Consider the following 72,089-nt stretch of genomic DNA (forward strand, 5'->3'; position numbering starts at 1 on the left):
GATCAGCTCACAACACAGTGCGCCACAATTCGGAATATGAAACTGTACTTTTAAATCAAACCGCAAGATTGTAAATTTGGTAAAGTACATTTATTTGACATCAAATGTTTAGAGAATATTCAGCGATTTTCATTTTTCTTTGCTCTCGATCCAAAATAGTTCGTCTTGAGGCAAGCGATGTTCGTGTGCAGTACACAGGGTGTTGGTTTACGATAAAATAAGCTCTTCGGTCGCACTGATAATCGCATGGCTGTTCCAACAACGAGGCACTAGGCCACCACAACGGTATGTATGTTGCATCTAGCCATTAGTACCGCGTAAGGGCATACTTGTACTTGGCGATCGTCCCATAAAATGGTCAGGGTGGTAACGTTGTTCACGCGGAGAAGCAACTGGCGGTTGTAAAAGCCATCCGCCGGTGTCTGGTACTTGTGACACATACAATAATGAAGGATGTACCTGTTTTAAAAACATAAAAAATGAAATTAGTCTCACCATCAGATCTTTATTAAAATTATTCATTTTATATATTAGGTCGGGAAATTATTTCATAGCTAGGACACTGCAACTGGGTATTATACGTCATTTCCAGTAACCCACCCCCTCTCCTCCGCCTTTTTCAGAGCCGCCTGAGCGCCAGTGGACCACTTCGTCACTGATATGATATAATATGGCATTTGCAACGCGCCTATACACAAGTGTTTCAAGGCGTGGCGAGGCAGGGAGGGGGGGGACAAGGAGAAGACAGACAACAATCCTACTAGGCCAGGTGTCATTCAGATCGCGCAAGTGCAGGGGTAGGGGGAAGGTAAAAGTGCAAGGGGAAGGGGAGGGGGGAAGTGGAGTACAAGGTAAGTAGCATAAAATAATAAATACATAGGGCCAGCTGGTGGCGAGTGCAAGGTAAGTGCAGAACAAGTGCTGGGAAGGGGGGGCTGTAGGATACTGAGACAGTCCCCCAGTGCAGGGGTTGACAGGGAGGCAGTGCAGGTGGAGAGTGGAAGGGCCCAGGACCGAGGTCGCAGACAGTGGACCAGTTGTAGCAGGGGAGAGGGAGAGAGAAAGCAGAAGCAAAGAGGAAGGTTTTGAGGTGCTTCCGTAAAAGGAGATGGTTCTCCTCAAGATAGTGCGCGGTACAAAATAATATGCCACATAGAACGAACAAGTACAACTTAACCCGTCTTTAAAGCTACTGTATAGTAATTAAATTGCGGTATAAACTCATCTAAAGAGTTACTTACATTATATTTGCATTTTCCATTGTGTCTGTGCGTAGGGCAGCCCCGAAATACTGCTCCTTCTATGCCGACGTTATTTCTTCTAATGAACGAACATTAAATGGCTTTCGTTTCTGAAATTATATTCATTATCGTTTACGTTATTGCACCACACCCCCAAAAAGAAGTCTTTCGGGATGGTCCCGGCCTGTCAAGGTCAAATAACAATAGAACCTTATACTGAGTCGTGGGCCATTCCGGCACCCGAGCAAAAAATCAAAGCAGCTGACCTTCACTTTGAACGAGCACACATTCCTAGTTAGCTACATTCAGTGTAAGGCCATCTCACAGGACTTGAAATTTACACTCCATCTTTGCATTTTGTCTGCGTGCATTTGCAGCCCCAGAGAACCATAAATACGGAGACATTCTATATTTTTTGAAAAATTATTTATACTACTGTTTGGTTTAATTTAATGCGCAAATGAACAAGGTTGGATAGACACATTGCATGTACACTGAGCAATCACTTTTATTTACACAATACATAGCTACACATATTCAATGGGCCTGCGACATGAGGAGACTCCAGAGCAAAGTCACAGGTTACACCCGGGTGGTTCGCACAACTGCACGGTGAAGGGAGGGGCAACGGTGGAGAGACACATTGCATGTACACTGAGCAATCAATTTATTTACACATTACATAGATACACATATTCAATGGGCCTGCAACATGAGGAGACTCGAGAGAACAGACAATCAAATTACAATCATTTAAACCGTGATGTGTATTTCTCAATGAGCTCTGCTTTAGGTGGACATGGAACAGAGGCAATGTTGGGTGGCAATGCAGTTGTCCCTGCACAGGTTCGTTCACAACTCCATGTATGTGCCTATCTAGGACATCAACAATAAGTCTCTCAATAAACTCATATTGCATATCCTGAAACACTGGTTTGATCACCCATTGTTTACTTCTTTTAGTGAAGGCCTTATTGTAGCGAAGCGTCCCTAAAGTTCCGGTCGTCCTACTTTGTTGACGGCCAACATTATGGTTATGTGCCAAGACCGCTAGAAGAGTCCGATTTATCATGCCCTCCATGCCAAAATGCAATAGTTTTGGCCTGTACTTTAGGCACATATTGTGGAACACCTCCAAATCTCCTGTGTGGCAGAATTCCGTGAGTCCCCTCAAATCTCTTGTTATAGTTTTATCAAATACAATCTTTTCAATGGCTTTGTGAGTGGGTGATGAAGGAATCAACCACTTCTTCCGTGCCTCCTCTGTGGACAAATGGCCATGTTCACAATTGTGGAAATGTTGGTTTGTGGTCCAGCGGTGAACGTTGCTACAGTGTAGCATTACTGACCGCCATTTTTCCAGTAGAATATCCAACGACCCTCCACATGTTTTTGAGCTCCACCAAAGATGGTTGCTGATTGACTTGGACCACTGTGAAATACCTTGCATATCTATTTTTTTACCTGCAGCCGACATTTTTTTATTGATTGTTTTTGCAAGATGCCATACGTCAAATTGGTGATTTATATTTTTGTACTCTTCTCTCATTGTCTTGGCAATTGAAACGTGTCTGTCCGTGGCTATCAGGTCGATCACCATTCCCCGCGATTGTAGTTCTTGCAATGATGCTACAAAGCCAACTTTCTCCATGGCCACTGAGGATGTACTTTGTGACACCTGCACGACCACCGAACTCACAATTTTCTTACTTTCCATATCCTGAAAGTGGTAGGTGCAGTACTTGGCTGAAAATCCTGGGCTGTCGCACTGTCCATCACCGGCTAGCCTGAACCGTTTGCCCCCGAATGTACTATCAATAGACATTTTTTCCATTCTCCAAGCTTCGCTAATGGCTGGAAATAGATAATCGATTTGGTATTTGTAGAACTGAGTTTTCGCAATGAAATGGATTCCCACAAACTGAAAGAAATACTCTAACTTTTTAAAACTTGAACCACTAAAAAGTGCGGCCGCTGCACAAAGTAGATTGCCTGCTGGCAGTTGCCCCAGCATGGGTTGTGCAGACCATGAGAAAGGATGATATTGTGTACAGGTGGCATGTATTTTAAGGTTAGTGCCTCGAATTGCACGAGTCACATTAATCAATGGCTCCCCACATACTTCCCCACCAACCGAATGCCCACATTTCATCCTAATAATAATATCAATCAAACAACTATCGAATACAATGAATTTGGCCTCTTTCCTTATACTGTCACTCTGCATCCCAGCTGGTTCGGCCTGTAACGTTGAGGACATGTCACTCACATGAAAGGTAGAATCTCTGATATCGTCTTCCGCTATGTTCAGTGATATTGATGGTGTTTCATTGTCGTCCACTTCATTCTCTTCCATTGCAACATCTGTTCCTTCTCCGGCGATGGGTGAATAAAACAATTTCTTCAACTTTCTCGCGGTCTTAGTTTTTGTGGGTGTGGATTCTGTGAATTGATCTCCGACTGCATCCGAACTACCAGGAGGACATTCACTATCAATGGCTGGTGGTGGTATAGCTCCGTTGTCAATCACTTCATATTCTTCCCATTGGCACGATGCATCTCCAGTCTCAAGTCCCTGCCAAAAGGTTTGACAAGCAACATCTCTCGTTCGCTTCACTGTCTGTGTAGATCTAGTTCGTACATCCACTCGCAACTAGAGGACAGATTGGAAAAGGGATGTTCAGTTTAAACACAACTTACAGTATTGAACTATTAACAGTGAAAAACAACATAATATAGTGACCAGGACACTAACCTTCTTTTGCTTTCTTTTCTTTGAAACTTTCTTGCCTCGAACTTCAACATCAGGACGCTGTTGCTCCGACTCGTGTGTGCATGTCTCAGGGCTGTCACAGGGTGAGGTGAGGCCCGGGGAAAAGAATTTGGTGAGGCCCCTTCATTTTTTGCACATGGCCAATGGCACAGTAAATAAGTGATGCAAGAATTCTCTACTTGAGTTTATTCGTGGAAGAACTAGAATATGGTTTATTTTTATGACTGCAAATCAACTAAATGAATTTAGTTTTGCTATGTTTCTTAGCTGAAAAATGGTCAATTCCAGACTTGGTATTGTATCATATGCATTAAATAAAGATTTTCATGCATTTTATTTTTAGAAGGGTCTTTCTGAAGTAACTTGAATTACAACTCAATATATCTGTCAAAAATGTAATATATGAACACATGCCACCCAGCTTTCCCCCCAACTTCCACTTTCGAACTGTCTTCTCTGCAAATGATGAAATCATTCTTTTGTAGTCAATTTTGGAAGCCAGTCCATTTTCAATTGACAAAATAGATAGACTATTTAATCTCTCTTGGCCCATTGTTGATCCTAGGTAGTTCTTGATTAATGACAGTTTTCTAAAGGAACACTAACTGGGATTGTTAGAGAAATCCGAAGTCCTATACACACCTGTGGAAATACATTTTCCACATTTTCCTCATATTTTGTGTTCAATAAATGTAGAGGATCAGGTTCTGTACAATCTTTGAGGTTCATAAGTGTTTTCTCCACCCTGCACAGATGGTTAAGTTGATCTATGAGCTTTTCAGAAAAATCCTCCTTAGCAAATTCGTGGCTTTGCTGTGAATATATTCTGGATCCATTTGGTCAAAGTTCCACAATGCAGAAAAGATTTATAACACATTTTCTGTAAACTTTGAGCGCTTGTTTAATTTTTTCAACCAGATTTTCAACCCCTCTGTATAACACATTTCTGAGGAAAGTGGTTTCTTCAAGTGTTTCAAGTCTGTCTACAGGCGTTAATGGCTCTTCTGGTGTTTCATCAAACATTGATTTCCATTTCTTTATCAGTCGAGCTGGAAATTGTGGTTGGATGTTTAAATTTGTTGCAATTAATGTTGCTTCATGCAGTATTTTTGGCCATGAATCATGAAGATTTCTGTAACGTTCACCTGATTCCCGTAGAGGCGCCGGTCTTGACTGGGCGTATACCGTATCTTCAAAGGTGATGTGTAACACACGGCTGGCTCTTTGGGCTGGACCTCTGTGCACTGTATGTTTGACTCGAAGGGTAAGATGTCTGCAGATAGAAAATATGGGATTAATGAACTGGGTTATTGAATGTCTCTCTCTTCTTCCCTTTCTCTTCTCCTGTAGAACCCCGAAGGTTAACGCTCTCACCTTAGATAAGTGAACGCCGTGCTCTCCATCTGCCTCGGGGCAGGGTGCTGTAACCAGTTTCTTCACTGGATAAGGGGAGCAGGCCTCTTGACTTCAGAGGACTGCTGTCCTTCGTTTACTGCACGAACGGTAAGTTTCTAATGTCTTTAAAGTCTTTAGTAATGATGTCTCTTGTTTTGCAGGGTTCCGGCGATGGCGGATGACGGGCTGAAGTGAGTTGAAGATGGAGCCCGTGTGATGAATAGAAGCGCCTGGAAGCACGTAAGTAAGCGCTTGTTGCCTGCTTCACGATGCGCTCTAACTGTCTTTTTATTTTGCAGGTACAAGTTCGGAGCGGCTGCAGGGTGCCGGAATACCCACTGGGTTAGATGTGGAAAGGAGTAATGGCACGTGAGTATTAAAGTTCCCCAATGTCTTTAAACGCACCTTGTTTTGTCTTTCAGATGCGGGATGCAGCGCCGAAGGCCTCCGGAGCATGCAAAGAGTTGGTAAGCTTTTTTCTTTCAGATGCCGGAATGCAGTGTGAAGACCTCCAGAGCGCACGAAGAGTAGGTAAGCCTTTGTCTTTCAGAATGCAGCGCGAGGCGTTGGTGACAGCCGATGGCCCAGGTAAGTGAAGAGCTGTCACTGAAGACCGTAATGCTAACCTGTTCTTTCTTGTCTTTATAGGTGTTGCTGAAGACTGGATTCAGGATGGTAAGCCTTTTTCCTTAGGCCCAGGATCAGATGCAGAAGACACGATGAGCGTTCTGCTGCAGAGGATGCAGAATAACGCAAAGCAAGATTCATCCATCGGGTGTGGTTTAAATAGCCTCCTGTAGTGCTTAGGTATCTCCTTCCACAGCCACGCCTAGGTAAGAAAAGAGTTCCTGCATTCCAGAAGAGTTCCAGTGTTCTGAACCTAGGGAGTGGCTCCTGCCCCACCCAACAGGAAAAGTAGTTCCAAACAGAAGAGGATCAGAGGCTCAACTGGCAGGCAAGTAAGCAGCATGGTCTGCTGCAGGTAAGTCCACCCAAGCATTATGAGCCCGGTGCTTCCAGCGCTGGGACTGGGCATATTTATGAGCCTGGTGCCACTGGCGCTGGACTGGGTCCAAAAGGTCCCAATTGGGACTGGTTGGCACTCGGAACCTGGGTTATGAATCTGCTTCCAAGGGAGTTGGGAAAACCCTGACCTTTTGGAAGCAGAGATCATGACAATTTCTAAGATCAGACACAGGTTGCTTACCTAGCTGCACTGACTTGCAAAGGGAGAGCAGCGTTTGCTGTAACACTCTGTTCACATGATCTATAGACAGAAGACTTTTAAATCATATGCAGGACATCAAGATTGAAGGAAATGAAGAAAAGTAAAGCTGCAGCGATTTTGCTTCAGCTATGCATCTTGTGTTAAATTGATTTCTGCCTGAACTCTCTCGTGCTTTAATAACAGATGGCAAGTGTTTGGAGACTGGTTTTACAGCATCACGTCTTTCACTCCACCTAGTTTGAGACTGTGACTTGAAGGTAATCTTGATTTCTTCATTAACAATTTTCCATCTTCCTGGACTACAACTGAAAAGTGTATATAACTTTTGGATGCTTGCAAAATGTCACACATTTAGAAAATATAACAGCAGCATGGACTCCACAGAGGTTGAGACAATGCGCTGCACAAGGAGAGAAAAGTGCACGTTTGTTTTTACGAAGAATTTCAGCCTGAACGACTTTGTAAATTCCAGCCATGTTTGACCCATTGTCATACCGCTGTGCTCTACAGTCTGTAAGACTAACTTTGTGTTTCTCTAAAACAGAGCACAAGAATGAGGCAATCTCAACACTGGTCTTCTTTTCATTCTCCAGAAACTCAATGAATCGTTCCTCAATTGTCCAACTTTTTGAGGGAATGTCAAATTCTGTGTATCTCAAAATTATGGTGGTTTGCTCCATGTGGCTTATGTCTGGAGTAGCATCACAGATCAATGCATAATACTTTGCTTTTTCTAATCTTTTCATGATTTCTCTGCTGACTTTGTTCACTGCACAGTGATAAAAATTCATTTTGAGAAGTGCCTGAAAGATAATGTACTGTCTTTTCTCCAGCTTCCTGAGACTCCTGAATTTCTTTTTTTTTAATGGTCTCCTAAGAAATTGTCATACTTTCCTAAAAGTTCCAGAAGACCAAGAAAGTTTCTGTTTTCCGGACTACCAATTAAAGGACTACTGCCTCTAAATCACAGGTTCTTGCACGCTAAAAAGAGTGTCACATCAAGGTAACGTTCCAGCGATCCTTTCCAATTCTGGACCTCAGAAACGATTGCAGTTGGCATAGCAGCATCGATGCCTCTTCCCTTTAAACTGCTCCGTCTATTTTGCCACTTTAGAAATGAAAACAAAAGAGGTTTGCTTTGCTCATGTAGTTCTATTTTTTTACATGTATTTTTTTTTATAAGCACTAAATCTGCGAACCATGTATCCTTCTGGAAGACACAAGCTTGATTTTTGTGCAGGATTTTCGTTAGAAAACAAGCGACATGGAAAACAAAATAAAGCACGATTTTTCAAACTCCAGGCACAGATAGTTTCGAAAACATTGTTCGCCATTGGGGATAACACTGAAGAGTACAGTTTTACGAAACATTATACCATCACCGTCTCTTGGGAGACCACTAGCCTTAATCACTGGTGGTCCTTCTTTAACGAGAAAGTCAATTTCACTTTGTGTAAGAATCTCTCTCCATGTTCCTGGATCAGAAGAAATGTTTGTGGCTGTTTGTCTTAATTGTACAGCAGCAACCGCTATGTTAAGACATTCTTCTGTACCACTGTCAAGTTGTAATTGAGGATGAGGCTGCAATTCTGACGATGGGGCCAATGGAAGCTGATTAGTTGAACATGTAGGTTCCTGATCTTGAACTGCAGGTTCTTTCACGCTGTCCTGGTGGATCCTCTCTTCCTCATGTGGTTGAACAGCTTCTGGTCTCTGCTCCTCTGCTTGGGAGATAGGTGCCTTCTTTGCCGTCTTTGTGATACCAAATTCAAGTAGAGTCTTTCTTCCTTCGGTTAGGGCCTTTTGACGTTGCAATTTTCTTTGTCTTTTCACAGACCCACTTTCATGCTTTATTCCGATATCACACGTACGACCCATGTCCTCCCAGGCAAATCATTCTACATGAAAGGCAAATGGAAATAGATCTTTAAAAGAAAAATATTCATCCATCCTTAGAGAAAGTACATCTTTTGTCATAGGGACGTTCCAGGGGTATTGGCTAAGCAACATTTCTGAAACAATTTCTAAGCAATGGAAAAGTAAAAGTAGGTATTATTGAATGGTACTTCATTTATTCATTGATTTTAGTTATTGAGTAGTAATAAAAACTCAGTGCGAAGAGAGAGCACTGCATCTCTCTGGACTGGTTCAGTTTGATGAGTTACTTTACTATGCGGCTAGTCGTTTTGACCATTGTGGCTGGATAAATATTGTTTAAATTGCACAATTTGTATCATAATTTATCAAAAAACTCCCCCTTGGGTACTCTTCAAACAGTCTGTCACAAAAGGAATGAACTGCCATTTGCGACTATGGCCACTTTTTCATTGGTGCCCAAGACAATTATTTGACCCAGTCCTACCCAGTACTACCCTCGTGTCGGCCCTGCTTAGGAGACAGGTGTGCCATGTCCCCCTCCTTAAATGTTCCTTCTCCAATCGTCGAATGTTGAACAATGCTTTTAAAAATCCAACATAGGCAGCCACTGCACAGTCTCCACTTTTGCCATAGCCAATCTCTATGCTTTCCTCCAGTGCCTCCATCAAAAAATGTGCTCCAAAAGTCCAAGAAAAGCTCTTCAAGCCAATGTAATTGAGTATGAATTGGGTTAATGCAGCCATGTTTAGTCAGGATTGCAATAAGTCTAGCAGGTGAGTTGTGAAAAGGTTGCATTTGAGAGAGACTTGAAAAGGGGAGCCCTAAATACAGAGCATTGTCATAGTCAAGACATACTTGTCACAGCAAAGCATTTGGCACTGTTGAAAGTAGTGAATGCATTATCTTCAAGGGCTTATTAGAAATAAATATTCATAACAACTAAACCTGCTCAGTTGCTAAAATTGTCCACATCCCGGTTTCACCATTTAACCGAAGTGTGTGATCCTGGGCAGATCATTTAATCACACTGTGTCTTATCTGCAGCTCTGTGATGCACTTCAGAGCGTATATGATAATATATCATGCTGTTATTTAAATAAAGCCTGACTATAGAGTTGCTCCATATATAACAATACCTATACAATAGACCCAACTGTTGGCTTTGTCCGTGTTTGTTTTTAACAGAACTTCAGTGCAAGGAACAAATATAAGTCAGTTGCTGAAGGCATCATAGGTAAACACATTTTTATTACACCAGTAGCACATTCATAGTTGCAATTAAGCCATTAGATCTCAGACTGCTTTGAAATAAAACTGACAGGTTTGATGTTACTGCTTGCTAGAACTGGGTCAAAGATCTCAGGGGGATTTGTTTTTAATGTGGAGGAGCAGGTAGCTGGTGGGAATGGCTATGTGAATTGACATGCCCCGGGACAGTCGATGGGTGGGTAATAAATGAGAGCACTCACGCTGTGTGTCCTTCCTCACCTGTCAGCTCCATCCGAGCTGTGCTCCGATACAAGTGTCTGTTTATAGTTGGCGCTTTGTCACCAAGTAATAGCTCAAACTAAACATGGCCTAAAGTTTAAGGGAGAGGGTGAATTTCCAGCTGTGTCAGCATGCCCAACTCTAGCCCATTGCTAAAAGGTAAACCTCAGGTCATGGTTGAAGACTCATTAGAAATGCATGTCCCAGAACAGACTTGCCATACATGATAAAAGCTACCCCTACTACAGCGATCCCTCAGACGTACTCTGGTCAGAAAAAAGCATATGAATTGTACACAGATCATGTATTAAATGCACCAGTAAGTGGATTCGTACTTGGAGAACAGATGAAAGATACGGTTGTATAATACTGTGATTCACACTCAACAGTAGCCAGAGCAATGGAAATATCAGATGAACTCAACTATGAAGATGGCTGCGTTGCATTATTTACCAAACAATGAAGTCATATTGATCAAGTATTGTATTGTATTTTTGTTATTTATATAGCGCTCTTTCCACACTTGAGTGGCATCAGTGCGCTTTTCCTTGGTTGAGCGCCCTTGGTGAACGTAGTCGATGTTCTTAGAGTTGTAGGGGGTTACATTAGGAGATGTGTGTGTGTGTGCGTGTGTGTGCATATTTCCATTCTAGGGCGTAAGTGGCTGGCAAGGCTCGACTAAGCAGCCTGAGAGGTCAGACACATGGGTGGGTGTTGTTGAGGGTTGGAGATAGTATGTTATTGTTTAGAGAGTTTGTGAGTCAGCTATACCAAGTATACCATCCTTTCGGGTGGTGGCCGCTGCGTGCTAGTGATGGAGGTGTTGAGGGACGTCCGATGTATCAGTCTGGCCAGCTATGTGTGCACTAGGCCGGATGTGCTTAGCCGTAGGCGTATTCTATCATGCATGGATGCTTGACCATGCCTGTGGCCTGTGTCCACGCTAGTGGTGCGTGCTATACGTACCGTAGATTCGAGAGTCCTGTATATAGGGAGGGAGGCCTACACCCAACAGAGATCTAAGAAGGAGGCCAAGGTCAGCCAGATTCGAGAGTCCTGCATGGTGGGAGAGGCCCACATCTGACAAAGCAATTGAGTACAAGGCTAAACAAGTTTGAGCCCACCTTAACAGTGCAATTTGAGAAGGAGGCTAAGAGAATCCTTGAGTAGCAAGTCCCGGGTGTCCCCTGCAGTAAACTATCTGGTCAGCGAGATAGGCAAGGAGAGGGAGAGGTGGCCGAGAATTTATTTTATTTACATTGTTTTGCATTGGTGTTTTGTAATGTGTCATTTTACAATAGTATTTTTCAAAGTATCCTTGGAGTACATGAATAACAAAGAGATGAGCAGTACATGCAAACTCTCAGGCAGGGAACAGGTAAGGTGCATTCCTATTTGACCACCATACATCAGACAAGCAAGGCAGCATAAGTACAAGTCTGAAGGGGTACAGGTTGGCTGCCAAGATGGAATGTTTCAGTACTGGGTGGCATGACATTGCCAACCAAAAGCCTCAGAGTGTGGACTAGGTGAACACAGTGGGGTAAGAAGACTAGGGGGCTGAGAGATATGGGGCTGCCTGTGTTCAAGAACAAATCCGTGTGTAACGCCACTCCCTCAACAGTACCACAGCCCACGGGACTGTCAGGCTCCCTGCTCAGGGAACTCCCAACGGCCCTGGTTGCAGGGTGGGAGCGGGGTGTCAATGCAGTGCGTTAGGCCATCTTTTTGTCTTGTGCATCTTGGCATATAACCCTTTTCATTGCCATCCTTCCGCCAGAGCTGGAGGCACCCAGGGACTGGGAGTTCCGGAACATCCAAGAGACCTCCCTCGTGGTCAGCTTGTCTCCCCCCTACATGGCCTTAGACTCCTTCAAAGTTTCCTACCAGCTGGCGGACAGTGGTAAGTGAGACCTCTGGTTCTAGACCATTACTATAGGCCTTCATATCCCGTCCCAGCTCTACCCCAATAGCAGGTTTCTCCAACTCCTGCCCTAGGGGGCACCAACCGCACAAGCTTTTCAGTCTAATCACTCTGCCATGTAAATAGGTTCCCTATAGCTTTACTGTATTCAAATGGATGTTGTGTAGATACCCTGAAAACATATAAGTTTCACTCTGCTAGACCGGATTTGGTGACGCCCACCCTCCATACCCCTATGCATGATTCTAATGGTAACTGAAGTCACTCTCTCTTCGTCCCCCATCCTCAGCCCTTTATCTGTAAACACTCTCCAATGCAATACAATGCAATGTATTTTCCTTTGTAGCACTTAAAAGTGCCTGTGCTCTTCATAATGTGCCCAGGCCCTGTGCAGTGGTAAAGATGCCTCTCTACCCCCACTCCCCGGGGCCCACTGTGTTGGCTTTTGATTCACTGTGCAAGGTCGCGCAATATGTTGCTTCTTTTTACCATCACGCATCTGGGGTGGCGAGGGTGAAAAGATTCCCAACACCAGCATTGGTGGCCTACTGTAGTGGATGGCGGAACGGCTTAAGTTGTGAACCCCCCCCCCCCACACCCACCAGTGAAGGTCCGTGAGGTTGAGGGCCTGTGTGCTCCACTTTCTGTCTGCTTGGATCTCCTGCCGGCTTATGGCCGAAGGGCCACATTGCTAAAGAGGTTTGTGTTGTTCGACAAGTCTTCTTGTGTGCTTAATGGTGTTACGTGCTTGTGAATAGATATTGTGCTGCCTTTAATCCAGCACTACATTGAGTGCCCTGTGCAAACATCAGCAGGTCAAAGTTGCAAAATCCAAAGGGCATAACACAGCATTTTATAATTCCGATGTTGCTAAAAGGAGTACCATTGGGCCTGCTAATAGAACATTTTATTTAAGGTGTGCAGTATCCACTAAGTGGCCATTCATTTTGGTATGCGTTGTCCTGATTCTGGATTAATGCTTTTCAGGGGACCCCCAGAGCCTCAGTGTGGATGGAAAGAGTACCAAAGTGCCTCTCGGGGGGGCTCACGCCAGGCGCCCGCTACGAGGTGAATGTGATGTCCATAAGAGGGTTCGAGGAGAGCAAACTCCTGACGCAAGTGCTGCGAAATGCAGGAGAAGGCGTAGTGTGTAGTGGTGCTGGGGAGAGGAGAGCCCTGGGCGAGGGGCTCCACCTAGGACCTGACCCGCTGTGCTGGGAGCCAAGCAGCAGTGGAGGCAGGCATTGTCTCGTGGATCCGACCTAGTGCTGAGTGTGTGCCGTGCATATATACATCCAACAGCAGCATTGCAACTGCTGTGATCTTGATATCTGCACCAGTTTCCTGCGTTTGGGCCGGCTCCATGCCCCCCCCCCACCCTCTCTCCTTCTGATGGAACACGCTGGGGGCGAGTGGCAGATAACACAGCATGCACAAATCAAATGTCTATGATAATGTATATATTCCACATTTTTAAAAAACCAACAGCAGCAGCGGTCCACGGCAGCATTTATCTACTTACTTTTGGTCAGATGATGAGTGAGTCTCCCTCCTCGAATGAGTTGCGGACGGCTCTGCTCCCCTTGCCGACTAGGGCCTTGGGGCTCAGGGGCTGGAGTCACAATAGCCAAGTAGCAGCAGGGCAGGTGAGGCAACTCCAAAAAACAGGGCTGACACCGCTTGTCGCCTGTCTTCTCCCCCTGTCGAGTCGACTACTAGGCCAGCCACCCCTGCCTGCTGCAATCACACAGGCGTCTCTCTCCAGGCCAAGGTTCCCAGGCAGCATGTGCTCTGCTCAAGTGTGGCACCGCGCCCAGCCAGCTCCCTGACAGAGCCAATGCGTGTGACTGGCAGTGGCAGCCTGGCGCGTGGTTGGCGGAACTCTGGAGCAGTCAGTCTCGTTAATTGGCTGCTGGGTCTGGGGCCTGGGCTTCGGCTAAGCGAGCTCACGCATCCCTGGGCCATGAAGTGTGAAATACAACTCGTCGTTACTCGACAAGTCTTGAGTGTACAGGGCAGACCCCTGCACCTCCCCATTATGCTGTGTGATGCAGATGCACTTAACCTTTGTTTGGTATCTTCTCAGTTCTTCTCTCTCAGCCAGCAAATGAATAGAAACTCACCTCGCACAACATGACACCCCCTGGCCCAGGCAGCCCTGAGGCACCCCCTGAGCGCAAGGCCTGGGGCAGTTTGCCCTCCCTGACCCCCCCCCCCACCCCCTCGCGACGGCCCTGCCACAGGTAGCCTGGCTTCTGTTGGCATGTGCCAGATCAGACACTAAGTTAGCCATGATTATGGATGCAGAAGCATGAGTGGCGGCATAATCGGTACACAGAATATACATATGTTATGTTATTTGAACTTCTAAAGTGCACTGTCACCAGAGGTATCTTGGTGCTGAGGAGGAGATGAGGAAGAACAGCCAACAAAGCCACATAGAATTAAAATAACAAGGTCTTCAAGGATTTTCTAAAGGCTAAATGATTGGATATAGCCTTGATCGACGGGGGTAGGTGTTTCCACATTTGAGCTGCCACAATCAAAAAGAACGGGCTCCAATGCATTTGCGGCGGTAAGAAGGAAATACCAGCAGTTCTGCTGTGGAGGAGTGAAGCATACGAGCAGGATGATAACGAACAAACTTAAACTGAAGGTATTCTGCACCCAGTCTGTGGAGAGCTCGATGAACAATGACTTAAACTCAATTCTTCGACTGACCGGAAGCCAGTGCAAAGCACGTAGCACCGGGGAAATATGGGCTCCATAGGGAGATCCAGTGGCAACACGAGCTGCCAGATTTGGGAGGCACTGAAGCCGCTGGACTAAGCCCTTAGGTTGCGCCAGATACAGCGAATTACAGTCATCCTGGCAGCTAAGCACCATGGCTGCAACAACTGGAGGATGAAGAGTAGCAGGAAGAAGCAGTAGAACCTTTTTCAAAATTTTAAGATGGAAGTGGCCTTTCTTGAACACAGCAGAGACCTGGTCGTGCATTGAAAGAGAAGCAGAGAGAATAACACCAAGGTTCCTAACCTTTGTCACAGGAACCGGCAGAGAGCCAAGAGAAGAGGGCCAGAACGAGGACACTCAAAGTGAAGGATCAGGGGGAGCACCAACCACCAGCACCTCTGTTTTGTCTCCATTCAGCTTCAGCCAGTTCCGCCTCATCCACTCACCTACAGCAGTCAGGCACTGGTGGAAGCGCGACGACACCTCAGTAGGAGCTAGGTCCAAACGGATTAGGAACTGGGTGTCATCGGCATAAGAATAGCACCTGACGCCGAGGCAGCGTATGAGGCAGATAAGAGGCCAGATGTATATATTGAAGAGAATGGGTGACAAGGCGGAGCCCTGTGGCACTCCGCAAGTGACATTAAAGGAGCGAGACAGAAAAGGAGGAAGAGAGCACCTGAGTGCGATCAAACAAACAGGAAGAAAACCACGAGACGTACCATTTAATAAACCGACTGACATCTCTTGCTGGATTTTTAACTTCCTAGCCAGTTGAATAAATACAAATATAGCAATGACTGAGTTTGAAACTGTTGATGTCTTCTTGCTTTTCAACATCTGTGGCCTTATGTTCATTCAATATTCTTGAAACCCCTAGATAGTGTTTGAAACATGTATAAATGCACCGAGAACAAATGTAAATATTACCTTTCACCTAATAAATAAAAATGGAGCTCATGCAACACATGTGCCTTCAAACTGTTTTTGGGCACAGTCACTAATTATTGCCTGGTAATATACCAATTCCCACTACCAAATGCAGAGTTTGACCTTAATCTGTTAATTTATGTAAATTGAATTGAACAGGTGTCATTGCATAGTGAGCTTGAATGTATTTCTTTATTTCAGGTAGCTAAATAAAAAGTTAATACATTTTCTTCAAGAGAGTTCAAAGCAAATGTTTCTTGTTGATCTGCCATCTTGTTCTCTTTCACTTCGACTACGGCAAATGTTCTGCCATCTTGGGTCTGATGATGTTTTCGTTCCAGCCATTCGTGAACCTGGAAAGTGAGAAAGGTATCAACATGTACTCCAGAAGAGCCAATGTGATTTTTCAAGTATCTTTTTTCTGAATGGTCGCCATGACAATGATGAACAATGAGCATCTATTTATACTCACAAAAAGGTGTTTGACAACGCTAGGTTTCTTCAGGTGCTTTAGAAGCAAAAATGACTAGGCATTGTTCGGGGTGGATAATGGTGTTGAATGAGTCCCAAATATTCCACAATTGGTGCTCCAGTGGTGCAGTCGTCACAAATCCCTTTCTAATAAAATGAATGTTCAATCGTCTGCATAATTAGCAGAGCAAATCCTGACATGATTGCAGCTCTAGACACAGCACTGTTGAGTTCTGCAGGGTACTGAAGACCGTCCTTGTCTTTTTGCTGCCCATCACACTGCTTTCCTGCTTAAGAAGGAATTCTTCTCGGGGTCAAGTCTACCTGTCCATGTGTCTATTATGATATTGGTAAATTGAAAGAATTACAACAGTAAATCTACCCTTTTCCATTTGAGTGTTCACCTGTCGGAAGTAACAGGTTTTACATATGTATTATTCTTATGGTAATACATGGCCATTGGATTCACTACACCTGATCTAAATGCACGCCTGGCAAGTACTCCCCTGAAGGCAGTTTTCATGTGTCCCCATTCCTGAAGTGTTTTGCAGGTGTGGGATGTTGCTACCAAAGCTCCCACATGCGGATAAAGGCATGGATTGGAAGTTATTTTCCCTTAAAAAGATTGGCAAAAAACTCTCTAAAATGAATTGCAAGGGGAATCCAATAAGAATGAAATAGAAACCTGCCCGTAGCTGCACCCTTTCACGAAATGGTCTGCGCTATGCTTTTTTCTTGTATTTCCTATTACTAGTATTGTGCACAATATAATAACATTGACTAATAGTTCACTGCTTTATGCATCTATTTATTTTTATATTTATAGCGGCACACAACGTCCAGAGGCATCTAAGCGCTAGTTAGTTAAAATGTGACTAGCACAGTCCATAAAGTTTGTTTGTTTGTTATATATGATTTATAATGCGCAAACATACCCTCGGGTAACAGGGTGCAGCAGTTGCATGTATATGCAAAGCTTAGTTACAACAGCATAATTATATACATACATACAAATATAAGTACACGATATATAAAAGATAAAACCTATTACGGACAGATAGTATAGGCGCAGGAGTGTAGTGATGCAAACATCTTACTGGCATTGGTAGTATATACAAGTGTAGGTGAAGTAAGGTGGGTATGTACAAATAAACAATAGGGAGGAGGGGAGGTGCTCCTCACCGTAAAACCTGGCTACTTGTTACATTTAATGATCATTCACTTTCAACCAAAGGATAGTGTTAGTCCAGAAGTTTTGGTAGGGAAGGTCAGTTCTCAGAGTGGGAGGTAGGGAGTTCTATAGTTTGGCTGCTTTCACTGGGAAGCTGTTGCTACCTATTGTGGAGCAATTGAATTTGTATTGGTGCACAGAAAAAACACATGACCATTTCATATGGTAACCTTTCTTTTGGTCGCATAAATTCCATAATATTACCTAAAAACTTGCCATAAACCATTGGTGCCATAACCATAGGTCCATACCATTACCAATTAAAACTTGCCACCAACAACATTGGCACCATAACCTAACATTGCTTTAATTGGCTCTTTGCCACATATGGCTAAAAAAAACAATTGCCCACCCTTGGGCAACACTAATGCCTACACTTTTGGCACACACCAATAACTACTTTGGCACCAATCATGAAACACCAAATGCATGACCGCTATAGAGCAACGCACGTGCCAACACTTTGGCACAAACAACAGGAAACTCCTTTCCCAAAAGCATGTACATTGAGTGCCATATAAGAAGCCATCAAAAACTAAAACAAAATGCCTGCAGATGAGTGACCTATGTTTTCTTACATCACATTACCAAAATGACGCATTGTCTTCATTTTCCAAATACTTTGCATCACTTTTAATATAAAGACTTTGCATTTTTTTTAAACAAAATTGCAGCAAGTGATGGCCTTTGCTTTTCCAATATTAAAAGACGTTGCATGAATTCATTACATGTTGCTCTCAACTACTTAATATATCCTATTAAGCAGAAGGACGATGTCACACAAAAAGAAATTGTCAGGCACATAAGGCAAAACATTTTGAGTTCAAGGTCAATTACATTTTCTGATGTGCGATAGGCAGAAACACTTCCCTGAAAGTCCGATCGGACAAAATTGTAGCTGCTAATGGAAAGAAAACACCTGCGACCTTCATGTTGAAAGCCTTGAAATCCCTCATGACACGCAAATGTGTGTTTCCGCTCTAATTTTCCGACTGACAGAGGGAGAACCTTGGCACTCATAGCATCACATTCTAAATGGAACACACCACACCAAACATTCCAGACTCAGCTTCACACATACATAGGGAATGGCAACAGACCCAGGATAGGTTGGAACATAACACTATGGCCTCGGTTGAAAAGTGGGCAGCCGATGCCAAATGTTCGCACAGGACAGTGCGATCCACCAGATCAAAGGCCGCTGACCAATCACGGAGGAGTAGCATGGCAGTGTTCCCCTTGTCGTTAAGCTCGTCAATCTGTGCTTTGAGATCAATTAAGGCTGTCTCTGTGCCATGTTTTGGTCTAAACAAAGATTGGCGGGCACCTAGAAGCTGGTTACATTCAAGATATCGCTGGATTTGTAAATAAGTTACTCTATTATCTTAAGAAGGAAAGGTACCATGGTAATCGGCTTGTAGTTGGTAGAAATAGAGAGGTCTAGTGTTTGCTTCTTGAGGAGAGGTAAAAACCATGATTCTTTTAAGTTGCTCGGGATGGTTGGTGTTGGTCGAGAAGGAGGCATTCATTAGTTTAGATATGAAGGGGGCTAAATCCCTTGCCACATCCTTAATTAGTTGAGCTGGGCAGTTGTCCCCCCTGCAGTTAGAGGGTTCGAGGGATGCAATGATCTTTTCAGTTTCCTGAATAGATACTTTGGCAAATTTGAATGGGTCAAGGCCTGGTGAGTTTGAAGTAGGGCTGGAGAGTGGTGTTATGTTAGAGGTTAGGGAGGCTTTTTTATGGAGATTTTGGTCTGGAGTGTTTTTATTTTATTAGCTAGAGCATTTTGGATGTCGGTGCACCATTGTTTGTTTTTTTTAGGTGTGTTGTCGGGTGGGGGTACGGGGATTCCAACTCTCTTAGGATAGTAAATAGTTCCTTGGTGTTGGAGCTAGCATTGCAGATCCTTTCATTGAATAGATTTTTTTTGTCGAGTAGGATTTCTTTTTTGTAGTTGTTAGAGAAGAGTTTAAGTTTATTTTCAACAGACGGGGTGTGCCGCCATTGAGATTCTAGTTTCCTTTTTTGCATTCTTAGTTTAGTTTTTAGATGAGGGGTGAACCAGGCATTAAGGTGTGCTTGTGTGCTTTTTCGTAGTTTCAGGGGAGCAAATGGTATATTGTAAAGCTTTCTTCATAGCATTATTGTAGCTCTCCACGAGTGGCAAGAGGTTATCCAGTGTGATATTTTTTTTTTTAGATCTGGTGGGTAGGGGTGGTGCCATAACTTTGTCTTTGGTAATCTGTTTATCTAGTGTTAATGTAAAATCAATAAGGTAATGGTATGTCCAATGTTGAGGGGTAATTTTGGCTATAGTGGTATCACAGTTCAAGGTGGCAACCCAGTCGAGGACCCTACCTTTTTTGTGTGTTGAGGTGAGGATTTTTTGGGTTAGGCCATGTTCTGCTAGCATAGTGGCTATAGTTTGGGCTGGTTTGTTGTCAGGGTCATAAAATCCTAAGTTAAGGTTGCCTAATAGTAGGAGTTGCGAGGAGTCTTTAGTGTTGTTAGCTAAAAGACTAGATAGATCTTCTTCGAAGGAAACAATGGGTCCAGGTGGCCTATATATTAAATAGATAGTTAGGGTGTTGCAATTGGAGACAGGCAATTTGACTGTGAGCAGTTTGCATGATTTGAGGGGAGGTTGAGCTAGTAATCTTAAAGCAAGGTTACTTTTCTCTATAATGACAAGAGCGCCTCCTCTGCTGTTAGGTCTGTCCATTCTGATTAATTGATAGTTTTCTGGAATGGGAAGGGAGAGCGCTGGGCCTGCTGCTTCGTGCAACCAAGATTCAGTGACTGCCAGAAGGTCAAGGTCATCAGAAGATAAGATGTCAGATATTTCAGTGGCATGGGCCACTAAAGATCTGGCGTTGATCAAGGCTCCAGATAGGGTGGTTGTGTAAGGCACATTCTGGAGTTTTACTGGAATGAGTTTAGGTTGGTGAGTGTGAGCGCAAGGTGTACTTAGCTAGGGGAGTGACTCAAGGTGCCGTGAAGTGGCTTTATGTTGGATAGTAAAGGCCTTGTCCATATAGCCTGTAGGCTCATAAAGGTGGGGTAGTCTAGCTCGGAGTCTACTATTTTGGTCCAAAGTGGGGCAAGGAACCTGTTCAGAGAGGGACATGATTAAGCCGATTAGTAATAGGGTCAGGCACAGCAAAGAGATCACCCGAGTCTTACAGAGACACATCGTTGAGGCACAATTAATGGGCTCCTATGAGCAGACAGAGCACATGGTGGAACAATATATGGGCTCCTATGAGCAGGCAAAACACATGGTGGCACAATAGATAGGCTCCTATGAGCAGGCAAAGCAAACGGTGGCACAATAGTTAGGCTCCTATGAGCAGGCAAAGCAAACGGTGACACAATAGATGGGCTCCTATGAGCAGGCAAAGCAAACGGTGACACAATAGATGGGCTCCTATGAGCAGGCAAAACAAGTGGTGTCTCAATTATTGGGCATCTATGATCAGGCAAAACAAGTGGTGGCACCAATATCACAGTAGGCTAAATGTGAGATATTCATGGTAGAGTACAATGGCTAGGGTTTAGAGGCACAGGGGCACAGAGTAACACCAATATCACAGTAGACTTAATGTGAGATATTCACAGTAGAGTACAATGGCTAGGGTTCAGAGGCGTAGGGGCACACAGTAACATCAATATCACAGTAGGCTAAATGGGAGATGTTCACGGTCAATGATCCCTCTAATTTTTTGGGCTATGTGCTCCAAAGAATAGTTGTGTGCAGGCTGTTTTTCAGTCACGTGCGCAACCGAGTGATGCGCTGCCGGTCCGGGGGTGGTCGACGGCGGCGCAGCGTCCCACCAGTGAGCAAGGCTTAGAGATCAGATTCCACAGTGTGCAAGCGAGGAATGCGAATTTTGCGGCACAACAAGCTCTACTTCAAGGGACATGTGGGTGCTCTATTCTCCTCCCAAGACTTTAGCTCATCTGAAATTGTGTCCTTTTACATCTCTAAACATTAGCAAAATCTTTTGTTTCATGATGGGTTGGTACAAGAACAGAGGGGTTTATGAAGTGGAACACAGATTCTGCCTCACAAATTAATATTAACACAGCATTGGCTTCTCCATTCTCAGTTCACTAAATGTACGGAATATAAAGGAAATGCTTTCTATTTTCTATTTGTTTAATGAAATAAACAGTACATGAACATGATTAATGACAAAGACGACTTAATAGAAGGGGGGTATGAATGGACATTGGACTCTGACAGTTAAATAAAAAGCACTGAATCATGTGATCATGTAATCTCAGATGACTGTCCTGGAAGTTAACCCGACAGTCTCAGTCTGCCAAGAAAAGGATGACTATAAGACTACGAGTACAGCATCATAAGAGGACTGCAACCAAATCAGAGGTCCAGCAAGAGGCAACAATCTAACAAGGAAGGGTTTATATTATGTTTACTATTTTATTCAACATGAACAATACATATAAAGATGAAGGAACTGGGGGATCGGATTCATGGGGGACTCTGGCACTGGTACAGTGCACTAGCAGCCAAGTAGCACATAACAAAATTAATTGTTTTACAATCAATAAAGAAAATAAATTAAACTATTATATAAATAATACAGAAAACAAACATTTTTCCTCACATAACAGGACAGAGAGCACCACCAGTTGTGCCATATATTGTAAGCTGATGATTTGTTAATACAATAACAAATACAAATCTAAAAATGTTCATTTAAATGAAGGGATATGTAAATGGCATACATACCAATTGCTGTTCGTTAAAGTTGGAACATTTCAAAAGCATAAACAAGTTTCCATTGAAAGCTTCTTTCTAATATGCTTTTGTTTTTAAAAGTCAAAGTTCTCTCTGGTGAGCAAAGCATCAATAAGCTGTAGCTCTAAAAGCCACAAAGTGAGAAGTCAGGCCAAACAAAGTGTCAGCAATGGCATTGATGAGAAGTTGACGGTGTCTGTCTGTGGTTATCTACACTTCAGTGGTGCTGCCACTTTTGAGCTCCTGTCAGACTCCCCCTGAGTCACATGCTTCTCTCTCCTGTCTTTGCCGCTCTTCCAGGGCTGATACACATCATCACGATTTACTTCATTGTGTAATAGTTACACCTTCGTTCGCATGAGCATGTCAAGGTGACGTTCTTCCAGTCGATTCCTTGATTTGGTCTTAATGCTGTTCATGAGACTGAACCCTCGCTCACACTCTGCGCTTGAGGCTTGAAATGTGGCGCAGATGTCCATGAGCTGTGCCACTACATTGTACTCCGTGGCATGTTAAAGTGTGAAATATACCATGTCTTGAAAACATTTTAAAGAACCACACTTGTTCCTCTCTGCTACCACGTACTTTAAGGCATTATACTGCGTAACAATGGAATCCTCCGCAAGCATGGTAGGGTCTTATTCTAAACAGTCCACCTCCTTACAATCTAAAATGTCTTTGTATTTATCAACAAGATGCTTAACATTTTCTATTCCAAAGTCCAAGCTGCATTATTGAGTGGCTAGTGAATCAAAATTGGCCCAGTCCTTCAGTTTGTTTCTGGAAACCTTTTCTCCATATGCTCACACACTAAGCCAATAAAACTCAGAATAGATGCAGTACTGAAGTCCTTTTCATTGTCAGAGTATGTTGAGATTAGATCTCTTAAAGTGCTGCTCCAGAACACTTCCTGACCAAGGTACTGTCCCCTGATCTGATTAATCTTGCCGCGTGCAAACTGCATGGCTTCAATTGGGGTAAGACTGCTTTTTTGGAGTAACTTGGACAAGTCGGCTAGATCGCAAAGAATATCATTTGACACTGCCAAAGAAATGTGATAATTGGGGTCAGACAGTATCTTGAAACAGTATTTCTCTATAGGATCATTTTCCTCCTTCATTTCCTTATCAAAGTATTTTAGCAACACCTCATAATTGCGCATTAATGCATTCACTGTAAAATGCCTTGATAACCACCTCACTTCATTGAGGGGTCGAAATGATAAAGCATCACATTCAATGACGGATGCCATTTCTTCAAATTTTGATTTTCTCAATGGAGATCTGCAAAACACAGAATAAACAGTTTTTAGCAAGGTTTCTACTTCCCTAATCATTGGCACCTTCTTCCAAGCATCCCCAATGCCCAATTCTTCACGGTGAGCTACACAGTGTTGCTCAATTAAATGTGGAACAGATTGTTTAAGCCTTGTAGCAACACCATTGTTTTTGCCAAGCATAACAGATGCACCATCTGATGTGAACATCACCATGTTCTGCAGATTCAGACCATTGGCAGAGTAAAATTCAGTAATTGCTGAAGTGACAGCTTCCGCATTGCAGACGTTAACTTGACAATCCCACCAAACACAGTTTTTTACATTGAACGTGGTGTTGTTGGTGCAAGAGATCTGATTTTATAGTAAATAACTAGCATTTTGCTGACTGAAATGTCAGTGATTTCATCAACAATCCGTGTGAAATGGAGCATTGCGAACTTCTGCCAAGATTTCTGATCTTATTACGCTGCTGATGGACTCCAGGAATTCAAACGCATAGTTTTTACTTTTCCAGCTATCTGGTATTTTGGTGTACTGCGCTATGTGATTGTGGATTTCTTGCACCGATAGCATGGAAGTGTTTAATTTTACAGCTAACAAAAGATTGTGCAGTAGAACTTTCACCTCTTTAGGCTTGGACCGTTGTCGCTCTTTTGCCTGAGAGCCTGTACAGCAGAGGCATGAACTTTTCCAACTAAATGGCGTTTCATGTAGTCCAATTTCCACCCATCGGCCCATTTCTTTCCTGTAGAAAATTCTCCAGTAACTTTAGCTTCCGCACATACTCTGCAAATCAGGCCCACATCAACATTGTACTGAAAAATCTCTTCAAGTCGCACATGTACCTTATCTTGTGATTTCTGGGAGTCTGTTTCGACTATTTCCTTTAACCAATCTTCTTTGAAAGTAGCGCAACATTTTTTCTTAAGTGGTGAAGCAGCTGCTGCAGCACTCCCTTGCCCTTCCTTTGATGAAGACTTGGATCTTCTGAAGTTGAAGAGTTATCCATTATCTGGTTAAACAAGAAATCGTATTTATTTGCATGGAAACAAAGTGCTGTGCTTCTGCTGTCTATGTGCTAGTGGAGAACTTGTATTCATCACACCCCAGGCCAAGGCCAGATGCCTTTTATGCCTGGCTATTAGCTTGCATCTTGAATTGTTTACCCACAGGCAGCCACACAAGTACAAGTAGCAAAATGCTTATCTAATATGAGCTACAGAACACTTGATGACTAAATGAGCAGCTTACACCTCCGAGTTGGACTCGACTGACTGCCCATAACAAGCTGGTCTAGGCAAGCACTGTGGTATGTGTTCCAAGGCTGGCTAGAACTGCAGTACCACTGCCTCTTGCACTTGAAAATGTCTAATGTTGGTTGTCCTTCCAGACCACCACACATCATATACCCATGTAATTTTTCTGCTCCCGGCCCACGTGAGGGACTGTCAGTAGCCCCACTCCCCCCTCCAGGCCGGCTCTCAGAGTTTGGGGGATATATTCCACAGTCGTTAAACATCCTGCCCTGCCCATGCCCAGCCAGTATATATATCTTCTGGTGTTTTCTCCAAGGACAACTTAAAATTCTTCTTCTTTTATACAAATCATTTCTATTGCTGCTGTCACTTTGGGGATGACATCATGGGCTGTAGCTAGGTGGCGCATTGTACAAGTGGGCAGGTTGAGATTCAGCCCTCCCCCTCCCTCACCCCCTGAAATGTTGGGTTATGTTGATGACATTACCTGCCTGACATACACTACGGACCCTTCGGCAGGCAGGGCACAGACGAAAAACGGTGCTCGCCGCAGCTGCACAGTTAACAAAGGCTCTGCAATTACTAATGTAAAGGGTTCATTGTTAACTTAGCAACCCCATTTATATGCATATGTTTTTAGGCAGTTGATGGGGTTAGTACTTGCATGTCAGACTCGGGGCAGGGAGTGATTAGAAGGGTACTAAGGGGCAGGAGACAGCTCATTCTCACAGCACTCCTTAACTGTGTGGTTTCAGATGTGAAGGAGAAAGTTAACTGCTAGTAACATTGAAGCTGCCCTAGAATAGTCTCATTAGAATGTGCGAAGAAGTTAGAGGACCCCACACAAGTAAGTTTGCTCTGACCCCACAATCTATGAAGTTGGCACCTGACCTCTCCCACATTTAAAGGGTTAGACCTCCTCCCCCCAACATTTTGACTTAGGTGCACCCCTGCCTCCTTGTAGATCGCTATATGCAATAACAGCAGGTCCAGATCCATATTGTCAAATAACTGTGAATGCAAGGAAACGTCCAAGGCCAAATGATAATGTTATTGTATAGCACTTACGCTGAAGCTCTTTTTTATAGAACAAATATGCATACAATATCACCCAACCTGTGTTGGTACTCATTTATCGACCTCAGAAGGATGAAAGGTTGAGATGGCCTTACTGGGAGTCGAATCTGCAGATCACACACACATCACAGCAGCGAGCGCTCAACCCACTGAGTTATCATATCGGCCATAGTAAAATGAGCAATTAGTGGACTGGATACCATTAAACTGGTAACTGAGATTTAACAGCAGACCAGTTAAGTTAATCTGGGTTTAGTGCGCTTTACAAATTTCACAATAAACTAGTTAAGTCAGCCCGCCACCAGCAGGCCAATCGTATGCGCCACCTCAGGGGGTTAATTTGGGCTACACGGGGGAATCCGACGTGGGTCCACACACCTGGACCAGCAAAAGGAATGATATCAAAAACATGGAAGAGGGCTGCACCACTCTATGTAGAACACTGCGGGCTGCACAATGTATGAAGTTCCTTGACTTTATAGTGAGTAGAAGAGATATGGTTGCTCTGTCAAGGAGTCAGTTATGCCACCTGCACAGTATTGGGTAGAGCCCAGACTCATAGATGCCTTGTCTTGGAAACCGTCATACAAAACAGGCAACAGTGTCCTGCCTATGAATGCGGATGATATTTATAACCAGAGTAAAATGTCAATGATTTCGCTCGACATTCTGATTAAACATTGCAGGCAGCAATCATTCCTTTCATCCAGTACTACAGACAAGCATCAAACCGAGGGGAACGCTCCCTGGAAAGGCCACTGTGCTGATGCCGTGTAATTTCCCTCAAAAGCGTCCCGGACTGCACATTTCTCTAGAGGCATTATTGAGTCTGCGCCGCGGCGCTCTATTATCCCACAGGCTAGTGACCTTCCACACACCAGGTCGGGTGCAGAACAATCATGTGGAAAGCACAGAATGGCTCTGTCTCTGTGAGGATCCACACATATCCCCAAAATATGAACGCAAATGCACCCCAAGCTCGCCCAACCAAAAGGAGAGCTGGTGTTTTGCCTTCTTCCTCGGGTGGTTGCACAGATGTGATGGCAAGAGATGATGTCATTGGGTCAGAGTCTTGGCATAGTGTGTGCTGGGCGGTGGCAGCCGGAAGTGGGGCCAGGTGCATAGGTGCAATGCCTGTGGGAGTTTACATGGGGCTGTGAAATCCTCAGCCGCTGGAAGGGGTTTACCGTCCAGTGATGACGACGCCGCCGCCGCCGCAGTGCAGGGGCACGACAGCCATTATATGTTCATAAGGCCTCGAGTCCAAGCAAACATGCGATGGAAATGGCTGAGCATTTAGACTGGAACCTGCATTCAAGGAGCAAAAGATGTAATGCTCTGGTGATAACTTGTGGTAAAAGGGAACATAGACATGGGGAGAATTGACGAGGCCCATTTTCTGAAACTGAAATCGAAACTCAAGTGCACACCATTTCTAACATGTGCTCCATTATCCGGCCTCGGCTACTTGCTCTTGGTACTCCCATGAGTAACAGCAGCCTCTGCAGCTTTGCAATCACACGGCAGCTGTAGCACCTTTGGTAAGTCGTACAACCATGAAGATTTTAATAAAAACGCCTGCTTTTAGACAGTATTTGAGACAGAGTATAATACCATAGTTCCCAACCTTTTGTGTCACATCACCAGCCACGGAGACGTTTGACAAAGGGGCCAGGTGATGAATACACCAAAAACGGAAAAAAGCAAAGAACAAGGGAACTTAGCCAGAGGGCACGAGGGAGTAACACTAAAGGGACAGAGAAGAGAACAGATGTGGGAAATCTGCACAGGCCAACTCCATCGTACAAAGTTTGATGGTTTTTTTATAATTCAGGAGACCTACATTCGAAAAGTCTCAAATACACCCAATGGGACAAGTTAGGAGAGACACGAGAGAGGGAAAGCAAACGAGAGAGATAGAGAGAGAGAGAGAGAGAGAGAGATACAAGTGAAGGAAAGGGAGAGGGACTGCTAAAACTAGCCAGGGAGAAAGGATAACAGAAAGGGAAATGAAAAAGATTGACCAAACGTCAGAGAAAACGAACATTGGCAGTGCCAGTCACCGGTACCCGGAGCTCACACTCAGACCTGCATTATTGTAGCTTAGCAGCACCCCCAGACCTCGGCCCCGGGCTGCCCATACTCCCACTCCCAGAACTTCCAAATCCAAACTTAGCCCGCCCGCCGCGCCACCTATATAGCTATTTTTACCTACCTTAGGCTAGGTGGCACGTGGCGGTGCACATATGGGGCTCGCAGCTCTCTTCACGGGGGTGGGGTGACGGCCGCGGGTCACACAAGCTGCAGTAGGTGGTTATCATGCCATGTTCTTTCTGGAGAGGAGCGCCTGCTACCTTTTTAAAATATTTAAAACAATCTGGTTTTAGGTCAGGCCGAGGGACTGAGAGCGTCCTGGTCTCTGTCCAAGATGACATGGCCGGATTGGTTGATTGCTCCCTGTACCTTTCACAGGTGGGAAATATCCATTTGCATATCAGTCTTTGTCCCGCCCACGTGGGCAGTCCAGCAACGAAATTCTATGTACCACCAGCAACCCCATACACGTGTTTCAGCCTTGTTGGGCCTTATCAGTGAGGTGAAGCTGTGCCTCTCTGATTGTGCAGGATCGAAAAGCTCAGTAGATTCCATATAAGCACCTGTGCTTCAAGAAGTTTCATAAAGAAAGGGAGAAGTGAGATGGGGCGATTAATTAGAAGGAATCAGAGGGTCAAGTGAAGGCTTCTTAAGAAGAGGAATGACATTCACAGCCTTAATCTCTGGTGGAATAGAGCCAGATTGGCAAGAGATATTAACTCAGTGATTGCAGACAGCAGCCCAGGGGAAATATCCTTCCTCACAGCGAGAGGAATAATGTCAGAGGGAACCCCTGACCTAATATGTTGGATCGCACTAAGTACCATATCTTCAGGAAAGAGAGGAAAAGTTGACCATCCTTCCGAAGCCATCAGATTTCTGAGAGCTAAGGGTTCAGGCATGGGTGCAGGTATAGGTGTTATCATAATAGCCAGAGCAATATTGGTATGCATAGTATCAATTTAGCAGTAAAATGTTGTGCCAGAAAATCACAAAATACTTGTGAAGGACTGACCGAGGGTGTGAGCGTAACTTCGGAGGAGAGAGAGCTCACCACCGAGAAGAGGGTCTTAGGCTGGCCAAGCGCAGACTGAATTTTCTGAGCATAAAAGGTCTTCTTAGCCACCACGATAGCTGCCGAGTAAGAAGCCACACAGGATTTGTAGAGTGATCTGAGACTGGGATTATATGCAGTCCACCACTTACGTCCAGCCTGGCGGAGCGTAAGGCGATGCGCCTTAAGAGCCTCTGAGAACCACGGTTCAACAGGCAACCTCCGAGGCTGAATGAGCTTAAGAGGAGCCACCTTATCGGCAGCCTCCAGCAGTGACTGCAAAAGCACAGATGGTGTATTTATTAGTAGCTTTCCTACATTTGTCGTTAACCAGTAAGGCCAGATCTGTTAGATCGGCAGAGCGCCAGCACCGCTGCCATTTATTTGGAGGGCAACCTTATGATACATTTGAATCTTTTTAAGCACACATGACACTAAATCGTGGTCTGACCAGAGCACTGGTTCAGCTGGAGAAGAAGTCACGAGAGTTTCATTGGCAAGAACCAAGTCCAGGGTATTGCCTAGTTTGTGACTACTTGGCTGAGCCCTAAATCAACCAAGCTTTCAAAAAAGAGTTTGAGAGCAGGAGTACGAGGGTGATAACATTTCAAATTAAGATCACCCAGTGTAACACAGTGAGAGAATTGGGTGTGAAGGTCAGACACCATGTCCAATAAGCGCTCAAGTAGCCCAACAAAGGAACCAGGGGGATGATAGATAACCAAAGAGTTATATGTGAGAGAAGGGGAGAAAGCGCAGCGAAGAAGTAAGGCTTCCAGGGCAAGAGATTGGGAAAGCTCGAGCCTGGAAATCTTTAAGGAGCATTTAAAGATCACTGCAACACCACATCCTATTTGGGTGGGTGGCGGCGGTCACCTTGGATGATTCCAAAATCGACTGGAATGGCTTGAGTCAAGGCGGGATCTGACGACTCGTGCAGCCAAGTCTCTGTTAGTCAGCCTGATCTAGTGTTCCTATCAGGTAGAAGCTGGTATATGTCAAAACATGAGCATGCAGCGAACGAGTATTCAGAAGCATCAGAGATGCATCACCTGTCTTGAGAGGCTGCACAGGGAGAGGCGGGGATTCAGTAGGCACACAACTAACAGAAGAAACCTGCCACTCAGCTGGTAACTGAGTATTGGAGGGCGCGAGTGCGAGTATTTCATTTATAGTGAAATGAATAAACCCCTGCAGCACGGCACGGGCGGTCAGTGTGGCACATATAAGGCCGAGAGGGAAAAGGAGGGAGAGGTAAAGAACCGCCACCTAAGACTTCCAGCTATTACATAAAAACAGCAGCAGAGTAACAGAATGCCTAAAGCTGCCTATTCGATATAAGATCAGCGCAAAGTGCGTAATAAAAACAAAATTAACTCAGACAATATGGTTTAAAATAGAATAGCAAATTAGCCGTTAACCAAAACGAGGGGCTTTATAATGGCAATCCTACAGAGGAAAGCCTCACCTCACTATTTATGCAGACAATGAGGTGAATGGGTGGCGACACAGTTTCTGAAAGCTAGCCCTAATTGGCTGATCTGATGGCAAGAATACTCTTGAAGACAACACCCACTTTCTGATTTGTCAGAGCTGAGAGCCTCCACCTCATGAAGATTCTTGCATTAATTTTAGCCAATCAAAACTAGCTTTTCCAAATCATCTCCCTCCACCCCCATGAATATTTGCATAAATAGCAGGGCAAACCCTAATTTAATTTCAGTGCTAAACACACAGCCGTTGAGTACTAGAGGATAACTGAGCATAGTTAGCCATTGGAATGAAATCAGAGACACTTACAAAATTAACTATAATTAAGTGAATGATGAAAGCAATTGCACAATTCTTGCTTCTTAGAGTGCCTTAAAGTATGTGTAACCCTGTCAAATCTAGACTTTATTTAATAATTACTTATGACCTGAGTTTTGGTCATTTTTCCGAAGCTAATTCCAAAAATCTTGCATCACATATGCTGCTTTTAGCATTGATCTTGAAAAGATAAATAAAGTGAAAAAGCGAAATAAACACATAGGGCCTCATTACAAGGTTGGCGGTCTGGTAATAACGATACTGGTAAGGGAATAACAGCATCGTTTACCGGACCGGATAATTACAACCCTTCTGGGAGTAGTTACCGGCACTCACCCCTCCATGAGCGGCATCCCTGATGCCGGTAGGAGCCCTGACAGATGCCTGCCGCGCCCTTGACACCGGCATGCCGGAGAGCAGTGCACATTCCGAGGTGGACGTACATGCAAATACCGGTATGAACATACCGGTAACAAGGTCAGAAATGGTGCCTTAAATACCAGAGTTGCAGGACTTGTCTTAACAGAGATCGGGTGAACAGAAACCTGCCAGGAGGTGTACAAAATCAGCACAGGCGGACACTATTGAAACCCAGGCACAGCATAAAGGCAGCCAACCCACACACCACACCCCTCCCAAAGGAAAAATGCTACCACTAGCACTGCTGGAGCTGGAGTACATGCAGGAACAGCTACTTTATGAGGAGGCAGTAGGGCAGGCCATGCAACAAATGCGCAGGAGGAGAAGGATGGCGAGAAGGGCACAGCACATGCCCAATGTGCCGGCCATTGTGCCCTGCAGCCACCCAACAATACACCGACAACGTGTGAGCCCATTTACCCTAACCCCAGTACAAATCCACACCCTCTACCGGCTGGACAGGGACAGCATCACAGCAATAGTGGACCTCATACACAACAACCTCGTGAGTGTCATCAACATACGCACAGCCATCCCCCCTTGCTGAAGGTAGTGTGTGTGCTCCACTTTTTGCGACAGGAACCTATCAGCATACAGTGGCCCAACTGCAGGGGATATCACAACCCTGTTTCTCCCGTGTGCTGATGCAGGTACTTCAGGCACTCCTCAAACATGTACGTGACCACGTCAGCATGCCACGGACTGCAGCTGAGGTAAACGCCACCAAAGTGGCATTCCATGCAATAGCAGGCATGCCGAACTTGATTGGTGTGATAGACTGCACACATGTCAAGCTAGTGGTGCGGCATGCCGTTGAGGTGGTATACCACAATAGGAAGCAGTACCATTCGCTAAACGTCCAGATGGTGTGTGATGCCAGCCAAATAACACACTGCTGTACCAGGTACCCAGGCTCCACACACAATGCAATGGTCCTACGGAACTCGACGCCGCATCGCTACATGGATCGACATGCTGGACCCCATACCTGGCTGTTGGGTGAGGTTGACCACAGTGCCACAAGCATTGACGAGGGGGGGGGGGGTTGTTGCCAGTGCTGGGAACCTGCCTGCTTGATGGGCCATGTGGGGTAATGATTGGGGGTGGGGGGGGGTTTGTTGCCAGTGCTGGGAACCTGACTGCTGGGTGGGCCATGTGGGGTAATGATTGGGGCGGGAGGTTGTTGCCAGTGCTGGGAACCTGCTTGCTGAGTGGGCCATGCTGGGCATGTCAACATATCGCATCAGTGCACCATCCTGGGGCACAGGTGCACACTGCATGAATGAAAACCCTGTGCATCCTGGCAAAACACAATTGTTACAACCATGTTGGTCAAAAGATGCAAAACATCACAGCTACCCTTTCTCATGTCAACATGCAGGTGATGCTGGGTAGGCTATGACCCCAATACGGCGTCCACGTAACCGACATGAAGAGGCGTACAATAAAACACATGCAAAGACTCGCGTGACTATATAACAGCCATTTGGACTACTGAAGAGTTGTTTCCGCTGCTTAAGCAGGTCTGGGGGTGCACTCATCTATGGTACCGAGAGGGTGGGCCATATTGTGATGGTCCGTGCAATGTTGCACAACATGTGCATCCGTCGCAATGTACCCCTGACCCCGGATGTGGACATGCCACAGGATGATGATGATGATGAGGATGCTGGGATCACTCACCATCACCATGGCCATGATGGACAGGCTACACGAGAAGCATTGGTTGCAAATTATTTCTGATGGATCCATCACACATGGGAATGGATGTGGTCACACTGGGTGATATGCACTGTGTAACATTGAATACTTAAACACTCCATAAAAAAATGGCCGGGCAACAGTTTTTTCATGCAACACAAGTGTATTAATGTAAAGTGATTTATGTACATCATGAGACAGGTTGAACATGCACATCTGCCCAATCGTGACCAGTTGAACTACCAACACCAATATGTCCTCAAAATAATCCCCAACACACCCTTTCCCTGTGTACTACATTTACATCCACCCACCCCACAGACAACACCCCAAAGTCCAACTCAAAAACAAACATTGCCCCAACATCCCTTCCCCAACAGATTCCCCCCACCACGCACTCGAGACCAAGGCCTACTTCCGCCCGCTCTCTTCTGCAGGTGGATGGGCCCCCATCTGACGTGTCAACCTTACTGACCGCCGCACGGGGCTCCCATGTGTGGATGGGCTAGGTGTGGCACTGGCAGAATCTATCGGAGGCGCGATGATGTGCCTTTGTTCTGCGATGGCAGTCACAAGGAGGTTTATTGATTCTGCCATGGAGGACATGACCTTGTTGCCCTCACGCACCCTTCTGGCCAGTTGATAGACCGCCTCTGTTGCCCGCCCTAACATCCATGATGTGTTCCCGGTGGTGTCCTGCATGGTCTGCCTCGTTTGTTCTGCCACGGTGATGTATCGGTCTAGTAGGGCATGTGTCGCCTCCTGGCGCTGCTCTGTGGGGGTGAGGCGGGCCTCAATGTTGCGGATGTGGCGTATTCCGGCAAGGGGCATGGGTGGTGGGCTGCAGGGGCCAGGTGGGGTGAATACAGGGTCCGGTTCCTGCTGGTCATTTGCATAACCTGCGGGAGAAGTGGCCTCTGCGGTGCCGCGTGCAGCTGTTGTATGCCCTGTACTCCGCCTGTCTGGAGTATGGTTGGGTGTACCTGATTCCTCCAGCTCATGCATGCTACGTATTGGCGAAAGGGGATCGGGGGGCATGCTTACCGATGGTGATTGTGGCTGATCCGCAGTGTCCATTAGTGATGATGCCGCCACAACTTCTTGTGGCGCTTGCCTCATGCATGGAGTACTGGCCCGGCATGGCACGTCTGCCACTGATGTTTGGCCGTGCTGCTGCTGCTGCTGGCCCTTGCTTGCAGGTGGTGTTGCCTTTTTCTTGAGGCTGGCAGGTGTGCAGGGGTGGCTGGGGGTATGTGAAGTGGAGGCCGTGGACCCATGTCTGCTGTCGCTGCGCCCAGGTTCTTGGATGCTGGGGGTCTTCTTCTGAGTGTTGCGACATGCAGTGGTGGTTGGTGTAGTGGCAAGCTCGCCCTCGCTGTCTGATGTGGTGCCTGTGGGCGACAATGCAGGGGTACATTATTGTTGTGTCATCATCCATGTGACAGCCATCGCACTTACTACAATTTTCTGTCATGTACATCTTCATGCTCATGGTGGGGGCCCCTATCCTGCGGCACACGTGTGGGGGGGAGCAGAGTTGGCACATCCTGATGTGTGTGCACGTTGTGGGATGTGCATGTCGGTTGGGTTGCTGTTGGGTTCCACGAGGGATGTCATGTATGTGCTACCCTGGATTGTGGACGTTTGTGGGCTGCCTGTGAGGGGGAAGTGGTATGCTTGTGTAGTTGTGGTCATTGGTGTGTTGTCAGCGGGAAGGGGTAAGGGGGGGCCTTTGTGGATGGTGGCAATGGTGCAGGGTTCTTGGACTGGGGTTGATTGTGCCATGCACAGGGGACATGTGGGTCTCAGTGTGTTGACGCATGCTGACGGTGTGTCTGTCTGCATTGCATGGGACATGTGGTGTGTGCCTTTGATGCTTGTTGGCATTCTTCATGGTGGGAATTGGTTTCTGTTGAAGGTTCAGGTTGGTCTCTTGCAGGGTGGCAGGTGTCTGGGGACAGTCATGTACGAGACACTATTGGCCATGAGGGGAAAAATGGAGTACATGATATGTTAGTCATGGTCACTCACCTGCTTCTCCAGACGTCGTAGCACCATGCTCTGCATCTCCAACACCCTCTACGCTGTCCATGTCATGATGGAGGCACATTTCTCTTCCCATGTGTGCAGTTTCAGTGGTGAACATCTACCTCCAGTGGCCTGCGCCTGGCTGCGCTCTGCTGACAATAGTTTGTGCACTCTGAGGCGCAGGTCATCCAATCGTTTCCGACAGTCCCTCACAGTCCTCAGTGTTGTGCCCACTGCTGAGACTTTGTTGGCAACTTCAGTCCATATTTATTTCTTGCGCAGCAGTGCAGGCCTGCGCATGTCCCCTCCAAAGACTTCCTCCGCATTTTCCACAAGGGTGTCGGCAAGCATGTTTAGTTCAGGCTCACTGAACCTTGGTTTGGGCCGTCGTATGGTTCCACGTGCTGCAGACATGTTCCTTGATGCTCCTTCACTGAACTACACTTGTGTGTGGAGGATTGCAATGGATTGTGTTTTTCAAGATTGCCGCTGGTGAGTTTCCCGTTCCAGTGCAATGACGTTACTTCCGGTTCCGGTGTTGACGGTACAGTTGTTTACGGGCTGTTGTTGCCGGTGTTGTAGTTAACGGCATCAATGGTGCTGTTATGTTGGTCTCTGGCAGGTTTACCGGCATGCCGATGCTACCGTTACCGGCATACCGCTTAGTGCGGCTTCGCATGCTCGGAATCAGCCGTTGTATCCACGAGGCTCTGTTTGGTCTATAGCTCACTTCTTTGCATCCTCTCTGGTGCAGAGGCTCTTTTTGCCTTTTCCCTGCTGCACCGCCATTGGAGAAGGGTTAAATGATGCTGAAATTTGGCTTCATGAGTGTCTTCAGTTCTTTTAAGGCTGCAGGGGTAGCTGATTGTCTGTGGGGCACATGCTTTTGGAGTTTGTGTTCCTCACCCCTGAAGCTACTGTAGGATGTGGGTGTCTGGCCTGCTTAATCACTGCTGAGGCTGGTGTCGGATACAGTTTGATGACCTGCTTAAGGATGCACATTTCAGGGGGCGTGGCCTGGAGCCGGAGCGAGAAGCATGGATCAATGATAGCTCCTGGCCTGGACCTGACCGTTATGCCCTGATTGAATCGCTCTGACCCATGATTTCGGTTGACATGGCAGGGCGACTGTAGTGCCCCGGAAGCATGGGAAACAGCTTGCCCCAGAGCTCCTAACAACCCAGCTCGACAGGCCTGGAACCAACATGGATCTTTGCGCCTCTGCTGCCTGTCGGCCTGCATAGTGGTTGTTGGAGTGGTGGCTGAGGTCCCAGTGTCGGGCTGGGGGGTGGGTGGCCATGGATCCACACTTGGCTCCCGCTCCCTCGCCCGGATTCCCACAGCTGCAGAGTCATCTGATGGCTGTGTCCTCGCTAGTGCAGTGGATGCCTCACTGTGGTGGAGAGGCTCTGGCTTCAGTGGACATGCTGGGGTGCTAGCAGTGACCTGAAGGAAGCTTATGGAATGTGGCTGGGGGCGGGGGGTGGATTCTGCAAGGCAAGCCCCAGCTGGCCCCCAACTGCAGCAGGACACGGTAGGAAGGCCAGAGAGAGGAGGGCATACCCAACAACTCATGATGTGCTCAGCTAACGCAAGGTACCAGGCAGCAGCGAGCGACTGCTGGTGGTGGAGACTGATTGGGGACAGCAGCTTGGATGACAGAAGTCCCTGACCTTTGAAAGGCATGCAGAGTACTCCAATAGAGCCCTATGGCGACACCCCTCCGCCCCTCAATGAGACAAAGCAATCGGACATTGCAACCTTGCTATCAAGTGCGACAGAGAAGCCTAAGAAAGGTTAGAGGATTGAAGTTATGATTCACGCAGAGGATAGTGTGCCAGGGCATCAGCCTTCCTCCCAAGCAGCAACGGAAATGGACCTTCAGGACCTGCAGGACCTCCTTGCTGCTATGACAAGGGAATACCAAAAAGGCACTGAGGAGCTCCTGAAAAAGCGTGTTGAGGAGGTGGAAAGCACAACGGCTGAAGTGGAAACCACTCTATGTGAGCAGAACTATGAGATAGGCGAAGGAGCCAAATGGATTACTACGCTGGAAGCCGGGTGTGAGGTCCTTGATGCCAAGCAGGAGGATGCCGAGAATCGCTCCCACTACAATAATATTCATCTACGAGGCATCCCACTCATGGTTCCCGATGCGTACTTGGAGGACTTTGTACGGGACTTCTTCCGCTTCGTCCTGACCCTCCCTGATAGGGCTTCTCTGGAACTGAATAGTGTGCGCCGTACCCAGCAGGCCTCAACCCTGGATGTCCTAGCACGAGTCCATTTTTATAAGGTCAAGGAGGACATTATGAGAGCAACGGGGGATTCCCCCCTGTGTCTAGTTTAGGGACCCCTCGGTTGCGCTGTACCAAGTCCTAGCAGCCTCTACATTGGCGAAGAGGAAGGACTTGAGGCCGTTCACAGGATGGCTATGATAACGGAAAATTGCCCATCGCTGGGGGTCCCCCACAGCATTGCTTTTCTCGGCTGGGGGCAAACCCCCACCCGGCCCATTACGGGGGGGCCCAGAAAGTCATGGGCACAAGTGTGCACACGAAGGAGACCCAATGGCTCGGCCCATAAAAACAAGAAGGGATCTGTAGGCTGAGACAAGGAGGATTGTCGGTGAGTGCTGAGGAAGGTGCCTGCTGGGGGCGCAGGGTAGGCAGGAGTGCTGCGTCTTGACATCTGAGGGGCAGAAGGAGGACACCTGGTTTGATTTTGTTGAGCTCTTTGATGGCATCTGAGGGGAGCTGGGATTGTCTGGGGAGGGGCAATACTGGCTATTGCAAGATTAGCCCGGTTCAGAGCTCCTCCATTAAACGCCTGGGGTCCTTTGATTTGCGTCTGAAAGAAGGGGCCTGGGAATGGCAATCGTGGGTTAATGTTACAATTGCATTGAAATGTTCTTAGGGCCTGATTGTTAGGTTCGGGTTGGTTGCCCCAGGGCATATGGGCTTTGCTCTTTGTTGTTCCGGAAATGGAAGGGGTTGGGGAGGGAAGGAAGTTGAGGTGGGTGGGGTTTGCGTGGTTAAAGGGGCAAATATTTGGGGGAATTTGCTAACAACACATTACCATTAGCACAAAACTTCAGGGCGCAGGTGAGGACTTGGACAGGTGCGCTCTGACGCATTAAGAACTGAATGCACCACACAAATAACGCACCATGCCTGATCGCAGCATAAAAGAGCTATGCATAATTACATAGAACGTACAGGGCCTTAACTCCCTGACAAAGCAAAAGTTAGTTGCTTGGATGCTCACAGATATATCAGCCTGGTGGCCGACGAGTGGTGCATGATGTTTTTGCAGTTCCCTAAGATGTATTTCACCACAGTGGGGGGAAATATACAGAGTAGCGCTGTTGTTCAGTAAAGAAGTGCCCCTAACAGAAGTCACAGTTAAGCAGGACCCAATGGGCAGATTCATATTGGTAAAAGGATGCCCTATGAACACACACTCACATTCGCATAACTCTATTGTCCAAACAGCGCGCAGGAGAGGTTCCTTTAGTCAGTCACCACAGACATTATCAACTTTGCAGAGGGCCAACTCCTCATAAGGAGTGAATTTATCTTGTTTCCTGACCCAACAGCTGACAAAATCTACCGGCCACGAGGGAGAATTACAAGCATGCTGTGGGATTTGCTGGGTTCCTCAGGGTGGTGGGAGCGATGGATGTCTGACGGATATCTAATGCAGAGATGCATGATTACACATTTTACTCAAACATTCATAGGGGCCTCTCCAGAATCGATTTACTACTCATGTCCAGCACCCTCTTCTCCGGTCTGGAGTAGGTTAGCATCCTGTCAAATGTAATCTCGGACCACGTCCTGGTGGCGGCACGGATCCGAGCCATCGGGTTCCAAACCCTGCCCCAAATACTGCAGAAGCTCCAGGATTTATTGCTGCAGGATGCAGTAATTCAGCAGGACATATCGGTCGCTGTAACAAACTATTTTGTGGAAAACTCCTCTCTTATCCTTTCGCTCTCAATGGTTTGGATCACAATGAAGGCGGTCATTCGAGGTGAGCTAATTACTTGCGCCGCAGCGCTTTAAAGATCCAGACAGATACACCAGGCACGAGAAGAGGGTGTCAGCGTTAGAAAGGGCACATACTCTGTCAGTCCAACTAAGCGTGGAGGCATCTAAAACAAGAGAATATACCTGTTGGAAATGCAGTTTGCTAACAAGTCCGCTCGGGCCCTCGGAGATACCAAGCTGTTTTATTAATTGAACAGGAATAAGGCGAACCGGCTGCTGGTTTACACGCTAAAAAAGATACACTCGGGCAACAACATCCAAACATTGAGGGGTCTTGATGGGTCCTTGATGGCCTTGGAGGGAGATAAACTGAATGCAATGTTGGAACACCATAGAGGTGTTATGGCGGGGGTCCCAATCGGGGACAGTGAGCAAGCAAACTATCTGGCCGATATCCCCCCGCCATCCTGCCAGGTTTTCTTGACCCACTCGAGCTACCCATTTCCACCAAAGAGATAGCCGCAACAATCAAATCCCTAAAACATACGGCTCCGGGGCTCGATGGATTTACAGCCCGATTCTATAAAATGTATACGAATGCCCTGGATACTCACCTCACGGTCCTCTTCAAATCATTCCTGGTCATGGGGTGCATATCACCATCAATGGAGCAGTCACTGACGGTGCTCATACCCAAGTCAGGGAAGGACCCACAGAAGTGCGGCAATAACGCTGATGAACAGCGACGCAAACATCTTTGCCAAAATGTTGGCATTGTGTCTCCCGGAGGACTTGGGGCAGCTGGTCCACTCGGTAATATTGGGCATATTCTAAATATCATCTAGAGCGCTTCCAGGTTAGGTGCGAAGATGGGCATCGTCGCACTGGATGCCCGTAACGCATTTGACTTGTTTAGAAAAGGGGTCTTGTCCAACTATCAACAGCCCACCACGTTGTTTAGAATCAACGGCCTTCGATCCCCAAAATCAGAAAACTTGCCGGTCTCCCGGCAGGGCACGGCTGTCACAGGGTGAGATGAGGCCCTGGACAAAACATCTGGTGAGGCCCCTTCATTTTTTGTACTTGGCCAGTGGCACCATAAACAAGTGCAGCAGGAAATCCCTACCTGAGTTTATGTATGGAGGAACCCGAATATGGTTCATTATTATGACTGTAAATCATTTATTCCATACTTGGTTTTGTATCATACGCATAAATATATATTGGCATGCATTTTATTAAAGGAACTTTGTAGTACCTTGAATTACAACTCCATACATCGGCCAGCATTGAATATATGAACACATCCCACCCAGCTTTCACCCCAACTTCAACTTTTGAACTTTCTTTTCTGCAAATGAAGAAATAATGTTTTTGTGTTCAATTTTGGAAGCCAGTGCATTTTCAATTGGCAAAACAGATAGGCTATCTAATCCCTCTTGGCACATTGTTGACCTTAGGTAGTTCCTGATTAATGAGTTTGTTAAAGGAACGTTTCCCTGTAGGGACACTAACTGGGATTGTTATAAAAATCCAAAGTCCTATACAGACCTGCGGAAATACATTTTAATTGTATATTGTGTTCAATAAATGTAGAGGGTCAGGTTTTTTACAATATTTGAGGTTGAGAGGCATTTTCCCCACACTGCACAGATGGTTAAGTTCATCTATGAGCTTTTCAGAAAAATCATCCTAATACATTTCTAGCAGATTGTTGGTTTCCCTGTGAAAGGATTCTGGATTCATGTGGTGAAAGTTCCACAATACACACAATTTGTTATAAAGTTCTGATGACCTTGGCGACTAGTTTTACAGCATCAAGTCTTTCACTCCACCTAGTTTGAGAATGTGACTTGAAGGTCACCTTAATTTCTTCATTAACAATTTTCCATCTTGCTGGACTACAACTGAAAAGTGTATATAACTTTTGGATGCTTCCAAAATGTCACACATTCAGAACATTATTCGGCTGCATGGCCTCCATAGAGTGTTCAGACAATGTGCTGTACAACGAGATAAAAGAGCACATTTGTTTCTATGAAGAATTAGAGCCTGAACGCCATGTTTGATGCATTGTCATACCCCTGTGCTCTGCAGTCTGCAAGGCTAACTTTGTGTTACTCTAAAACAGAGCACAAGAATGAGGCAATCTCAACATTTTCCAGAAACTCAATGAATCTTTCTTCAATTGTGCAACTTTTTGAGGGCATGTCAAATCCTGTGCATCTCAAAATGATGGTTGTTTGCTCCATATGGCTTATGTCTGGAGTAGCATCACATATAAATGCATAATACTTTGCTTTCACTAGTCTTTTCAGGATTTTTCTGCAGACATGTTCACTGCATGGCAATACAAATTAATTTTGAGAAGTGCCTGAAAGATAATGTAGTGTCTTTTCCCTAGCTGCCTGAGACAGTTGATTTTTTTTTAAATGTTCTAATACCTTTTCATACTTGCCTAAAGGTTGCAGACTACCAATTAAAGAACTACTGCCTCTAAAGGACAGGTTCTTGCACGCTAAAAAGAGTCACATCAAGTTAACGTTCCATTTCTGGCCCTAAGCAACCATTGCATTTTGAATAGCAGCATCAATGCCTTTTCCCTTTAAATTTCCCTGCCTATTTTGCCACTGTAGATATGAAAACAAATGATGTTTGATTTGCTCATGTATTTCTATTATTTTATGTATTTCTATTCATTCATGTATTTTTAGATGCACTAAATCTGCGAACCATGTATCAATTAAGAAGACACAAGCTTGACCTTTGTGCAGAATGTTCATTGGAAAACAAGCGACATGGGCAACAAAATAAAGCTTGTTTCTTCTCACTCCAGCATCAATGGTTTTGAAAACATTGTTCACCATTGGGGGACGGGGGGGTTGAGGGGCGGCACTGAAGACTACAGTTTTAGGAAACCTTCGACTATCAACATCTCTTGGGAGACCACTAGCCTTGATCACTGGTGGACCTTCTTTAATCAGAAAGTCCATTTCACCACCTGTTAGACTCTCTCTCCATGTTACTGGATCAGAATAAATGTTTGTGCCTGTTTGCCTTAATTGTACAGCAGCAACCGCGATGTTAAGACATTCTACTGTACCACTGTCAAGTTGGAATTGAGGATGAGGGTGAAATTCAGACGATTGGGCCAATGAAAGACCATGAGTTGAACATGTAGGTTCCTGATCTTCAACTGCATGTTCTTTTATGCTAACCTGGTGGAGCCTCTCTGCCTCATGTGATTGAACAGTTTCTGCTCCTTTGCTTGGTACATAGGTACCTTCTTGCCGTGTCTTCGTGATGCCAAATTCATGTAGAGTACTTCTTCGTTCTGTTAGGGCCTTTTCACGTTGAAATTTACGTTGTCTTTTCACAGACCCACTTTCATGCTTATCACACATATGACCCTTCTCCTCCCTGCCAAATAATTTGACCAAAAAGGCAAGTGAAAGTAGATCTTGAAGTGAAAAATATTCATCCATCCTTTGAGAAAGTACATTTTCTGTCATATGGACGTTGCAGTATTGTGTATTGGCTAAAACACTCTCCCTGAATGCTATAGTAGATAATTCTTTGAACCCAGCAACTTGTTCTAAGTCAGGCCAGTTTACACACTACACGCAGTTTCCTTTAATCAGGGGAGGAATCAACATTACATAGTCCTCAGCGTTTTAATGCCGTTCTTTGTTCAAACCAACTAACAACCCAGATTATTCTTTAACATGTTAATACTTATTGATTTGTTCATTAGTCAAAGCAACATTGGGAGGCCCTGTCTCATTTAACAGGACTATACTACACCACAACAACTACATGGTACAAAATGTGTGTGCTCTCCGAGTCTGCTCTGTTAGAGAGAGCCTGCGCTGCTGAGCCTGCCTGGTGGCTTGGCCCGAGTCACCCCTGCTCTGCTGCTCAGCCTCCCACAGCCACTATCCGCAATATGAACAGCTCATGCTATAAATACTGTATCAAAGGGTTTCATTTGTAAAGTAAATGAACTATAAAACCATTGATACAATAATATTATAAAGGGGGGAAAAGACAAAGACACCTTTGTTGACTGCTTGCTCCGCTAGCCTAATCATTTATTTGTCAAACAACTTACCAACAATTGATTTATGTATGACAATACATGATTTGACTGTAGTACACCACGAAATATCTGTGCTGCGTGGTCAGTGCAAAGCAAGAACACTGCACTTCTCTCAGCTTGCATGGGTTGGCACGTGATGCAGGCAGGGAGGATCCGCGGGCTGAAATCTGTGTTGTCCTGGACACCGCCAGGCAGATGACGGCATGTGCCGAGTGAGTCCCCAAACTGGCTGAGCGCAGAGCACTCTGCACACGTGACATGATCTTCATGCTGGCTCCTGGCTGCAATGCAGCCCAAGCTGCATTATAGTATACAAAAAATATACTATATTAGGCCCGGCAGTTGACTACTGACTAAAACAGTCCAGCAGTGGGAGGCTGGCTGGCACCTTGCCCAAAATCTGACCCAGTTTGCCCCCCCCCCTCCACCGAACCCGTGACAGCCCTGCTGTCTTCACCTCACAACTGGAATACATTTGAACGAACGGCTCTCCCATCATGGTCCAATGAATCTTTCTTGGTGCTTTGCTTGAAGTCCAGACATGAATCGGAGCAATGAGAGCCGCCCTTCCTTTTAAAGGGAAAAGTCCACAGCTCTGTTATGCAGAATTATATGCAGTACCCTTTGGGAACACTAGACACAATTTGGACTACAAGTGGCAGCACAAATTCACCTTTGGTATAAGCAGTTAAAAAATCACACTCTTAATACACCACTCCCAATAGTTGACAGACAAGTTAAGCTCACAAAAATGAAGTGGGAGCAAAATGGCACTCTGTTAATTAAAAAGGGAGGGAAAGACAAAGTTAGGCAGAAAGAAGCAGTACCAGCAGGTCAGTAGTCAGGGCAATCTAGAAAGAGGAACTACACTGATGGGATCAAGTAAAATAGGCTTAGTGCCAAAGCCAATAGGACAAAAGTCTTTTGCTCAAGATCACACAGTTCAAGGTAGTTTGTGGTAAGTCTTTGCCAAGAGTTCAGAACGAAGTTGGTCGATAGAAAAGTTAGCTTAAAGAGAAGAAAAGCACCCTTCCACTGCGGCTGGACGAAACGAACTACCGGATGTTGAACAGTACTTTAAATGGAGAAGAAGTTGTGGCTGCGGCGGACGTTCCTGGTAGTTCCAGTAGGCTCACGGTTCCTGAAGTGACTGCTGGACTGACACGAAGTAGGAAGACTGGAGGGTCCTGCACTACCCAGGGATGAAACCAGCAGCAGAGTAAAGCAAAAAATAAAAGGTGCGCTCCTTAAAACCCAGGCAGGGTCCGACCTTCCTGGCTATCCGGCCCACTGTAGCTCTGTACAGCAAATTCGACCAGAAAGAGGGGGTCCTGGCTTGGAGTTTGGGTGAACTGGTCAGTCCCACCAGCTCAAGGGAAGAAGATTTTTGGAAGATCCTCTCTGTCGTTGGAGTCTGAAGAATCGGACCTGAAGCAGGGCTTCACCGGAGGTTCAGTCGTTGTAGGGGTCCTCTTCTGTCAGCTCCTCTTCGGTTCTCTCGTTCCAGTGGCGACTCTGCTCTTCCAGACCCAGAGACCTGCTTTTTATGCAGTTTTCCCCCATTCACACAGCCTGGCTGTCAATCACACAGCAGGGCGGCTGTCCTGGCAGGGACAGTCACCCAGCCAATCAAACAGGAGTGCGACTTGGGTTACCAATGGAATCTATGGCAGGGGTCCTAAAACCCCTCCCTTAGATCCTGCCTACCCAAACTTTCAGGCGCCTAAAGGAGAGCTTCTGTGCAGAAGCCTGCGAAAAGACGGTGAACAAAGGAACCAAACCTGGTTTGGCGCATAGAGACGAACAAGAGAAAGACTTTTCCAAAAAGAAATGGTGACTAAACCCAGCCGGAGCAATATTAAAAACAATATGGTCAAGTGGATTTAAGTTTGAGGCTAACAAGATAGTCTAAAACAATACCAGGGTTATTTAAGATAACCGCGGTAGAAAAAATAGGGTAGTTACCACTGCCACCAGCCAAGTCTTAATGGAAAGGGAGCAAATCAATGCTCCAAGAGAAACAGACAAAAAGGGATAAGTAGTAACCCTTTCAGGGTTCTCCATGTAAGATGGTTTGTACTGGGTCTGTGGTTTTTAAGAGACTAGTAAAGTTAATGGCAACTTTACATGTTCTGGGGGACAGTAGTCAGCCCCAGAAAATTGAGTCTGAGTGGGAAGTCTAAAAGACAACCCTGTGTCACTGCACTGAAGGTGCTGTGTAACACACAGTAAAAAGATGATGCCTGTGGAGTAGGTGAGGCTCCACAATCTATGAACACAAAAATGTTAAACACACACAGCAAAACACATGTAAGAGTGGGAAAAGGGGCTCTCACCTTCACCAGGTGAAAAAAAAAATCCTAGAAATCCAGCAAAGCTGCTGAGGGACTCACTAAGTAAGGGAAATTAGCCATATATGAGAATTCTCCCTAACAAGCTGTTTAGAAAAAAGCAAGCCTGCTTTAAGTGGTCCAATCCCTGTTGTTGAGGCGAGTGGTCTTTGCCTTCTGACATCACACCCAAAGTACTAAACAAAGTGGAGGGGAGAGGGAGGAAAAGCGAATATAGAGAAAGAATATAGTCAGATTTTTCCTCTGCAGTGTGGACCTCCCTCAGTCTACATTAACTTTTCCCCTTCCTTTGTAAATAGCATGAACATCCTTTTTTGTGGGTTGCTAGGCAGCACAATGGTGTGAGATAGTCCTTTTGTGAAGTGTGTGCCCTTTGAGTCATGTTTCTATAGCAGCTTCCTGTGGAGTGGATATCTCCCTGGAGAGAGATGACCCTACCCACAAAGGTTCAAAGAGGCAGCCCCAGGTCTAGAGTCCTGCTGGGAGCAAGAGAGAGAGCCTGGCAGTGGGGAATGCAAATACCCCTTCCACTGCTGATCTCGGTGTGGCTTGGATAATGGAGAGACAAGCCACCATAGCTTAAACTCATGCATGGCCTATATGTTCAGTTTAACGTGCCACCAGGATAGCAACTCCATCTTTTCACCCACACTTTATTTTCATTCAATGCTGCTTTGGCAAAAATGGATAATTTGTAAAAACTGGTTATGTATTTTTTTATTTATTCTTTTCTACAGTGCACCTAACCCTCGGGGATCTGGGCGCATTTGTATTTCATAAGGTTACATCATGAGTTACATAACAAACAAGAGAATTGGTAAAGTGCATAAGTTAGTTAAAGTTATATCACATATACAAAGGATGTATGACACTTACATACAGAATATCAGAACGAAACATACATTTATGGTGCCTCCTGGGTGAAGAGACAGTTTTTTAAACATTTTTCCTGAAACAGGTGAATGAGGGTTCTGCTCTTAAGGCTACCGGCAGGGAGTTCCATAGTTTTGTTGCTAAAACAGGGAAGCTACTGCCCCCTGATTTCTGTAGCTTAAATCTAGGAACCCTAAGGCAGTGTAGTTGTGAGGACCTAGTGGGTCGGTCTGTAAGGTTTCTAGTGAAGTCCTATATTTAGGGGCTGAGCTAGAGAGGCATTTATGGGTGAGTGCTAAGGTTTTCAATGCTATTCTGTCTTTAACGGACAGCCATTGGGCATTGCGTCTTGCTGATATGTGCTGAGTTCTTGGTATGTTTAGGGCAGTTCTGAGCACATTATTTCGAAGTGCTTGTTTTTTTTTTAGGTTTCGCTTGTTCGTTGCTAGTTATAGAGCGTTACAATAATCTAATTTAGATAGAATGAGCGCTCTAGCTAGAGTAATGCAGCTTGCTGTCGACAGGAAGGGTCTGCAGGCGTTTATTCATTTGCAGGTATAATTTGTGGCAGAGGCTGTCGCATTGACTTGTCTAGTCAAAGTCAAGGATGAGTTGAGGTAAACCCCAAGTTTTTTTACTTACTTGGACACGGTTTTGTTGATGCCATCTATAATAAAGGATTCAAACTGGTTGTCTAGTTTATTTATTTTTGATTGGGAACCAATGAGAAGTAATTCAGTCTCATCATCATTGAGGCAGAGGCCATGTGTGGCCATCCATGACTGGATGATAAGGTACATTTTATTCAACAATTTTGTGTCTGAGTCGTAGTTCCCAGTGATAGGGATGAGAATGTGGGTGACACCCAAATGGTCGAGGTAATCGTAAAGGGGATTTGGTAAAAATATTATACAGCATCAGTGGCACGCAGGACCCCGGTGGTACTCCACAAGTGATGGGTGCTGGATCAGCTGATGCAGTCGGTACGAAGACTCTCATAGTTCTGTTGTCAAAGAAGGATTGGATCCAGGCAGTTGCTTTATCTGAAGAAATGAGCAGCTGAAGATAAGTGTTTTCACAGAACTTTCCGATTGACTAAATCAAAGGCGGCCGCTAAGTTTAGTAAGAGAAGGAGGGCTATATCACCTTTGTCTTTGTGGTCGTCCATCTGCATTTTCAAGTCTTTTAGGGCAGTTTCAGTGCCTTGTCTAGGTCTGAAACCTGATTGACGAAGGCCGAGAAGATTGTTAGTTTCCAGGTGTGCCTGTATCTGTAAATAGGCCACCCTGCCTAGGATTTTCAGCAGGAATGGTTCTGTGGTAATTGGTCTGCAATTGGTGGTGAATGTCTGGATCAAGGTTGGGTTTTTTTAATAGCGGGAGCACCCAGGCATCTTTCAGGTTACATGGGACTGTGCTAGTTTTAAAAGAGGTGTGTGTGGTGATAAAAGGTGCAACATATTTTGCTGCCTCTTTGATAATAGATGCAGGGCAGATGTCCCCTTGACATCTAGATGGATTGAGGCTGGTTATTATGCAGAGAGGGGTGACTCTAAATAGGCTGCAAGGTTTTTATGGGAAAGGCAGGGACTGGTGGTTGTGAATCGAGGGTGATACTAAGTTTCTGAGTTGCGATTTTTGATTGTAGAAGCATTATCAAGTAGAGCTTTTTATATATTGGTGCCCGGAAGTCATATCTTTGGTACACGTTTCAGGTGGTGGACTCTAACTCTGTGAGGATGGTGAAAAGTTCTCTGTTGCCCGTTTTGGCATTGTTGAGTCTGTTATTATAAGTGTCGCTTTTAGTTTGGTGAATGGCAGAAATGTAGCAGATAGAAGCTTTAAGGAATATTTGTTTGTTTGATGCCGAGGGATGGGTTTTCCATAATGTTTCAGCACTTTTGTTCTTGCATAATGATTTGAGACTGGGGGTGAACCAGGAGTTTAGGTAAGCGCGTGGCTTGGATTTGCACATTTTCAGTTGTGTTACAGTATCGATAGGTTCGTAGCGTTTAGTTGTATAATTCCTCTTGTGATGAGGGGTCTGTGCTAATAGTAGGATGGTTGAGGATGGGTTGTAGTAGAGGCAATAGTCTCTCTGCTGTAATATTCCAGGTACTTCTAGGGAGAGCCACTGGTGCCGGGGTATTACACAAGTTAGGTTGATTGCTGTTCTGTAAGGTGAATGAGATGATGTGGTTGTCCGACCAAGCGCAAGGTACGTTGGAGAGGATGTTGGTGTCACAGTTGAGGTCTGCAATCCAATCAATTATTCTCCTTTTATTATGCATAGGCTTGGCAATGCGATGAGAGAAGCCTAGTTCAGTAATCGAGTTTGATAAGGCTGTGGCATTGCCATCAGTTATGTCTTGGAGGCCTAAATTAAAGTCACCAAGCAACATGACTTGGGATCATAGTTTGGTACTGGCAGAGAGGAGTTGTGTAATATCTTCCTCGAAGGTGGATATTGGCCCTGGGGGTGTGTACAAAAGATGGATTTTTGATGTGTGTGATGCTGAAAGCGGCAACTTAATGAATAGGAGTTCACCTGACGGGAAAGGAAGATTGGGTAGAGCTCTTAAGCCAAGTTGGGTCTTAGCTATAATGGCGACTCCTCCACCTCTGGAGGATTCTCTATCTAGTCTAATGATAATGTAGTTATCCGGTATGGCTTGTGAGTGCTGGTCCTGCAGCGGCGTGGGGCCACATCTCAGTTATGGATACGAAGTCAAGCTCATTCGAAATAATGGGGTCAGCGATGTCTAAGGCATGTGCTGTCAAGGATCTTGCATTTATGAGTGCTCCCTTGATAGGTGTAGTAATGTTGTTAGGGCTCCTTAATGGCAGTGAGGAATTGGTTAAGGGGGTAGAGTCGTTTTTGACAGTGTTAGGATTGAATGTCTTTCTCCTAGTAGGCGTAGTCTTAGCGTTAATTGTGCTTCTACAGTTAGATGATGGTAGGTGAGCTAGTCTGAATCTAGATCCTAGTCTAAGGTTCCTAATTTTAGTGGGACATGGTTGGTTACGTACCGGCCGGGAGGCGTAAAGCTGAATCCATTGGATATGCGTGAGCAGGTGGGTGTTATTTGCTACTGTCCTAGCAATGGGGTTTGTGTAGTAGGCTGTGGTAGCCAGGCTGACAAAAAATGTGTAGGCGATATGGTGTCAGAGTGAAGTAGTGATGAGGACATAGTAAGGGAGATGCTAGGATTGTTCAGCCTAGAATAGTGGGCATTAGTAGTGTAGGGGAGGACAGGCCTTAAGGCCCCCCTCTCCTGCATTATTCTCCCCAGGTGAGGACCATGGCTCGCCCAGCGTCCCCTCATGCCACCCGGGCCCAGGTGGAGGAGGGCTTGCCCGCCGATGACATTGCCCCCACGTATCCATCATACACACACACACTAACGTTTAGACAGGCCTAGAAGCCTTCTTGCCCAGCAAAGATGGCGTGAGTTCAGCGCGCTGCAGCGCGGCCCCCACCTTTGGAGGGCTTTCCAAGTATCCCTGCCGCAGTAGCCCTGGTAGATCCGCTGCGAGCGCGTTCCCATGAGAAAGTCGGGTATGAGCTAAACCCGAGATGCCAACACTGTAACAGTTTATCGTTCACAATGTAATATTGCACCCCGCATGACCTGGTCCGCGAGGCCGGGGTGACGGGGAAAAAGCTGAAGCATCACTATCTGAAGAAAGTAGAAAATAATTCAAGTATTGGTATTAACGAACTACCTCTGTTTAAACAGATCCTGTAAACTGTGAATAAACCATAAAGATGTAACGTTATATGATATCACCCCAGGTCTGGACTAGTGCTGCTATAACCACAGAGAAAGATGTCGACCAAACGTATAGCCTTTATCTGTATAAGTGTTCTTTCAATTTTATGTAGAAACCTGAACTCGTATATGTTTTCTTAATCACCCAAAGCGGCGAGTATCAATCTCTGTAGGCCATAATCTAGAACTACCTCATGTAACGTCTAATGTACATAAAATAATCAAACTCTGTAGCAAATGTAATGTTAGGTAACGAAAAGGTACTCGGACTGAATATATTAACGAAATGTTTAATGAACTCGTAGTATATGTGTATGGTATAGTAGTTTAAAGAAGACCAATGATATAAAAGTTTTGTATTCAAAAATTAGACAACACACGAGGAAAATACCTTTTGTGAATATATGCAAGGCCATTCTCCCTCCTATCCTACGAAGCCTGCCAAGTAGAAAAAAGCTAAGGCCTGTGCTGTGCTCCCCCACCTCCCCCGACCAAGCTGGAACCGCTTCAGAGAGTCAGAGGCCCCAACACAGCATCCAAGGCCACCGGCCGCCACCTGCGTTATTTACAGCACGGTAATAAACTTACGTTTGAATCCACTGATCTACCAGCACCCTCTCATAAATCCCACAATCTCCCAGACCACCCCAAGAAGACCCCCGACAATGGGACAAGACACAGAGCCCCCTTCATAGCAGCCCCTAACGTAGTAATAAAACATGTACCACCCGGCACAAGCCCCCAGAGCCTCGACCTGGAATACCAGACGTCAGAACACCGGTAAATCCAACAGACGACCACCAGACCCCTCACAAGGTGCATTCCTCCTGTGTTGTATTGATTGAAAAATTTACTGTAGAAGTTAGATATGGGGTTTTAAGTAACTGCAATGTGCATGATCTAGGGCACCTAAGTCAGGGAAGGCATTCATCTTTGTCACAGGCTGCCCCAGCGTACCAACACCGCCCGGATGACCTCGAGCCGGCCTGCCAGGCCCAACCCAACCCACGAGGCTGACCAGTGACGTCCTCTCACCCGGACCAACCACGCTGCAGCAACACCTATAGTTAGTCGACGCCACCCAATCCCAATTAACTTGTGCCCCCTATAGTGTGTAGGTTCTGATGACGTTTTTTGTATTAGAAATACGCCTGCCTTTGCGATTGTCAGGCAGAGCGCTCTCGGAGGTTGCAGAGTTCTTTGCATGCCATATTCTTTGGATAAACTCCCACTTACGCTCACCCGCACTCTGTCCTGGCCTTATTCCCATTACGGGAGTGTCCATTATTGTCTCCCATTGCGGGGAGGATCGTGCTAACTTGGGGGCACTTCCACTCAGTGGTGACCCCGATAGCGTGATATTTCCAAATTTATTTTTCCTGAACTCCTTTTAACGACCCCCTTTTGGCACGAGAATCCCCGGTCAGAAAGGGAAACGCACGGTGGGCCGGCTCCGGGAAGCTACCCGCCAACGGCGACCGGTACGCTTAGAAGTGCGCACTCAAACTAGATGGGGTACGGGATCCCGGTTGCAAAAACCCCTTTGAGTACCGCTCGCCGGAGCCGGGGCTGACTGTTGAGCAGAAAGGCAACACCGCCTGGACGGACCCAGTTTCGGAGACTATCGGTTCAAGACGGGCACGTGAGTACCGAGTGCGAGCGATCATAAAGGGAGAGGGAGGGGAACTTGTGAACAGGAGAACGTGGGCAGATAGAGGAGAGAATAACGGGTGTCTACTAAAGACAGGTCTTAAAACTTTCTTTATCTTTTCTTTGCATATGGCCATTAGGAGTAAGAAGTAAGTGAAGAGGTAGAAGTGACGGAAACCTAGCTTCGAAAGGGGGTGGAAGGCGGCGCCGCATAGTGCTATCTAAAATAGTACTGGGAATATATGAAGAAGTAAAAAATAAGTTATTGGTGTCTGGCAAAGGGAGACACGGAGAATATTTTTAGTGATTGCTACTCTTTCTATTCTTTTTTCCATTCCACGGGGCAAGGGGTGAAAGCGAGAAGGGTATAAGGTAAACATACTTGGAGAAGAACTATAAAATAGGGAGCACTTTTTTAGGAGTGTGATTAAGTAGTGGCACGTACAGACGTGAACACAGTAACGTTAGCAGAAAAACAGGGACAGCTGGCCAGGGAGGAAAGGGAGGAAAAAAGAAGAGGTGTGAGTGGGAAAGTATTGTGAGGGGTGCGCGCACCGTGTGAGTATTGGAGACGAACGGTTGACCGCGAGGGGGTGCTAGAGAGTGTTGGCCATAACTAGTAGTTGATTGGTTGTAAGTGAAATCACATGAGAGTGTATGGGAATGGGAAGGTGATGAGTTGTGGTGAGTAAGAAAGGACTTGTGCAGTGAATAACTTTGGGTGATATCGTTGAGACGTCCGCTCTTGTCTGTGCCATAAAGATATAGATACATATATCCACACCTAACTAAAAGTAAAGGAGGTGGACACAGCCGTTGCTAGTGATTTAGAATATGGGGGCAGAAACTCCCTTGTCGCATATTTGTAAGAGCTTACCGGGGTACGCTGAACGAATAAGTAAATATCACGATCAATGGGTAACAGAATTGAAAGGGGAGGGATTGCCCCAGATTTGGCCCGAGGGAGGGTCTTTTGACAAAAGCGTTCTTGATATGGTACGAGCATGCATTAGCCTCAAGTATAAGGGAAAACAATGGCAAAATAGGAAGGAGATATTAGACCTCTGGAGACTGTTTGAGGAAGTGCCCCCACCCAAAGATCCGGCGCCAAATGTCGATCTGCCGCCCACAACAGACAACCCACTCATGATTCCAAGAGGGGAAAAGGACCAGTTAAATACAGAACAACCTGCGGAGGTGATTAGCTTGTACCCAATATTGAACAAACCAGCCCCCGCAGCAGGATATAGCGACCCTACTTATGTGCCTCCCCCCACAACTGTTACACCACAAAGACCAACAGCCCCCCCGCCATACGAAAGCACCAGAGAGCGCGCCCAGGGAAGCACACAGAGAGTGGATATAGAAAAGCTAACGAGTGACTTAGAGTCGAGGCTTTCTGTGGCAAGGGATGAACTCTCAAGAATAAAAGACATATGTGAGCGCACAGCGTGCGCCCCTACACAATCAGGACGCACGTCTAGAGCGTCAAGCGAAAGTAGACAAATTGAGGAAGGATGGAAAAAGGGGGAAATACTGTTCAGAATTGAGGAAGAGCCGACACGAATAATAGAGGTAGGAGCAGCAGAAGGGAGCATTGGTGATGTCTCACGAGAGAGAGGGATCAGAGAGGACTTGTTATGTGATGTCAGAGGAGGGATGGATGAGAGTGATAGGTTGAGTATGGCAGTAGGAGGGGAAAGCGAAGAGGTAGACGGTGCATGCTCGCTAGGGACTATAGATGACGAATGGATGGGACGACTAAGAAATAGGGTGGGGAAGATGGCGTCATTGGAGTCAGCGGCGACTAAGGTAGGGGAGGGTGCAACTGCAAAAGGGAAGTTACAACTTCCATTAATACACAGAGGGGGGGGGGAGACCAAACTATATACCGTGGGCCCAGATGGACAAGGCTAATCTAATGAAATTATTGCCCCAGTTGTCAGGAGGGGCGAGCAAGTGGATATATGCATTTGAGAAACATACCGCCGGCATACCGTTGGCAGTAGGCGATGTGAAAAGCCTACTAGTATCTGCAGTAGGAGATCAAGCGGACAGAGTATGGGCTAAGGCTGGCTTCCCAGGCGTGGCGTTGAATTGTGATCGCCACGACGGGGCTTCTTTTAATACAGTGCGAGCAAGGGTGTGGGACGCACTGCGGGAGACGTTCCCAGATACCCCTGATTTACAGTCAGTAATGCAATGTACAATGAATGACGGGGAGGATGCTATGGATTACATTCTCCGGGTGCAGGAGATGTGGAGAGCGGAAACGGGTACGCCCTGGCACCAGTCAACGTCTCTGTTTTACTTTATCATCAAGAGAGGGCTCCCAAAAGAGGTGCAGAAGGCACTCGACAAAATAGCAGGTGTTGAGGCGAAGGGGTGGCCGGAGATCCAAAGCATAATAGTGCACCATTGCAAAAGAATAAAAGAAAGAGAGAAGGAAGTAGCACAGAAAAGGTTGGCAGACGAAGCGAAGTTGGTACAGTCAAAGTTAGTGAAGGTTGCAGCAGCGGTAGCCGGACTCCCGCTCATGAGGGAGGGAGACGAAGGAGAGGAGGGGCAGATAGCAATACAAGGGAGAATAGCAGCTAATTGGGCCGGACAAGGACAGCGACAGTGGAACGAACAAGAGCAGAACGGAGGTCTCGCGTGGCAAGAGTGGGCCCCAAGAGGGGGAAGAGGTGGGTACAGGGGCCGAAGAGGAGGACAAGTGTATGGAGGAATGGGAGGAAATGGGTGGCAGGGTCCCAGAGGTCCACAGGGGAGCTGCTGGAATTGTGGGAGATGGGGACATTACTCAAGAGAGTGCAGGAGCAGACAAAACAACGGGTTCCAGGAGACAGAGCAGTACGGTCACCCCCACCCAGGAAGCCCCTACGGCCTCCCCATGGGACAATACCAGCAACCAGAAAATGTAGGACAAAGAAGTAACGCACAACTACACGGACATCAGTACAGAACACAAAACCACCCACAGAATAATGACAATATGCAATACACGCCAGGTAACACTTTCGCCACAGTAGCTAATGGAGCGCCTGCCCCCGCACCTTATAGCGGGGTGTCAGTAGTTTCGGGGAACATTTTTGATCAAGGGGGGGCAATGAGACACCCCGCATAGGACAGCCCACAGAGAGCACTTGCGTGTCCAGTACTATCTACGACCCACAATGCATCAGAGGAACCATTGATAGGAGCGCAGATAGGAGACAAGCAATTCATATTCATGGTGGATTCGGGAGCGGAGAAATCATGTATTAGAGAGGGCCGGTTCCCGTTATCTAATAGAACGTTAGAGACGCAGGGGTTCTCTGGGGCTGTAATTGAAGTTCCTTACACAGAGGCATTGGATGTGACAGTGGGGGGTAAAACAGTGAAAGCACCCTTACTGTACTATGAACACTCTCCCATTAATTTGCTGGGGAGGGATCTCTTAAGCAAACTAAATATGACAATATCATTCACAGAAAGCGGTATCGTATGTTCAACACCAGGCATATGTCCCCTCCGCATACTAGCAGTAATACACGGCAACACAATCATGCAAGAGACCAGAGGGTTACCAAGAAACGAGGAGATGTTTGTTGAGGGCATGAGAACATTGGCTCTCATAGTACCAGAACTAAAAAGGATGGATTGGAGGATCCCAGCCGAATTCCTTTTCCGCCCCATAGTGAGCCCCGACACTGCTCCCGGGTCAGTGCTATCGTTGGATTTGCACGCAGTACACGTGTCAGCGAACAGAATATGTGTGATTGGCGTTGACATGGAAGGATGTGAGTGGCGGACAGTACTGTGTACAAATGCAAATATCCCACTGAGGGAGCTCTCGGACGAGGAGCTATTTTCTGACACTGAGACAGATGGCGAAATAGTGATGGAACTAGCAATGCCGTGCGACATTGTAGTTACTGCCAGAAAAACTAAAGTTGAATTAATGGCAGTAGTAGGAGCACCACATACATTTTTTGATGATGACATGAGGTTAGTACCCACTAACATATGGACAAATGGCCCCCACGATGTGGGGTTACTACATGGGGTTCAGCCCGTGGTAATAAAACTTAAACAGGGAGCAATTCTACCCCGGGTAAAACAATATCCATTGTCACGCGAAGCAGAAGAAGGGATCAGAGAGACAATAGATGCACTGCTAGCGCAAGGAATAATAGTGCCCTCAAACTCCCCATGTAACACATGCATTTACCCGATTAAAAAGGCGAAGGGAGGTTCCTGGAGGATGATACAAGATTTACGCCCACTCAATGATGTGATTCAGAAGGAGTTCCCTCTAGTGCCGAACCCGGCGACAATACTATGCAACATTCCGAAAACGGCATCCCACTTCACAGTTATTGACTTGAAAAATGCATTTTTCTCGATTCCCTTAGCAGAAGAGAGCAGGTACTTAACAGCATTTACACTAGGGGGGAGGAGGTTCGAACATTGCAGACTACCACAAGGATATTGCGAGAGCCCAAGCATATTCAACAGGGTACTACATGAAGATCTGGGGAATTTGTCTGTAGAAAGCACAGTGATTCAGTACGTTGATGATTTATTGGTTTGTGCACAAACTGAGGAGGAGTGTAGAAAGGACTCAATAACACTCCTGACATTATTGGCCAATAAAGGGTACAAAGTGGACAAAGGTAAGTTACAATACTGCCTGACAGAGGTCCTATATTTGGGACAGCTGATATCAAATGATGGCAAGCGGATCATACCAGACAGAGCACAGGCGATTAGAGCAGTTGGGGAGCCCAGAACCGTAAAAGAGATGCAGAAATTCCTGGGTATGTGCAACTACTGCCGAGCATGGATATTGGATTATGCAGCATACACAAGGCCCTTATTACAGGCACTAAAAGAAGCCCAGCAGGAAAACAAACACATAGAATGGACAGAAGAAATGAACACATCATTTAACTCACTAAAAGAGCTGATATCAAGCGCTCCAGTACTGGCAAATCCAGATTATGGGCGCGAATTCTTCTTATTTTCACACTGCAAAGGAACACTGATGACAGCAGTACTGACACAAAAGACATCGTTAGGGCACAAACCACTGGCCTACTATAGTGGCACCCTAGACGCAGTAATGTAAGGTCATTTCGCGTGCGAGCAATCCCTAGCTGCAGCTGCGTTCGCTATTGAAAAAAGTGCCACGATAGTAATGGGCTGTCCTGTGACACTATTTGTGGAACACTCACTCTTTGCAATATTAGAGCGATCAAAGAGCACATTGACGACACAACGCGCCACAGCATATGAAATAATATTGTCCAGCGCAAACATCCATATAGTAAGATGTAAAACAGTGAACCCAGCCACATTCATCACAGAGGCGTGCACCATAGAGGACATGCAGAACCACAACTGCGCTACGTACACAGGTGACGAAGGTCAGGACCAAGTGGTTTTTGAGAATGCCCTGAACGAGGGAGAGGTGTATTTCGTGGACGGGTCAGCATCAATAGATATGGAGACAGGAGAGAAACATGTGGGTATGGCAGTTGTACGATTAGAGGAAGATGAATACGAGACACTAGTGCAACACCGCCTCCCATCACACTATTCAGCCCAAGCAGCAGAACTAATAGCGCTAATAGAAGCATTGCATGCCGCCAGGGGGTGCGCAGTGACAATATATACAGACTCAGCATACATGACAACAACAGTACACGGCGGGTTGGCACGGTGGGGGCGGAGAGGGTTTCGAAGAGCAGATGGAACACCGGTTCAGCATGCAGAATTATTGAAAGAACTGATTGAGGCCCTGCAAGACCCCACGGCAGTGGCCATCGTAAAATGCCAAGCCCACACCACAAATACAGATTTTATATCTTTGGGGAACGCGGCAGCAGACGCCGCTGCCAAAGAAGCTTCATATTTACAGAAAGGTGAAGTAGGAGAGTACATGTTGCACCACACAGCAAGCCAAGAGGTCCCCACAGGATACAACATGATGCCCACACAGGAAATAATAGAGCTGCAAGAGGGAGCTAGTGCAGAAGAAAAATTGCTGTGGACTAAGAGGGGATGCAGCAAATCGCCGACTGATTTATTGTGGCGACAAGAAAGTTCAGGAAAAGCGGTGATGCCAGTTACATTGTTAGAAATAGCATTTCAACAACTACACTTTCCCGCACATAACGCAAAGCAACACATAATGGCGGAGATACAAGAAGATTGGTTTGCACCTTGCCTCCAGGAACACATCACAAGGCTGGCTTTGGAATGCACGACATGTCAAATTTACAACTCAGGTATGACATTGCGCACACTAAGAGGTACGATACCAAAACCAAATGGCCCATTCAGAGAGCTCCACATTGATTATGTAGACATGGGAGAAAGGTGCAATGGGGCTCGCTACATGATTGTGGTTGTATGTCCATTTTCGAGGTGGGTGGAGGCAGGTCCCTGTGCGCGCCCTGATGCGAAGGGCGCCGCAAAGTTCCTAGTGCGGGAAGTATTCCCGCGCTGGGGAATTTGCGAAGTCATTCGCTCAGACAACGGCACACATTTTGTTAATGAACTATTTAAAGAAGTGACTACGTTATTGGGAATAAAGCACAAATTATGTTCGATTTATCATCCTCAAAGTAATGGCGTAGTGGAAAAGATGAACGGTCTGTTAAAAAGCAGATTGTCAAAACTGTGTTTTTCCCTTAAAAAGACCTGGATGTACTGCCTACCTCTGGCCCTGTTCGAATTGCGCAACCAGCCAAGTAAAGACCACCATTTGTCCCCGCATGAGATCGTCACGGGAAGGAGAATGAATACAACACATTCACCTCTCCGTGAACGGTCTGATGCACACAGAAGCGCAGCGGTATTGGGAGAGGAGTTCACAGAGTATTTGAAAAAACTGACACGGGCAGCGCGCATAATAGCGAAGCAACTAGCCCCCCCCTCTACAAGAGAGGAGGGGAATACAACAGAATTAGTAACACTGCCTGACAAACCATTACAGCTAATGCCCGGAGACTTTATATATGTCAGGAGTTTTGTGCGAAGGTGGAATGCGCCACGTTTCCATGGCCCTTATGAGGTAGTGTTTTGCACGCCCACGGCAGTAAAGGTGAAGGGCCTAAAATACTGGGTGCATTTGACAGACGTACGCAGAGCCTATAGCGCCGTGGAAGGTGAGGTGCAGGACGAGGCACAGGCAACAGCGGACAGTGCAGTTGTGCAGAATGAGTGAAGGTGATTTTCTGTATGTGCAGCGATTGACAATGAATGCAACTGATGACATGGCATTTGTGCGAAAAAAAAAAAAAAAAAAAAGAGAATATATTTTTTGCTCTTTAAATTGAATGGGGTTTTTTTTGGTCTCACATTTTTTGACGTTTTTTCTTTCTTTTTGACGAAGCTTTTTCTATACAATATACAATGATCTAAAAGTATTAATTGTAAATACCTGTGTCTGTGGAAACAAAACCCTTCCCCCACCCACGTCCATGTTTTATGAAAGAAAAAAAAAAAAATAATAAAAAAAGTTATGTTTACATGCCTGTACTTAATGCACTTTTGTATCCCAAACAGGAATTACCATGGCATCTAATGGGCAGCCTGCAACGAATAGATTTGTTAGAATTAAAGAAATGTTAATAGATTGACAATCCACATTCGTATGAATATGTAAGTCTATTTGTGTTATTGCATTTTTCCTATCAATGTTTTGCCTGGTGACATATTGGTTTATAGCGCTCATCTCTATCGAGATGACCGAGGGGGGAGGGGGGAGTAACATCACTCGAGCTCCTGGGAGCAATGCAACCACAAGTGTAAATATTAAAGAAGGTGATTTTCTGGTATGGGATGGATCACATTTTGTATGGGGTTATTACACTGAACCACCAACTGTCGTCCTGTCTGATTCAAGAGGTATACAAACAGAAATGGAAAATAACACAATGTCCATACCTGAACTATATAACAGCCCCAACACCCTCCCCACCCCATCTGAAGAAAGTGACTTGTTGTTTATTGAGGAAGATGGGAATATTATAACTATTAAAGAACATAAGGAAACATATCAGAACTTTGACAAGGGGGGTGGGAAGGAGAAAGGGGGGCCCATTTTTTCATCTATCAAAAACAGCAGACGTAGGAGAAGAGAGACAAGCAGGAGGGGGTATGATGAGTACTATGGGTTAGGTCTAGACAAAATGGAAGACCCTCGGCACCCCCACCAAGCAAATAAATGGTATGCTGATATGAGTGCCACAGCCAAACAAACGACAAATGAGAGCTGTTATGTCTGCTCGCTCATTCCCCATGCATCAGGCACACCTAAAGTGTTGTTGCCCAGAGAATTGCCCATTGTAGATGCCCAGTGTCTCCTTCATCTCACGCTATGCCGAATAAAAAACACCTTCCAGGCACACGACGTCACTTTCAAGATTATACAGACTGAAAAAACGTGCTACCCAAAAGCAGCTGGAGTGGTATGTCTCAAAGAACCATTTTTTGCGATACAAGGGACACTGTTTTCTGAAAACAAATGGAAAGATGAAGAATTACTGTGCAAAGCGGAAGCACTGAGAGGTGTCCAACCAGCCAGACTGCGATGGATGGAAGAAACATGCACACCAGTATGGAAGGAGCACATTTCCAAACTGACATGGGTAACAGCAATGGAAAAACCCTTCAAGCTACAAAGCGAGATCAAGAACGAACTATGTTTTAAGGGAGAAGGAAAAGTGGCGATAGGGACGAATAAAAACTGCAACAAAACCCTCACCATCCCAGAGATGAGAAAAGGAACAGCCGCATTGATGGACACATACTGGGTATGTGGGAACCAGGCCTACTTGCACCTTCCCCAGGCATGGAGCGGCAGCTGCTCGATGGCCACTCTGCACTCGGCCCTAATGGTGATTCCAGAAAGCCACGTTGACGAAAATAAAAGGATGCCAGGGAACATGCACCAGGGTGTGGTTCCTCCCACTGCAAAATCACACCTCTATGTCCTGTCCTCCGGAGAAAAGGGAGAAGAGCTATCACGGAACAGACGGGCATCAAATTACATATCTCAAGCTTCATCTGATTTATTGGCACAGATCCCAGACAGGTACCGGCTGTTCAGCTCTGTAGAAACATTCTTTGCCTCGCTAATTTCAAGTGTCCAAGCAAGGGCAAATGCAAAATGGCTCCAGATAACACGGTGGGAACTGATTCAGTTAGCCAATGACACTGAAGAAGGGTTCAACATAATAAAAGTAGAACTGCGAGCTCTACGCCTGATGACCATGCAGAACAGGTATGTTCTGGACCTACTGACAGCGATGGACGGAGGTGTTTGCCGAAAAATAGGAAGTGCCTGCTGCACTTTCGTACCTTCTGAAGACGCGGAAAATGGGTCCTTATCCCACGTGATCGAAGCAGTACATAATCTGGGAGAGAAGATGAAGATGGAAGGTGGAGCAGAAGCCAGCACGTGGTTCGACAATATCTTCTCCTGGGTTCCCTCTTGGCTTGGAATTACTATGAAATTTTTGGTACCAGCTGTGGTGTTCCTCCTCGTGGCGTTCTGCCTGTGCCAGTTGGGCCTCCGATGTTGTGCAAATGCGGTCCCTAACGGCGCAATGATGATGGTGACAATGGGCAACTCTGGTGGTACAATGAGGGCAACACAAGAAGTCCATGTGCAGACAGGAATAGACAACACCCCTCAGTACCGGTTAGTGCCTATGTACCGTGACAAGTACATAGTAGACAAGCTATGGCATACCACTATCAAGGAGCCCCGAGACGTGGAATTAGAATGGTACACAGAGGTCTGGGTAGATTTGGAGGAAAGTGGTGACTGTATATATTTAACGTGCACACCAGATGAATATGCTAGAAGAGGAGAGAGCTTAAGGGGGGTGTGTAGGGCATGGATGCCCATCAAGGGAACACCTGCATGGGATGACGCGATAGTTGAGGAACAAGAGTGTAGAAGGTTGGAAGAGCTGAAGAATTCGTTACTTTAGTAACGAAAGGGGGGAAATGTAGGGGAGGACAGGCCTTAAGGCCCCCCTCTCCTGCATTATTCTCCCCAGGTGAGGACCATGGCTCGCCGAGCGTCCCCTCATGCCACCCGGGCCCAGGTGGAGGAGGGCTTGCCCGCCGATGACATTGCCCCCACGTATCCATCATACACACACACACACTAACGTTTAGACAGGCCTAGAAGCCTTCTTGCCCAGCAAAGATGGCGTGAGTTCAGCGCGCTGCAGCGCGGCCCCCACCTTTGGAGGGCTTTCCAAGTATCCCTGCCGCAGTAGCCCTGGTAGATCCGCTGCGAGCGCGTTCCCATGAGAAAGTCGGGTATGAGCTAAACCCGAGATGCCAACACTGTAACAGTTTATCGTTCACAATGTAATATTGCACCCCGCATGACCTGGTCCGCGAGGCCGGGGTGACGGGGAAAAAGCTGAAGCATCACTATCTGAAGAAAGTAGAAAATAATTCAAGTATTGGTATTAACGAACTACCTCTGTTTAAACAGATCCTGTAAACTGTGAATAAACCATAAAGATGTAACGTTATATGATATCACCCCAGGTCTGGACTAGTGCTGCTATAACCACAGAGAAAGATGTCGACCAAACGTATAGCCTTTATCTGTATAAGTGTTCTTTCAATTTTATGTAGAAACCTGAACTCGTATATGTTTTCTTAATCACCCAAAGCGGCGAGTATCAATCTCTGTAGGCCATAATCTAGAACTACCTCATGTAACGTCTAATGTACATAAAATAATCAAACTCTGTAGCAAATGTAATGTTAGGTAACGAAAAGGTACTCGGACTGAATATATTAACGAAATGTTTAATGAACTCGTAGTATATGTGTATGGTATAGTAGTTTAAAGAAGACCAATGATATACAAGTTTTGTATTCAAAAATTAGACAACACACGAGGAAAATACCTTTTGTGAATATATGCAAGGCCATTCTCCCTCCTATCCTACGAAGCCTGCCAAGTAGAAAAAAGCTAAGGCCTGTGCCGTGCTCCCCCACCTCCCCCGACCAAGCTGGAACCGCTTCAGAGAGTCAGAGGCCCCAACACAGCATCCAAGGCCACCGGCCGCCACCTGCGTTATTTACAGCACGGTAATAAACTTACGTTTGAATCCACTGATCTACCAGCACCCTCTCATAAATCCCACAATCTCCCAGACCACCCCAAGAAGACCCCTGACAATGGGACAAGACACAGAGCCCCCTTCATAGCAGCCCCTAACGTAGTAATAAAACATGTACCACCCGGCACAAGCCCCCAGAGCCCAGCCCCTCGACCTGGAATACCAGACGTCAGAACACCGGTAAATCCAACAGACGACCACCAGACCCCTCACAAGGTGCATTCCTCCTGTGTTGTATTGATTGAAAGATTTACTGTAGAAGTTAGATATGGGGTTTTAAGTAACTGCAATGTGCATGATCTAGGGCACCTAAGTCAGGGAAGGCATTCATCTTTGTCACAGGCTGCCCCAGCGTACCAACACCGCCCGGATGACCTCGAGCCGGCCTGCCAGGCCCAACCCAACCCACGAGGCTGACCAGTGACGTCCTCTCACCCGGACCAACCACGCTGCAGCAACACCTATAGTTAGTCGACGCCACCCAATCCCAATTAACTTGTGCCCCCTATAGTGTGTAGGTTCTGATGACGTTTTTTGTATTAGAAATACGCCTGCCTTTGCGATTGTCAGGCAGAGCGCTCTCGGAGGTTGCAGAGTTCTTTGCATGCCATATTCTTTGGATAAACTCCCACTTACGCTCACCCGCACTCTGTCCTGGCCTTATTCCCATTACGGGAGTGTCCATTATTGTCTCCCATTGCGGGGAGGATCGTGCTAACTTGGGGGCGCTTCCACTCAGTAGGCTGCATGGTGTCACACTTCTCATCTTTGCAATGGTGGCTGAGGTGTGTGGTAGCATTGTGCTTAATAAGGCAACCCTAAGTGCAAGCAGAATGCACGTGGGTGTAGAGGTATTCTTTGGCCTGACTTATCAGGCTTAGGCTGGTTTAGGTTATACAGTAGAGTATAGTTTTGGTTACTAAGGGAAGGTTTTGTCTAGGTTGTTTGTCAGGATTGAGACACTCTGATAATTGCTATAGTTGGTACTAGGAAAAGCAATTGTGCAAATGGGAGGAGGTACTGAGCAAGTCTAGCAACGTCTATTCAGGTATGAAGAGATCAGACATACCAACATTACAATTGGGTGAACAGCAAAAGGCAGGTTTTGATTGTAAAATCGTGCCTGTAAGTGTAAGCAGCATGTGGCAAATTTGAATTGCTAAGAAGTAGCGTCCAACATTCAGTTATTAGAAAACAGTTTCTCAATTAACATTTAACACTTAGGTAATTTAAAAGTAGTTTAGTAATTCAGCAATTTAGAACGTGCAGTTTTAGCATAGGTAGGCCCTATATGACGGGATAAGAGTGGTAGCGAGTGGTGAGCGATGGTAAATTTTCAGCATAGGTCGTGAACTAGCAAAGATTAAGTTGGCTGAATGGTGGGAACCAGGGGCCTTAGGCAAGGTAATTATTAGTGTTATGTATGATGTTTTGGTACAGCTGGCATAAAATTAAAAATACATTAAAAGCGCAATGCAAAGCAGTTTCATGCAAAAGATCAGATGATTATGGCATACAATGGTATAAACATGACGGGATCGTAACAGGCACAGCAAGTGATTAGTACATGTTAGTGCGCTAGCCGAGGTGGACATGCTTTAGAGCGTGTGGCAATTGCCAATAACAGGCACTACAAATGACCATGAGATGGGTTGATAAAGGTACAGGTAACAAAGAATATATGCAGTAGCAGGATTCAGTGTTCGTAGCGCGTACCTATTGGCGTTGAGCGGGTATGTCCCAAGATTGGAAAGCACGGAATCAGTAGTTGGAGCGTTATCGCGCTGAGGTGAGGGGAGTGGGACTGGCGTAGTTAGCGCATTGAGATAAGTCAGTTGCTGGGGATGCACAAGGTAATGGGGGGGGTAGAGGCAAAGGTGCAATTGTGTGAGACTGAAAGAGCCTTGGGCATGTTTTAGATGGCCACATACCACATGTAAGTAAGGTAGTCAGGTGTAGATGGAGGCACTTTGGGGAGTTGCTTACCAGGTTCCAGTTAGTGGCACACTTTCAATGTAGGTCAGCAGGCTTGGCAAGCTAGGTCCAGGATAGGTGGACTGGTCCCTCGGTTCTCCCGGCTCCGACAGGCTCGGGACAGGCCCTTTAGCTGAGGGCATTTCCGCGTGGAGCCGGCTTCCACCTGCCGGCGGGTGTTGATTGAATATGAGGACGGCATTGGAGGTGGTTGCTTAGCAACAAAGCTAAACATAATGAGGGTAGTGGGGCCCTCTGAGGTAGGCGGCCATCTTAAACAGGGTAGAGTGGCCCGATTGCCATGGGGTGAGTATGGAGCACAAGCTCCATGAGGCAATTTGTGCCACACAGATGCATACAGTACTGTGTGCAAGTGAAACTCACTTCAAACACAGAAAAGCAGGTGGCAGGTGATGTCAGCTGATCGCGGGTGGATCTCTGGCTCTTGGCTGATGAAGGGAAATGATGTTCCATGTAGGACCACTCCAGCGGCTGCGGCGGTGTTGGGGCTCCTGCCCTTTCTGAAAAGAAATGATGTGGAAATTATGTTTGATGCAAGATTTTATGGCGAAATAAAGTGTTTTGACTGACAGACTGACAGACTGACAAACACATAGACTCGGAGGAGGAATATGATCTGGTCTAAGAGGAAAGATTTCTCAAGACTGTAAAGTGTAGAGCAGGTGGCTGCTTTACTAATGACATCTCAAGTCACCTGCTTATGGAAAGCCACAGCTGTGGAGCGCTGTATCCCTTCTACAGTGAGAGAGGCACTGCAGCTCTACTGCAGTGATCAGGACACTACATCCTCCAGTACTGGGCTTATGATGTAAAGTTAATTGTCCGTGGCTTTAAGGGCGACTGCGATGGCTCGGCGGCACCCGGGGGCCTCTGCCACTGGGTACAGTTCAATAGAATCATGAATGATCATTTACGGCAAAGCATTCAATGGCATGTGTTGATCAATAGAAGTCACAATGTTCTGACTGTTTACTGGCTCCTGTGAGGGTATCAGTGATTTCTGGGGGAATATTGTCAAAACTTTCGTCTTGAATGGATGATAGACCAAGATTTTCCAAATGGCAGCCAAGTTTGTCTATGACTTTTGCCAAAATGTATTTAGACTCTGTTCTTCTGTCATTCTAGTGCAGAGAGTAAATAACGCATAGAGAGTGGCAGCCATAGCATTCAACGTTTGGGCGAGTGAGGTATCCTTATGAGTTTCAATATAAGTTGGATCTTCAGAATCAGACATGCAATCAGAATCACTACCAGTGTCCGAAGATTCAGTATAGGAAACCAGTCGCTGCAGATCAGGTCTAGCTGGCAAATCTGTGACGATGATGTTATCGAAACCTACAGATACATTTAGCTCTGTATCTGCTCCCCCAAGTGAATTTCGTTGTGAACCCAGACATACATTGAGTAATGAGTTATTGTCAGTTTGAGGGATATCAAACTGGTTTTCTCTCGGTGACATCCGGGGTTTCCAGAGGGGTGGGGGAGGCAGTTCGCTCAAAGCACCTCCCCCCCCATATTTTTTGATTGAAAGAAACCAGTTTTCTTAGATGGTACTTTGATATAAGAGTCCTGTTTATCTCTTTTTGGACTAGTTGCTCCCTTGGTATTACCATTTGATTTCACAGGACTCTGATTGCGCTTATCAGCTAGGAGCGAGAAACTTCTTGAGCCTGAGCCGTATTTGCTCTGCTTCGTATTTTTCATATTTACAGTTCTAAAACGCACCAACATAGGATGAACTCACCATTTTTGACGTGCTGAGGTGATCCTCGCACCGATAGGAAAGGGGGAAGGTACCACACACACAGGACAGCAAACTATGTATGCAAGAAAGCGGCCCCTTCCTTTCACTCCTGCCAACTGCAGAACACCAAGAACACTTCTACACACCTTGCGTCGCTTCACGAACACGTAGTATTTTTATATTTTTATATGCAGGCATATTTAAAGCAACAGCAGCTGCAGCTCCAGAGTCAGCAGACACGTCCACACGGTGGCAGAGTATAATCACCAAGAACAATTCTGCACTATTCGCATTCATAAACACTACTGTAGATATGCTAGGTTTTTAAAGTGACTCGCATCTCTAATGGATTTTAATCATTTTCAATTACTAAGATTTAAATAACGTGTTTGTCACTGTTGAAGCACCTGGCGGGCAGAGCATGATGAAGAAATTGGTGTGTTTCAATACAACCATTGTACTTACTTGTCAAATGCCTATCACATACCTGATGGAGAGCAGCTTTGATTCTTCCTCAGGGCATCACCTGTATGTTTGGGATTTGAATCTGCACAATGTTTAAATGTCCTATTCAAATCCTGGGTATTTAGATTTTCATCGTCTGAGTCTGAACTTGAATTTGAATCTTCAGAGATGCCTAAGAGAAACACATAGGTTTCACAATTATATTCATCAATTTTTAATAAGAAATGATGTTGTTCTGTTTTTTTAAATACTGTATTTATTATATATACGTGGAATATGTGGCCTTAATGCACTGGACACATTTGTCTAAAGAAATCACAATTTGTACTTACTTACCTGCGTCTGGATCAATATTAACAAGCGTTTCTCCTTTGAACAAGTGCGTTCCTTTCTCGGCTGCCAAAAGAATAACTTTTGCTGGTTGCAATGTATGCTCTGGAAGCCTATGTAACTCCCGATGGACCTTAATGTCATGGCCCATGAAACTCGCAAGTTGGTCTAACTCAGTAGACTTTAGATTGAGGAACTGTGACAGTGTAGCCACATGTTTCCACAGTCACGTGGAAGGGACATAGTGAGGTTTTCTTGCCCCACAACTGTGTGTAAATTGTCTTAGGCAGTCACTTCCTTACATGTAAAAGAGAATTGTAGTATGGCCTCGCAAAAACATTAAAATGTTGTATTTTTCTATGTCCACATTGTTCCTAGCAGCAACTAATGCATCAATGTATTGTTTCATTCCTTCTCCTTTTACCTCTAATTTCAATTCTTATAAGTTTGTCACAGTCTTCCCTCCAGTTCAGATAGACTTTTCTCAATATCATCCCTCATTGGACAGTCTTCTCTTTCAATTTAGATTGTTAATAGAAGTCGTGAAACTTCAACTTTCCCGTCTTCTGTTAAAATGAATAACTTATGCCAATGTCACTTGGCATAATGTGAACCAAGAGTTTACCTGCTGAGTTTTAATTACATCTTTTTTGTTTTTCTCTTGCTGAATTGTGAGAAATGTGTCCAGTTTCTGGATGTGTTCTGCAAGTGGTGGCATGTGTGGCTTATTCCACGTCTGTTGATATAATGTCCTAAATGCAGATGATGAAATGTTCATGTTCCACTCAAGTGCAATGAGTTGTTTGAACTGTTTGGCACAGGTTTGCAACTCTTCATTACTAGCTCTCAGAATTTCTGCCTCCAAGATTAATGTAATCTTCAATAATGTATGTCCTACTTTTATTGCAGTTGAAGGAATGGCATATTGTTTTTTTTCTTCAATGAAACGAGTCATTGGCCTACCAGCCTGAATTGCACTGTTGAATTTGTTTGTATTAATAAAATCATTCACTTGTATCACAGTATGATCCTTTTTTCTAACTTCAATCAACAATCTAGCAAGTTCCCTCAGTGTTTATAATATCACAATGGTGAACATTAAGTTGACATTTTTGCAGGTAAAGCTTTTCCCTCAGCTTTAGAATGAGAGGGTCATTCCATACAAGATTAGAAATGTCAACCAATGGCATTCTGCGCAGGACTTTTCTAATGCTCTTTTTTTTAAATCAGGCTTGTTGGCAAAATCAATGCTGATTCAGCTTGGATTCTTATTCCCAAAAGCACTTATTGACTTTCTTTTGTTGACATCTTTTTTCATGTGTCCACAAATCTTTTTTTACAAAAAGGGCCAACAATGTGAACATGGTAAATAATTGTCTGCTGAAGAGAAAGTACTAGGCTGACGTTTTGTCACAATCTGACCAACTCCCGATTTTAAAAATGTCAGTCTTGATTTCTTAGTTTGTGGAACAACACTGATCTCTCCATTGATCCACTCTTATAGCGTAACGTGTTCTCTACCTGTACCTCCTTGTGGTGGACGTTATCATAATGTCCAGCATTTTTGGTGTATCCTTTTTTACAATAAACCAGTAGTGCTTTTTGTCAGAACTACGTTTTCTACTACCAATGAAACATGATTTTACAGTGACATTTTCCTCTTTAACATTATTTGCTTGTTTTATTCCTGTAGTGTTTTTCACTTTTCTCTCCGCTTGTCTTAGTGTTCATTGGTTCAATATGACCCTCCTCTTCTTCTGTTGTAGAGTCATCATAAGACAATGTACTTTCTTCAGATGGAGGAATGTATTCTCCTCCACTGTCTTCATCCAAATATGGATTTCTTACTTCTAATATCTATACATTAAAACATTGAAGTCAGATTATATTTACAATGTTCATTGATTGAAACAAAAAATGATTTGCTTATGATATATTGTGTACTTTTGCAATGATTTAAATTAAAATAGAAAATGATGTTCCCTGTGGTGTATTTTCCAATCTATTGCACATTAGGCCATATGTGAACGTTTATCACCATTACATCTGTGATGTCACCGGATTAGTTTGAAATTACGGATTTCCATTAATGTTATGAAAGCATAACACATTATATTTTACACTTCTAGGCTGGGGGAAAAAATTCATGTTGGTATAAATCATTCATGAATAGTGCCCTTCTCTACATGGAGAGCTCCAATCATGAATTCCCTTTGGCAACCTGGTGAGGAGTGCTTGGAGGTCACCCAGAACTGGATGAGTAAGAGGCAACTCCAATAAAAGGCAATGGAAATGTAAGTCATAATATTCATAAAGGCAGATCTGGTCAAAACAGTTTTGTCCTACTCCTGTTATAATGAAGCATGGTAGTGAGATCAGGCAGAATAAAATGAAGTTCCTTAATTCAGTTACATCGGTGGTATCCTCAGTAAGACTCAGAGTAGACTCTGCAGGACTCAGTAGGACTCACTGGCTCCCACCACCCAGGCTCTCGTCCTGCAACTGCCTCTCTGTGGAAGCCCCTTCATGCATAGACATTCTCTCATGAGGTCACACCTACACCATGCATCCAGCATCTAGGAGAATGAGGGGTGGAGCACGATACAACACACCTCCCCTTCTTTGACAAACAAACAATACAGTGCATTCACTCATACTGCAAACACGCCACACTTATCAGGAAATTCCACACCCAAAACCACCCACACCTCCCCCTTTGAAAAGAAAATGATATGTCAAGCCGGAGTTGCTCAACATAAATCAATGGACGGATAGAAAACTCACCACAACAATACCACAATTGACTCCCAGGTGTTCTCTATTAGCAGTATCCAGTATCCTCTACACCAAAAGACACGCTGACCAATCTTGACCAAGGAGACATTAAGAAAAATCTCTGTACCTTCAAATGTTTGCGCGTGTACAGGCATGACAGAAATTCCTTCCTGCTGATGGGAGGACGTCAAAAATAAATCCTCTCTGTGCAGGTCTATTAGTACTGTTAATAACACATACACAAGTTGTGTGAATACTAAAAACTACATCGAAACATAGCCCTTAATTTTAGTAACTCCTCAAGCCAAACAACATGCTGTAACTACTCCAACATTGCAAGAGGTGCATAATGCCCAGACATGTAACCATCTGTTAGCCAGGAATCTGTTTGATCTCATCAAACTCTCCTACCTAATTCCTTAACACACCTAGTGAGATGCTAACAGTTTCCAAATGGTACTAAAACAACTTGTTGGCAAACAAGGTGTCCAGCCCGGACCCATTGGGTAATTCCTGGTCTCGTTTACCAACACCGCCATTTGGCAAGTCTAAAACAATAGTACATCACACGCGAGTGACTAATCTTCAAGTTGTACAACACAAATTGTCCACAAGGGTGTTCCCTTGTCTCATTTTCCATTACCACTAGCTTGAAAGTCCCAAATATCTTCAACAATACAAAATCACGTGCAAAAACGTACCTAAATGGTCTTAAGGGCAAATTGCCAAACACTACCATCCCTGACAAGCAGATGGTACACACATCACTAAAGGGAGGGGCAGGGCACTGCACAGCAGGTGTTGCTATCTTCCCTGACAAGTGGTTTAAACATGTTCCTCCTTGTCAAAAACATCAAAGCGTCATGCAATGGGGTATGGTCGTAGTGCCATGGCATAACACCATGACAAGAAACGATAATGTAATACCACTCCTTAAACAAATCACCATTCCCCACATAACCTTATTTACTTTAGTAATGACTTCACATGTTTCCTTACAAACATATTTATGAGCATATTCATGAAAGGTATGCTTCTTTTTAAGTCCTTGCTCCACTTAACAGCGCTAAAACCTGTAAATCCTCAAAATGTTATGAATGTTTAGAATATTCACGTGTCACCTTAACTTATTCACTGCAGCCAAACATGCACCTAACTATAACATGTAGAAATGTGATAGATGAGGAACGTCTGAAAGTTCTGCTCGCACGTGGCGCCCTAAATGCTGAAAAGCGTCAAGTATGTTAAATACTTATTATCATGTAAAATGAATACTATAATGCTGAGCAATACCGTACTTTCATACTGAACAAGCTAATCCTACACATCAATGTGTACATCCATCTATACATCGGCAATGCAAACACATCTTTGAAGTAGCATTTGTGCTGCCTGCACATTAAAGTCGTACCCATTTGCTGCACTTGGTATACTCTGACTTTAACTATCGTATAGCATAACATTTAAAAATTACTGTAGGCACTCTGTAGACAAGGCATGCAGAAGTGACTTGAAGAGTGCCAGCAATCATGAACATTTCAACATTCTGAGTTCCAGTTTCAAGAAAATAAATGCACTCTGCCTCACAGCGATTCTCTGTAGAAACCTGTACTTCAGTTATAAGGTGCTCCTATCAGTCCTGTAATCTCAATCCGAATAAATTAACTGTGGCCCTGAAATGTGCCCTTAATACCAGCTGTTGCTGATCTCTTTCTTAAAATCACATATTTAGCAGTTCATGGCCGCAGCCACTCTGCAGGCACAACATGCTGCAGGAACCTAAATGCCAGCATGCAACATATCTCACAAACATTTCATTTTATTAGAGGTTAGACCTGACAGCATGTCTTTAGGAAAACTGTACCTTCATGATAGATGCTGATGTCCCCAACCTACATGCATCCTTTACAGGAACATCACGCTGCAACCACTGTATTCCATTAAATTTGGCATCATTTTGCCTAATACTTTACCCGACAAACCATAGAGCTTTCTTAACTCTCTACTAGTATGAGCAAGGTGTGATATCACTATGCACTAGAGACATTGGAGGGTTTACTTCTCTGTTTGCAGCGGACTGAATGACATCGCAGGCATTCTGAATCTTCGCAAAGC

Source organism: Ambystoma mexicanum, chromosome 4p (assembly GCF_040938575.1).
Source record: "Ambystoma mexicanum isolate Mex_15411 chromosome 4p, UKY_AmexF1_1, whole genome shotgun sequence".
Classification (NCBI taxonomy): Eukaryota; Metazoa; Chordata; class Amphibia; order Caudata; family Ambystomatidae; genus Ambystoma; species Ambystoma mexicanum.